This window comes from Sciurus vulgaris (assembly GCF_902686455.1).
Source record: "Sciurus vulgaris genome assembly, chromosome: 17".
In the NCBI taxonomy this organism is placed as follows: Eukaryota; Metazoa; Chordata; class Mammalia; order Rodentia; family Sciuridae; genus Sciurus; species Sciurus vulgaris.
In genome coordinates, this window is record NC_136478.1 from 28,425,051 (window position 1) to 28,497,139 (window position 72,089).

Genomic DNA, 72,089 nt, shown 5'->3' on the forward strand with positions numbered 1-72,089 from the left:
TTGATCTAAGAGACTGCTGTGTTTTGAATATTGAAAACTCTTCCTCACATCACAGTAGTGAGACCTCCACATGCTCATAGATATCCTCAGGCCTGAAAGTTAATGCCCTAGGGCCAATATACTGTTGTTTCAAGATGGGGATTTGCTATAACACACTATCACACATGAAAAGTATTTTCGTTTTTAAAGTGTTTTGCAGTTTCTGAGACTGTGTGATGGGAACTACAGTTTTCTCTAAGTGTCCCTGGAGGTTTGGGCCCAGGACCCCCTCAAACACCCAAACACCTATTTTGTTCATATCTCTTGAACAAAATAGCATAGATTTGCATATAACCTATGCACTTCCTCACATATACTTAACTTTTATTTTTGGATATATTTTTATTTTTAATTGATCATAATTGTACATACTTATGGGGTACATCATGATGCTTTGACAAATGTGTGCAATGTGTACGAGATTCATCTACAATCTCAGACATTTGTCATTTTTGCATGTGTGTATCGGTATCATTCAGAATCCTCTCTACTAGCTATTTTGAAATGTTTAATTAAATGTTGTCAGTCATAGTTGTCATACAGTGCTGTAGAACATTAGAAGTTATTCCTCCTATTCACGTGTACCGTTGTACCCATTAACAATCCTCTTTCCATCCCTCTCTCCCTCAGATTTTTGGGCTCTCGTAAGTAACCCCACTATTCTGTTCTCCACTTATTTGAGATCATTTTTTAATTGTTTTAGTTTCCATGTGTAAGTGAGAACATGTGATATTTGTTTTTCTGCTCCTGACTTATTTTACTTAACATAATGTCCTCTGGTTTTACCTATTTTGCTGCAAATGATAGAATTTCATTCTCTTTGTGACTGCATAATATTCCATTGCATACACACACGACGTTTTCTTTATCCATTTGTTATTGGACACCTAGGTTGATTCTAAGGTTGTCTTGGCTATTGTGAACAGTGCTACAATAAACATGTTAATACAGATGTTTCTTCAACATGTCAATTTCAGTTCCTTTGGATATATCCCTAGTAGTGGAATTGCAGGATCACATTGTAGTTCTATTTCTAGTTTTTCGAGGCACCTCCATACTGTTCTCCATAGTGGTTATATCAATTTACCTTCCCACCAACGGTGAATGAGAATTTTCCTTTTTTTTTCCTTTTCCCACATTTTCATCAGCATTTTTGTCTTTTTGACAATTGTCATTCCAACTGCCTCTTGCATCCTTTTTTTTTTTTTCCCCCTTTGGTACTGGGGATTGAACCCAGGGGTGTTTTACCACTGAGCCACATCCTCAGTCCTTTTAATATTTTATTTAGAGACAGGGTCTCACTAAATTGCTTAGGCCCTCACTTAGTTGCTGAGGTTGGCTTTTGAACTCGAGATCCTCCTGCCTCAGCCTCCAGAGCCACTGGGATTACAGGTGTGCACCTTACGCCCAGTGCCTCCTGTATACTTTTAACCAGTTGTAGATTGCTTATAATACCTAATGCAACATAAATGCTATGTAAATAGCTGTTACACTATATTATTTAGGAAATAATGACAAGAAAAAAAGTCTATACATGTTCAGAACAGGCTCAATTTTTTAAAAAATATTTTTGATGCTTGGTTAGTTGGATCCATGGATGAGAAACCCACAGACACAGAGGGCAACTGTATTTTCCTGTTGAAAAGCTGAGCACCACTGAAGTCAAGCGGTCTGCCTAAGGTCACCCAGCCAATGTTCTGTAGCACCGATGGCACCAAATAGCCACTATATTCTGAATGCAACCCTGCCAAGGTCCAGGGAAGCCACAGTGAACAGAACTTGAGCATCTTCTATGTCCCTGGCATTGAACATCTCAGCAGTTCTGGGAAGCAAGTTGAACACTTTGTCCCTGCCTCCAGGCAGTGTGACTAGAGAAGAATCCTGAGGTTCTAGGACACCAACCCTGCCTCTTGGCAGGCAGGTATCTAACAATGCATGTGGACAATTTTCTCCTGTTCCTTACTGTTCTTTAGGTCAAAATTTTTATTTTATTCTATTATGTAAAAAATTTAAAAAAATATGTCGATATGCCTAGTTTCTATCCTTCTTATTTTTGGTTAAACCAGCATCCTTTTCTTGGACCCCTGTAGCTATAAAATATCTGATTTACATCTGTTTGAGATTGAAATTTGAGGTGAAAATTTTTGGGCAATTTTTACCCACTTTCGTGAGAATATCTCTAGTGAGAAAAGGAAGAAGGTGGTAATGGAAGCTTCACTTCCACTTTATTTAAAGTCGTGTAAGAATATAATCCACTTAAATACCCTGTAAGCTTCATTATATTGCACTATAAAGCATATTAAAGTAATATGCTCATTTTAAAACAGCTGTATTGAGACATGATTCATGTACCATATCATTCACCCATTTGAAATATATGATTCAATGTGTTTTAATATATTCACAGAGTGGTGCGTCCACTATCAGAATCTAATTTTGGAACATTTTTTTCTCCTTTAAAAGAAACTCCATACTCAGTAGCAGTCACTTTTTTATACCTTCACCCCAACACTAAACACATGTCTATTTTTTCTGTCTCTATTTGCCTATTCTGGATGTTTTATATAAAAGGAATTGTAAGTATGTGTGGTCTTTTGGAACTGCTTTTTTTTTTTAAAATTTCCTGTGTTTTCTAGATTCATCCATGTTGTAGTGGGTATCAGTGCTTCATTATTTTTGTGGTTGAATAATGTATGGATATCCTTTTGTTATTCATTCATCCATTGATGGACAGTTGGTTTATTCCCACTTTTTGGCCATTATAATAGACTACTATGAACATTAGTGTGCAAGTTTTTGCATGGGCTTGAATTTTCAATTTTCTTAAGGTTATGTCCTCCAATCTTGCATTTTGGAATGGAATTGCTGGGTCATATGGTAAAACTATGTTTACCTTTTTAAGAAATTGGCAGACTATTTTCAATATATTTATTTCAAAGGAAGTCATGGTAGGGAGGGAGGGAAAAGAGAGAGCATGTGTAGTGAGAGGAAGGAAGAGAAGGTGGTGGTGCCATTGGAACGCAGCGCGTGCTCACCAGAGCGCTGGGTCCCAGGCCGACTGCTGTCACGGGAGCAGTTCCAAGTTAATCTACAGAAGGGCAGCAGATCACCAAGGGTGTTGGGTAGGCTTTAAAGAATGGCCTAGAATCAGAGTTTTTGATTGGGATAAAGATAGAACAGGAGGTTCATTTTTGACCTTGGAGCAAGATGGCGAGACCATCACATTTTGTTTGTCAGCCGAGGCAATTGCTGTACACAACAGACTTCCTGCCAAGGCTCTCCTCATACCAGCCCGCCCCACTCAATGGCAAGCCTGGCTGGGATAATGTTTTCTGGCCACCTTTGTCCTTTCATCTGCTTAAGCTAGTTACACTGTCACTTTGAGCTCTGGATTTGCTCTCTCTGGCTCTGATTTCTCTGGAAAGGCTGCTGTCCAGATGTTTAGGTATTTAGCAAATGCACTTTTCCGATGCTTTGGCAGGGTTACTTTCAGATGGGGAATGAATATTTGATGCTGTTGGCTGTTGGGAATATGTACACTCAAATGACCAGCAAAGTCCCTGCCTCGAACTCTCTAATTCCTTTTATAGTGACAGCTGATACATCATTTAAAGGAAAACTCATGAAGCAGCAGAGGGAAAGCTGTTCCTGTATTTGACCTTTGCCCTCTCCTGTGGATTGTATAAAGGCTTCCCATATTATAGGTAAGGATGCCTTGTTTAGATCTCTACAGTTTATAGAGCAGCACAGAATGACTATTTCCATCTTTCTCTAGGTGTTTCCTTCCCTCTTTTTTAAATTATTTTTTTTATTTTTACAGACTGCATTGTGATTCATTGTACATATATGGGGTACATTTTTTTGTTTCTGTGGTTGTGCATGGTATAGATTCATACCATTCATGTAATCATACATGTACGTAGGGTAATGATGTCTGTCTCACTCCACCATTTTTATACCCCCACTTTCATTTCCCTCTATGTAATCTAAAGTTCCTCCATTCTTCTCTTACTTCCAACCCACCACACATGCACAAACTAATCTACTGAGCTCCAGGGTCTGACCTGCTGCTTCATGTTTTTGATCCTTTCTGAACTAAGACTATCTTAGAGAATATTTAGATCATCTTCACATTTAGAGATTGGTGAACTGATCCTAGAGAGCACAAAGAATTTCTCAAGGCCACCAGATCAGTGGACAACCTACTTCACCTCCCATGTCTTCCCCACTGCATCTGTGGCCTCAAACTGAACTCTGTAGTACTGAGACTCTGGTATTGCCCACCATTATATCTCCATGTGTCTAACTCAGTGTGAGGCACATGTTCCTGAAACCAGTCTGTCTAGGTTTGAATGCTGACACCAACGAATACTTGTGTGTTTGTGTAGAAGTGACTTAGCCATCTTTGTCTCACTTTCTTTAAAACATGTAACTAATAATGCCTCCTATCTTAAAGGATTTGCATAAAAATTAAATGAATTAATATATTTCAAGTGAATAGAATAGTGCAGAATAGGGGCTCAATAAATGTTGGCTATTACCATTATGATCGATATGCATAGGTTCTGTGATCATTCCCTCAGGGGTCAGCTCAGTGTCCTCCAATCTTGTTATTTCCTTTCTAAACAACCACATCTTCACTCTGGGCTGGGAGGCAAGGCTAAGAAGGGCAGGCCTGTGGGGTTGATGCTTCAGGTTGGAAGCCTTTTGGGTGTAATAATTTCCTCCTGGATCTTAGTCCTACCCCAGCTACTTTCATGAGGATTTTATGGGGACTTGGAGGCACAAGCACAGTCTTTGTGTCTGAATACAGTCTTTTGCTTTCATTTATCGCTAGTCTGTTATAGTAGATCTTGTCTCAACCATTTCGTTCATGAAAAATCCTTTGGACATTGAATATAATATTGTGAAGGTCTCAAACTCCTTTGGGCTTTGCTTAGGAAGACTGCAGATGAAGTTTTCAGCTTCTCAAAGGGTGGCTTAGTCTGATAAAAATGTAAATTGTAGAGAACCAATGCTTCGCTGAACATTTCACTCCTGGGTAGACTGAGTAACAGACCTAACATGAATGCTGTCATTGGGGTTTGCCTCTTCCCTTGATGGTCTGTGGACAGGCTGTATTGTGCTCGGGGACCTACAGGTTCATTTGAGAGGGTATGTGGATCCTATATCATGGCTACCATATGACACCAGGGCCAAAGGAGTGGAGAAGCCTGTGTTCCTGTCACTTTCCTGCTTCTTTCTGCATTACCTACCCAACCCTTCTCCAATTCCGTGAGTCTCTGGGATGAAAGGAATTCTCTGAGGTTATTGGCCTACTGGACAAGATACTCCAAGGAAGCATACCATGGGGAATTGAATGATTCCTAAATATTGACATTTCAGTTGTGACCCTTGTGTCAGAAAGATGCTTACATGGGTGAACTTTCCCGAGACCTTTTCACTTTTAATGTCTAACAGCTACCTATGAGTTTTAAATACTAGCTTGAGGCCTGAAACAATATATTTACTTGGGAAGCTTTTAAAAACAAATTCTCTGGGCCATAGAATTTATGAGTTAGTGCGACTACAGTACAACCCAGGAATCTGCATCTTTATAAAAGTTCCCCCAGATAATTCTATTGTACAATCAGTCTTGCCTACATCTCAGTCAGGGGCTCTTCTTCTGGGCTGCACCTTAGCATCACTATCCAGGGAGTTTTTAGCAAAGTGCCCATGCCTGGGCAGTACCCCTAGAGACTGATTTCATGTATTTGAGTGGGATGTTCTTTGGGGTTTAGTAATTTTTTTAAAGGTTGCCATGTTGATCAAGGGGTAGCCAAAGTTAAGAGCCACTAAAAAAAAAAAAAAAAAAATTGAAAACTGACTATTGACTACTACTTTTTTTTTTTTTTAGTAAAGGTAGTGATGTACTTACTGCTGCAGGTGCCACAGTAGAGAGCTTAGAGACCTTTCAGTCCAGTGGTTCCCAAGCCCTTCAGTATTACAGTCCAGTACACTTCAAAAGATACTTTGAGCTGGGTGTGGTGGCACACGCCTGTAATCCCAGTGGCTCAGGAGGCCGAGGCAGGATTGCACATTCAAAGACAGTCTCGGCAACTTAGCGAGGCCCTAAGCAACTTGGTGAGACCCTGTCTCAAAATAAAATATAAAAAAGGGCTAGGGGTGTGATTCAGTGGCTAAGCACCCCTGGGTTCAGTCTCCAGTACCTCCCACCCCTCAAAAAAGGATACTTTGAGGGCTGGCAGAGTTGCTGTGGTTTTTTGGACAGCTTTTAATTTTGCCAAGTTGAGACATTAAAAACAGAACTAAATTCAGCTGTCATGTATTCATGCCATTATTTAATATTTAAAGATGAAGTTGCAACATTATGTATTAGACAGACCTGAGGTCAAGCTAAGGGACAAGCCTGAAGACTGAATGTGTCTGAGGTTCTGAGGGACTTGCACTGCCGGCGTCTTTCCTCGTCTCACTGAGAACTGTGTTATGGATCAGGATCCCTTCAGGCGCAGTTGACATCCAAACCAAAGTCATAATTTTACACAGCAGGAAATTGAGACCCAGAGAAGGGAAAGACATTGGCTCTTGTCCCAGTGGAGGCCGCAGCAGGGGTGGAACGAGAACTTGCTCTCCTGATGTCTGGTCACATACTCCATTCTAGGCTCTGAGCATAAGTCTGGCATCCCAAGCTCTTCCCATTTGACAGGCATGGGGAAGAGCCTCTGGGTGCCGCTGCTCAGTCCTCCCAGCCACCCTCAGGCACACTTAGAACTGACATCATGGTAGCGATCAAGGACAAGAGCTCTGTGATGAGACACCATCCTCAAACCTTCAGCAATGATGGAGTCTGATTTCGTGGGTCTTTGGAGTGACAGAGGGGAAACTTTGGTTGCAAAACAGAGGTGCATATTATGGTTCTGTCACACTAGGACACTGTGCTTTGAACATTAAAAATCTGTGAAGAATTAATTTTCTGATTATCTCCTGCAGAGTTGAAGCCATCTCTTCCCCTGTGTTGCTGTTATTTTTAATAAGTCAACAAATTGTCTAATTCTCTTGGAAATTCTTTGATTTGAGGAAGTGGACATTTTTACACAATACCCTGGGAGAAGAAAGAAAACAGATTTCAGAATGCATTATCAATAAACAGGACATTCAGATCCTGAGATTGGAAATGGAGAAGACATGGTGAGTTCTTGGGTTCAGATGTTCAGTTCAGTAGGTGAAGGAAGTGAGGGAGAATGGGCGTTGGCAGAAAGCTCGCTTCCGCCGGACGGCTGGAGGGCTGCTGAAGGGCAGGACCTCAAGTCCACCTGCAGTAGTCAGGTTCACTGCCTTGCTCTGTCAGGGAATGGAGGCAGGTGGGGACGTGCCCACGTGTCACCTGTCCAACTGTCCTGGAGGGCAGGGCCATGACCTACCCATCTATCGTCTCCTAACACAGGTCTGACCCATCAGAGATGGTAACACCTCTTTTGTTGAAATGAAGTGGCTTTTGGGGACCCAAAGGCATTTCCCTGCATAGAAGTCAGGTGTTATCTAGAGATCCAGACTTAACCAGGGCAGTTCTGTGGGGGCGGGAGAGTGAGCCTGGGCGCAGTCAGGAGGGAGTTGTGTCTGTCACGAAGCCATTGGATGGCTGCCCCGAAAATGGGTCATGAAGGTGCCCTCAATGAGAGGGAGGAACATAGAACAGAAATGTCACCGACCTCGTAATTTTGCTGAAATCTGGCTCTGCCTTCCTAGCCCATCCTTCTAAAACCTATTTCCTGGAGCCAAACACTGCAGGTTTAATATCCCAGCTCCAAATCCCTCTGGAAACTCAGGTTCCTCTGGGATCCCACCTCCTAGAGGTAAAACAACAAATTCGGTTCCCTTTAAAACCATCGTCTGACTTAATTTTTGACCTCTTTCCTAATTTCTAATTTAGTCAGATGAAACCACATACCTTAAAACGATGCCCTGCACCTCATTGGTCTCCAGACCCATTTAAGTACCCCTGGAAGGGAGGAAGGGAGCTCTGCTGCTCAGCTGGCTTCCTGCACTGGAACACCTCTGTCCCTCATGGAAATGGAGACGGGACACCTCCCCTGTCTGCCATGAGGAAGATGAAGGAAGCAGGGGAGCCCAGAGCCATGTAGTGGACGTGTACGTAGAATGTCGAAACAAATACCCTTATTTCACACTAAAGGCAACTAGGCGGAGCCATGGGAGATAAATGACAGGGCTCAGGTCACAGCAGACAGTGGTGGAGTTGGGGCTAGAACAGGCTCCTTGTCCCCTGGGCAGTAGCAGTTTGGTCACTAGATCACACTGACCTTCTGATCACCTGATGAAATGGACTCATCTCTTCCCAAGCTTAGGCTCTGAGTGTGTGTGCATGTGTGTTTATAGATACACACATAATTATTTCTGTTCAAGGTGGATGTTAAAGGTCTTAAGCTATAGTAGTTTCTAGGGACTAATTTGCAAAATCTCTGCTTGGTTCTGTGTGTGTATGTGTTTGTGTGCAAGTGTGTATGTAGGTAGTGATGCCTATGTCTTTGTGTGTTTCTGTATTGTGTGTTTATTTTAGCTGGGGTGGAGGTTGGGTCAACTGGGTTGGGGAGAAGAAAGATCAGGAGGAGTAATTCCAGGTGTCAGAGTGCCCAAGCCCTGTTCTGAACTCTGCTGGGAACACCACCCCAGGAGCACCTGCCCCTCTAGACTGGGTGTGGATTGAGATGAGGGAGCCACTGCCCTCTGCTGTACTGAGAGGTGAGTGCTTCTGACTTGCCAGCTTCACCTTGTCTTAGGTGGGGGCAGGGATGAAATAGAAGCTTGGGGGTACCTTGGGGGTACAGGATCAGCCGATCCACAGGTGTTGGGGTCCTTCCACCTTACCTTTGAAGATTTTATCTGCAGGTGGTAGAAGAAAAGTACCTGATACTTGATTGTGGGTGGGGTCAGTCATTGCCCCAGAGCCTCCCCAGGCAAGATCTGAAGATGCTGGAAGCTTCCTGGTCTCATTGGGGGTCAACACTCAGATTCTTCCAGTGCCTCTCAAATTGAATGCTCTTAGAGGGAAAACCTCTGTTAGCCTTGGGTCAGTCTTCTCATCTGCAATCACAGCACCCTGGGGGTAGAAGCCAAATACTGCTTCCAAGTAAGAGCAATCTACATTTGCACGGGGTACTATAATTTGTTAGCTCTGTATCATCTCAGATGATCTTTATGAACCCATGAGTTAAACAACACAGCGATTATTCTTCTCACTTCACAGATGGGGAAACTGAGGCCCAGAAGGCTTGCTGACCTTTGATTGACTTGGATATGATTAGTTAAGACATAAAATGTACCTCCAGCTGGAATGGAATTCATCAGGCTTTAGATTAAAATAAATTATGCTTCAAGACAGTGCCAAGCAAAACATTCAGTAATTAACAGGGACAGAATTCATAGCAGCGCTGTCCAGCTGCTTTCTAACAACTCTGGAGCCTGAGCTTATGGCTTAGCTCGAGTTCTAGAGTGTATCCATTTTTATCAGGATCACAAGAGCATCTCATGATTGCTAACTATTTCACTGACATTTTTCTTTTCAATAACAATGTTCATAGCTTTAGGGTGTTAAATTTAAAATGATCTATCTTGTTATATCCTCCTAATCTGCTTATAATACAAGGGCAATAGTTATTATGGCTCCTGTTTTGCTGTTGCAGAAACTAAGGTCAGAAGAACTTCCATCCCTTAGCAATTGATATTTGCTCTGGTGTTTACTCTGTGCCAGGTACCCTGCTAGTCCAGAGACTAGAGCAGTGGACAAGTCAATTGTGGTCCTTGTGCTCATGGAACTCACAGTCAAGTAGGGGAGAAAGACATACAGACAAGTGCCTATTTGAGAAGATAATGAATGTATATTGAGTGCCATGAACTTGAACCAGGTGCTATCAGCATGAATAGCAGGGGTCTTACCTGGTTCAGGCTCCAGAGAAGCTTCCCTGGAATCCATGAATTAAGTAGAATTGGCCCAGAATATAGGCTTGAAACTCAGGGCACAGAGTCCATTCTTCTACTTTCTACTCAAAACTAAGGGCTGTACTTTTCCAGGACCTTGGCTCCTCCCATCTCTGTCTCACTGCTTCTGCCATGTTCCCCACGGTAAGTGTACTCCTGTGTCTCACAAGTCAAAACCACTAATACTCTTTAAGGTAGGGATCATAAACACAAATTTGTCAGCAGGTGAGGTACATGGAAAACACAGCCTGCTATATTATCAAGTGTTGGGGACTTGGCAAACGGGAGCGGGCCTGCCTACCTCATGGTCAAACCCATGCTGGATGGTAGAACTTCCTGTGATGGTGGAATGTTCTTGGCACTGTCTGTTATTGTAGCCTTTAGTCATGTGACCAGCATGACTGGGAAATGGAATTTTTTAGTTAACTTTATTTCAAACTTACATAGCCATATGTGGCTAGTGGGCTACCATATTGAACAATGAAGCTCTAGTTATTCTGGAGCATGGGATCAATATTGCCAGATATATTCAATATTTCAAGAGAAGCCAAATCAGTAGATTCTCATTTGGAATATTCTGATTTTAAAATGTTGGCAACAAATTCAAATTTTAAAGATATACTGTGGTAATCCTGCCTCTGGGAAGATGAGTAGATTTTCTTATTTTTCCTGTTATGTACAACAAAAACTGGAATGTGATATATATATCTCACAATGAGAAGATTCTGAAAAGTGGAGAGATGAGAGCAGACTCAGGATCTTGGGACCTATTATGGTTTGGATCTCGAATGTTCCAGAAAGGTTCATATGCTAAAGACTTTGTTACCAGTCTGTGGCACACTTTTGGGAAGTGGTGGAAACTTCAGAAGGTGGGGTCGAGTGGAAGGAAGGTTGTTCATTGAAGGCATGCCCTTGAAGGGATATTGGGACCCTGGCCCCTTCCTCTTGCTCTTGGCTCCCTGGCTGCCTTGAGGTGACAGTTTTGCTCCACGACATGCTTCTTGTCACCATATTCTGCCTCCCCACAGGCCCTAAAACAATGGAGCCAAGTGATTTGGGACCAAAACCTCTGAAATCATGAGCTAAAATATAAACTCTTCCTCCTTTTAAGTTGATTATCTTAGGTTTTTCATCACAGCTATGGATAGCAGACCAACAGTTACCCAAGGTGAGACACAGTGATCAGTTCTCTGTGTTTCTTTTTATGTCTTATATCTCAGACTTAGAACTGAAGAAGTTGGCAAATCAGAAACACTGATGGGCACAGAAAAACTAAGCCCTAACAAAAGCTTGAACTTTCTGGTCAAGGTAAAAAGGGGGAAGCACAACAACATAGAAAACTTTCAGACCAAACTACTCTACTCTGGTCAATAACTATAGAAAAACCTATAGTCCCACTCCCACCCATGCCATCAAGGCCAACTGGAGAGCTGTGACTTCCACCCTCATGAGGCTGCAATTAGGTGCCCAACATCCCTGTGAAGTGGTATCAAATAAAGGCAAGTGGAAGTTTCATTTCCATGAGCTCATGGCCAGCTCTCCTTCCCACCCCATGAAACCATGTTGTCAGTGGAGACAGTGGGGAAGATGAGAGCTTGAAAATCCTCCAGGCAGTAATGAGGTTCTCCTTCCCTGCCTTGTGGGTGGCACCAGAGAAGGTCTTGCAGAAAGTCAGGACTTCCGAATGACAACACCGTTAGACTGTGGCAGATGTGCACATACAATGTAATACCAAAGAAATCACTAATTAAGCAAAAATCTATAAAAATGTACTTAAAAGCAATATTAGGTAGATAAAAATGAATTTCTAAAAAAATATTCGAGAAGGCAGAAAGACAAGAAGGAGGTTAGGCAAAAGAAAATAGGAAAAAGAAAGAGGAGAACAAAATAAATGAACGAATGAATAGCAGAACAGAAAAGGAAAAAGCAAAATGGCAGACTTCAGACTTAAGTCCTACTGAGTTTTTCTCCTTAAGACTGAGAAACAAGAATGCCCGCTGTCAGCACATTTAATAGAGTGCTGGAACTTCACAAAAATGCAGTAAGTCGGGAAAAGGAAATAAAAGTTAGTCACCTTGGAAAGGAAGAAATAAATGTCCTTATTGGCAGATGACATGATTGTCTATTTGAAAAATCATAAGGAGTTCACAAGACAAAACAAAGGAAACTCCTAGAACGAATAAGTGAATTCAATAAGACTGATAGATGTAAGGTGAACATTAAAAGCATTCAGCAACAAACACATGGACACTGAAATTAAAAATACAATATCAGTAATTAAAAAATAAAACACTTGGATGTACATCTAACAAAACCTGCACAAAACTTGCATTCTGAATGCAGATGAAGACACAGATCTAAGTAAATGGAGAAAATTATGTATTCATGGATTGAAGAACTCAACATAGTAACTTTAAGACCTGGAAGCTCAGGATTTGGAAAACTCAATATAGTAAACATCACTTCTCCCTAAATGGATGTGCAGGTTTGACAAAATTCCTGTCAATATCTTGGCAAGATTTTTTTGTAGATATAGATAAGAGTATTCTAAAATGTATATGGAAAGGTAAACGAACTATAATAGCTAAGATAACGTTGAAAAAGAAGAATAAAGTAGGAAGAACCAGTCTATCCAATTTCAAAACTTAGCCACAGTAATTAAGGTTGCATCTTAATTATGTTGGTAGGGGAATGTGCACATAGATCAATGGAACAGAACAGAAACCCAGAAATAGACATACACAAACATGCACAACTGATATTTTGCAAAGGTGCTAAAGCAACTCAGTGGAGAAAAGAAATAGCCTTTTCAACAAATGGGGGCTGGAGTAACTGGGTATCAGGAAGTTGAAAAAATAAGAGCATTGCCTTTCTCACATTTTTTTTTTTTTTTTTTTTTTACAAAACTTAGCCTAAATGAGCTTATGTATAAAATGTAAAACCATAAAACTTTAGAACAAAATATAGGGGAAGCTATTCAGTATCTAGAGTTAGGTAGAGTTCTTAGACAAAAACATAATCCATAAAAAAGAAACTGATGAATTGGACTTCATTAAAAATAAAAACATCTGTGAGAGGCTGTTAAGAAGATGAATAGACAAGCTATATACTGGAAGAAAATAATTGCAACCCCATATCCAACACAGAGCTAGTACCTAGAACACACAATATAAAGAACTTTCAAAACTCAACATCAAAAAGACAATCCAATTAGATGATGCACGAAGGACAGGAACAGATGTCTCACTGAAGAGGATCTGCAGGTGACAGATAAGCATGTGCAAAGATTTCAACCTAGTCAGCCATTGAGGAAATGCAAATTTAAACCCCAAGGAGATATCACTGCACAACCATCAGAGTAGCTAAAAATAAAGGAAGTGACAGTACTAAACACTGCTGAGGATATAGAGGAATCAGATGACTCATACATTGCAGGTGTGATTGTAAAGTGGTATAATGCTTGGAAAACAGTTTGGCAACTTGTTAAAATCCTAAACATGCAATCACCATATAGCCCAGTATTTGCATTCTTGGCCATTTATCACAGAGAAACGAAGACTGTGTTCACATAAAACCCACATGTACATGTTTATACAGCCGATTCATAACAGACAAAATTTGGAACCAGCCTAGAGGTCCTTCCATGGGTTAATAGTTTTTTTTAAAAAAAAAACTAGTATAGTAGAACAAGTGGATCAGGTGGAGGGAGAGGGGAAGGTAGAGGATAATAAGATTGATCAGATCTTGACATGTATAAATATGGCATAATAAATTCAACAATTACATACAATTATAATGCACCAAGTAAAAAAACTGGCACATCCATACCACGGAATACTACTCAGCAATAAAAAGAAGCAAACTAATGACACATGCAACAACATGGATGAATTTCCAAAGAATTAGGTGGAGAAAAACCCCATCATTTCATACTGTATGATTTCATTTATATGAAGTCTTGAATGCCAAAATTACACGAATGGAGAACAGATTAGTGACCAGAGGTTAAAGGGGAATAAAGGCGGGAAGTTAATATGGCACATCTCACAGAAGTGATATATGTGATCTTGAATTGTGGCGGTGGAAATGTTTGATATTTTGATTGCAATATTTGCTAACATCCTGGTTGTGATATTGTTCTTCAGTTTTAGGTTTATTGTTATTCACTTTATGTTCATTATTCAGTTTATTGAGGAAAACCCCATTTCTCCTACTATATTCTCACAACACAGATCACTTCTGTAATCCCAGAAAGTGTGAGGGTTTCTCTCTTATCAGCAAGCAGGCAATTAGTTCTGCAGAGGTCACCGGCTGAGTGTTGTATAATACAACTGAACTCTTTCGCTATCTCCCTGGAGAGTCCACCGGATCCTACAGGTTGAGAACTCAGTTCTATGACTGCTCCCTCTTCAGAACTGGTCACAAGTTCAGGTCTCCAGAACTTCTAACCAACTGGCCCACGTAGCTCAAGGAAGCACTGTGCTTACATTTAAAGTTTTATTTAAAAAGACATTTTAAAGAACACAAATAGGTAGTCAGATGAAGAGATACAGAGGGTCAGGTTTGAAAGGGTCCTGAGCTTTCATCCCTGTGGAGCTGGGATGAGCTTCCCTCTCAGCATGTAAATGAGTTCTTACTCATCTTCCTGTAAGTCTTCATGAGTTCAGCTGTCCCACAGCACAGAGAATCCTTTCCTTTTGGGTTTTTATGGAAACTTCATTGCAGTAATGTGATTGACTAATTAGGGAAATCAAGCAAGGCTGGTATAGATTCTTCTTGACCTCTCCAGGCAGCATTCCTTACTCCAGGGTACTAAGTAGGACCTTCTGAAGTGGAGGTCTTACGATCAGACAGGGTAGATCAGAGAATTTCTTTTTGGGTAGCTCTAAGATAGAAAGGCAGGGAATATTATAATATATGTTTAGTTTCTATGACCCACTTTGGGGAAAAGAAATTCAGGTTTCTATAGCCTGGCTTGGGGAGGAAAAGGAGCACGTGAAAGGAAGACAGAAGAAAAAGAAGAAGGAGGAGGAGGAGGAGGAGAAGAAGAAACAGAGAGAGAGAGAGAGAGAGAGAGAGAGAGAGAGAGAGAGAGAGAGAGAGAGAGAGAGAGAGAGGTGGATCTCTGGGAGGATCTAAAGTACTCCAATATTATAACAAAAGACTGTCTTCTACCTTTATCACTCTGAAGCTATTCCAAACCCAATTCAGGGACCAAGGACAAAAGGTCAATTACTTTAGCTCTACTGTTCTAGTCATCTAGGAAATAGCAAGAATCATGGGAGTTACGAGCCAGGAACCATGGATGAAAGCTGGCATATATAAATCTTACGTCTCATCCTACGGCTTATTGTATCTTCTTTTTCTCACTTATGGTAGATTGTTTCTTCCTGAATTGTACAGTTTTGCAATGTTAACTTCTGTGTATCTTTAGGAAACCCAGGAAGACTGTGTTGAGGGTGGTTCCTCGTTTACATTAATTAAGCCAGGCACCCCGGGAGAAGCACCAGCTGGGGACCATTTGCAATGTTAATCTCTTGGCTTGGGGATTCCTATACTATACAGGTCACCGGATTGTGACCCCCAAGCTAGTGTAGTTTTGCGTTGTAATGGGAACCTTTTATTTTCTCTTCCATCCAAGGTTGATTTCTATTTAGGTTGATTTTTATTTCTTATTTTTTCTTTTCGACTAGTTGTCCTTTTTTTAAAAAAAATTATCATTTTTAGATTCTTTAGTATTTTGAGTGTTCGTTTTATATTGTTTCCTTTGTGGTTATTCTAAATATTATACACATTTCATTTATCACTACTGGTATCAATATTTTCCCACTTTTAGTGAATTGTGGAAACCTTTCTGTTTACTGCCCTTTATCATCCTCAATTTTATATATTACTGTTTGGGGTATCAGAGGGGTTGTACTTTTTGTTTGTTATAAAATATTATTTATGAAATTTACAAAGAGATGTATAGTCTATCCTATGTACCCATATTTTTATCCTTTCATTCTTCTGGAAACTTCACGTTTCTTTCTTTTATCTTGTCTTCTCTATAGAACTTCCTTTGACCATTCATTCTTAAGGGACGTTCTTCTTGGGACACACCCCTTCACTTTCCCTTCATTTGATAATGTCTTGCTTTCTGCTTTATTTCTGGAGGATAGTTTTGCTGGATAAAGCATTTATGGTTCATAGTCCTTTTCTTTCAGTGTTTAAAAAATGTCATGCCACTTCCTCTGGAGATGGTTTCTGATGAGAAATCTGCTGTCATTCAAATTGTCTTTCACATGTGGTTAAACTGACACTTTCCTCTGGCTACCTTCAAGATTTTTTTCCTTGTCTTTCTTTAATTTTCAGATATTTAATTATGTTGTGTGTTGGCCTGTATCTTTGGATTTAGTCAACTGAGGGTTAATTAATCTTTTCAATCTGTAGACTTATGTTTTTCACCAAGTTTGGAGGGGTTACATCATTTATTTCTTTAAATATTCCTTCAACTTTACTGTCTTTTCCCTTGTCTTCTGAGTATCCAATGACATGGAAGCTGGTTTTTTTTTTTTTTTTTTTTTTTTTTTTTTTGCTATGCTGGGGATTGAACCCAGGGCCTTGTGCTTGCGAGGTGAGCACTCTACCAATTGAGCTATATCCCCAGGCCCAGGTATTTTTTTTAATTGTCCCACAAAGTCCCTGAGGCTCTGTTTTTATCTTTTCAGTTTCTTTTATTTTTGTTTGCTTTTTAATTTATTTTCAAAGTTTCTGTTTTATTTGTTGTTCAGATTGGGTGAGTTTTATTGATCTATCCTCAAGTTCCTTGATTTTATTTTCTGTCTTCTCTACTCTGATATTTAACCCACCCAACATTTCTGTTACTGTATTTCTTGGTGCTTTTTCTCTATAATACATATTACTTTGTTGAGATATTTATTTCCATTTATTTCAAGAGTATTAGTGATTTCGTATTAATACATTTTATAATACTCTAAAATACTTGATAGATAATCCCAATTCCAGCATCTGGTGTACTTGCTATTTGGCATAGGTTGATCGTTTTTTTTCTCAGTGATTTTTACAGTCCTTGGTATGACCAATGAGTGTTTGTTTCGAGTGTGTGCTGTACATTTTGGCTATTGTATTAGGAGTCTGGGTCCTATTTCAATCTTTTATTTTAACAGTAACTTTAAGTTTAGAGTGCAGTTCTGGTCTATTGTTAGGAGCTATAGTTCTTAAGAAAGTTGAATTTTCAGAGCTTTGCAGTATTCTTATCGTCTGTTTGGTTATTGAATATCGTAACCTTCCTGTTGATCCCTGCTGGCATTGCTAGAGATGGTAGAAGAGGGTTTCCAAACCGGGCCACCAAATGACTACCAGTATGGTAGGGGTCTCTTAGGTCCATGGGAATGAAGATGCATCCTGGGCTCAGCCACTTGTCTTGGCAGAATTTTTCTTGCTGATGGAGGACGCCTGGTGTCTCTCAGTGGGGGAGGCGAGTCTCAAGCTCAGTGGGGAAGGAAGCTACCTCTTCAGGTCACTGATTTTCATTGAAGCTCTTGGTGATCCCTCCTTGCTGGTGTCATCAGCAGGGCAGGTGTTTCCAGAGGATTCCCATTCAATTCAGGGAAGGAATGAGGTACTTGAATTGCTTTCTGTTGCCAGATAGGGGATTGGGAACACCAGACCTGGGTTGCTTTCTTCTGTTGGGTGAGAGGTCAGAAAATGCCTTACCCACGATGTTCTTCAGTTCTGGGATCCCTAACCAGTCCTCCTTCCTTTTTCCAACTCTCAGAATTCTTCAAATGCCTCTTGAATCATATCTGGAATTATAGTTATAACTTAGAGTAGGGAAAGAGAAACAAATTGATAATCTTATCCAGATGGGAAATGTCTCTATTTGTTCATTTTCAAATTTTGGAATTTAAAACTCCCATGATTCTATTATGTAATCAAATCAATGTTTTTTATCCATGTTACTTTTTAGAACTTTCCCATCTGTAGATTATGGATAGATTCTAAAAATACATTTTTTATTTTTAATTGAAACATAATAATTATACATCTTTATGGAGTATGGTGTGACATTTCCACACATGTATACGATGTGCAGTGATCAGATCCGGGTAATTGGCATATCTATTTCCTCAGACATATGTCATTTCTTTGTTTTGGGAACATTCAAGATCCTCTCTACTAGCTCTTTTGAGAGATTCAATTAATTGTTGTCAATCATAGTTATCCTACTCTGTTACAGAACATTAGATGTTTTTCCTCCTATTCACCTGCACCCATATCCCCGTCATCCATCCTATCTCCAGCCTTCCAGCCCCTTTCCAGGTTTTGGTAACTACCATTCTGTTTTCTAGTTCTTTCTTTCTTTCTTTTTTTTTTTTTTTTTTTTGCTTTCATTCTCTAGTTCTTTGAGATCAACTTTTTAGCCTCCACATATTAGTGAGAACATGTGATATTTGTCTTTCTGTGACTGATTTAATTCATTTAACATAATGTCCTCCAGTTCCATCCATGTTATTGCAAATGATGAGATTTTTATTCTTTTTTATGACCCAATAATATTACATTCTGTATATATATGCCACATTTTCTTTATCCATTCATCTATTAATGGACACCAATGTTGATTCCACTAGTTTTGTATGTGATACATTTTGGTTTACTTTTATCATACATACATTTTTATGTTGTCTCAGATTTTTTCTTTTTTTTTTTTCATTTAATAGCAAAATACTTATAAAATAATTAGAGAAATTGGCGAAGCTAGGTTTTGGGAAACTGAGGACCCTTTTTAATACTTTGAAATTATTCCAGAAAGATTGCTTCTCTGCATGTATCTCTATAGAGTTCCCTCATTTGTGAAATAAGACAGTCTAGCTAAACCATAGGAATCAGGTAAGCTTTGAAATATACCATGGCTGGCAACTTGGGATGAGCACGGCCAGCCTGAAAGAGTAGATGGATATTGTGGAGGTGTAAATAATAAGAGGCAAGTTTCTACTAATATTTCTATGTCCCATCCCAGAGTGGGACAAGGGCTGACAGGGTTGACTGCAGAGTGGAAATGATTAGGTGCCATGTTCTCACTCCACCAGTGAATTGAGGAAATCACAAGTACCAGCAATGCTCTGAGAGGGTATCCACAGCAAAAACTCTCAGGAATGTTTTAGTAGCTAAGATTAGTTTCCTTAGAAATGATACAAAAATAAAAGGAGTTCATGAGAATAAATTCTTCTTGGCAAGAAACAAGGAAAATGGTCGAAAACTGAATGTATGGCTTTGTGAAGAAAGTAGGGTTAGGGCATATTAAATAAATGGCTTGGGAGGAGGGAGTATTTAATGACCATCTTCAAGGATACCTTGAGGTATCTGATATTTTAGCACGTAATCATACATAATACTTTCCCCTAGTATGCGTGTGGTTTTCTTCTACATCCCTTAAGCAATAATTTCTCTGGTGAAATACCTGAGGGCTAAGAGAAGCCCAGGATGATAAAGTGCTTTGCCTTGGTGCCGCTGACAGTGTTGGAGTGAAGACTAGAATTCGTCTTCTCACCTTTACCCCATTGCTCTTTCCGCTACCAGTTTTAGCTCCTTGGAGTACAGAATCAATACAAACGAGCTTAACCTGCAGCAAGGGGAGCTTAAATTACATGAGATTTTTTTTCTCTAAGTGACACTTGTGATAGAATGAACCTAACTGGACAACTTCTCTGAATCTTTGAGAAAGGGATTCTGGGCTTTCAGGACTGGGTGTGATATTTCATGTGGGGGCAGGGAGAGGAGATGGTCTCTAAGAGAAAGAATCTCTAAATTTGGATCTGACTGTGATATAGTTTGGATCTGGAATGTCACCCAAGGGTTCATGTATTGAAACCTTGGTGCCTAGCTGGGCACACTAGGAACTTGAGGAGGTGAGGTCTAGTTGGAAGAGGTGGGTCACTGGGGACATGCCCTCGAAAGTACATTTTGTCTCCAGGCTCTGACTCGTTTTAGTTCTCTCTCTTTGCTTCCTGGCTCCCATGAGGTGAGCAGCCTTTTCCATCACATGCTACTACTGCCATGATGTTCTCCCTTACCTCAGGCCCAAAGCAGTGGAGGCAGCTGACCGTGGACTGAAACCTCTGAAATGGTGAGCCAAAACAACTCTTTCCTCCTACAGGTTGATTTTCTCAGGTATTTTGTCATAGTGAACAAAAAACTAACTGATTGCAAGTGACCTTAGAGGTCACATAGTATTATTTTGTTTAATCTAAGATGATAAAGAGGAACAGGATTTGCCAGGGCATTGCCCATCATTCTCTGACTCAGGAGAGTAATCTGTCTGGACCAAATCTAACAGTTTCTTTGTGCTCTGGCCAATGGGGAGCCCCAGTGGTAAATGTTGAGGGGAGCAGATAAACAAAGTCAGGGTGTTTATTCTTTTATCTTTGTTCCTATGATTCCTCCATACATTGGCTTCTTCTTCAATAATGGTTTTCTGCTTCTGGGATCTATGAGTGACTCTCTCCCAGCCCTGGGATGGTAACAGCCCAGCTATTGTTGCTGATCCTGGTGTGCTGGCTGGTGTGTGGTTTCCTTTGACTTTGGTCACAACTTTGCAAAGAGTCCCTTGGTAAACCATCTCCAACCAATCATAATATCTGAGTGTACAACCTATTTTACTTCCAGTACTCTGATTAGAAACAGCCCTGTAAAGAAACAGAAATGCCAGGGATCATGTTGGAAGAGAGGTAGAACATTTATCCAGGGCATCACCAACTGAAAAGTATGTATGCTGCTTTTCTGTTTATGAGAACTTCTGGAGAAGATTCATCAGGAAAACCAAATGTAATGTTCTAAAACAAAAATTGACCAGTGCTTTTGGGCAGAAAATTTCTCTGAGAGCAAATGTGTGTGTGTGTGTGTGCGTGCGCACACACACACACACACACACACACACACACACACACCTCTCAAAACAAATCTTAGTCATTTGATTCAGTAATTGAGGTTAGAGGAATCAGACAATAAATCAATAATCAATAGATGTCTTTTTCATTTCCTAAGAGCTTAACATTAGGCATTAATAAGGTGAAAGTTAAGAATTTCCTCCATATCTGGGAAATTTGGAAGGACAAAAGTAGGACTGCTGTAGAATCAGAATCCCTGAGCTCTGGGTTAACATGTGGGGGTCCTAGGAAATTAGGCCCCTCAGAACCAGGCCCCAATTTCTCAGAACCTTCATTCCATATTAATAAAATGTAGTGATTGGGGAGAATGTTTCTTAAACTTCTTTTAGCTCTAGTGAACCAAGTGATTATGAAGAGATGGAAGGGAGGATTAGTGTGGTGTGTATGAGGAGCATATTATGTGGAAAGGCAGGACGGGGAGTGTGGTGTGAGGATGGGGAAGGAGAAGAGGTAGGAGTGTGTATGTAAGGAACTTGTCTTTGGGATAGTACTAAGCCTGGTAATTGAGGAAAAGAAAGGTGCTGGAAAGTCAGTGTTGAACAGATAGTGTTAGGGGAGCAACTTGGGGATATTGCTTGATGGTGCAGAGTCAGGAAGCAATGACATCTCAGGGGTAACAATGGCATCACTTCTAATTTTAACTAACTGGGGCCAGAACCAAGCAATACATATTTAATGAACTATGTGAAGGATGTAAGAGAAGAATGCAGATTCAAGTTTGGGGGACACTGGCTTATGCAAGTTGGCTGTGCTAATTTGGCGAATCCCTTTCCCCTTTATCATTTTGGGCTGAACTAGATAATGCTATGTGACCTCTACAGCCACTTTGGAATGTAAAGTCCTAGAAATCTGTGGTTCACAGTCTATGTTCTCAAGTAGTTTAGGACTTCTTGGGAGAGAGAAGAGCTCAAATCCCCCAAATCCAGAGTTGGCCAAAGGGCTTGGGACCAAGGAAGGAATATGAGAAGGTGGGCTAATAGCCATGATCACCCCCTCCCTAAGCCTTCTTTTATGGTCAAATGCTATCCTTCTCCTGTTCTATATCCACTTGGGAGAATAGAGTAGTGTGCTGAAAAAGTTCCTGGTAGGTAATCCTCATAATTGTCACTATTCATAAATATTCCAGGACTTCTTCCTATCCAGAACAGATTCAGGTTTTGTTGGGTCTAAAGAATATATATGTAAAATATAAAATATACAAACACCCTACTTTAAACATTTTACAAAGCACATGACCATGTACAATAGTGTGAATCCAGAATATCCCTCAAAGGCTCATGTTTTGAAGCCTTGGTGCCCAGTGCAGTAATGTTCAGAGGTGGGGCTTTTGGGAAGTGATTGAATTTTAGGGCTTTGATCTCATCAATGGATTAGTTTATTGATGGATTCATAACTGAATGGACTATTGGGAGGTGGGGGAAACTGTAGGAGGTGGGGCCTAGTTGAAGAGAGTAGGTCCTTGGAGGCATGTCCTTGGGTACTATATCTTGTCCCTGGTTCCTTCTCTCCTCTCTCTCTCTGCTTCCTCTTTCTACTACCTAATTCCCATGAGGTGAGTGACTTTGCTCCACCATGCTCTTCTGCCATGAAGTAATGCCTCACCACAGGCCCAGAAATAACAGAGCCAGCCAACCATGACCAAATCCTCTGGAACTGTGAGCCAAAATAAACCTTTCCTCCTCTTAAGTTGTTATTCTCAAGTATTTTTTACACAGTAACAGAAGCCTCACTAACACATCATGTAAAAAAAATTGCTTAGACCTCTCCTGAGAGATTTGTAGGGGGCTGATGCAAATCAGTGGACTGAAGCTTCACCTTCATTAATTGCATTGAGGACTTTTGTTTCAGGCTTGTGTGAATCAGCTTTCCATTACTGTGACAAAATACTTGAGAAAAACAATTTAAAAGGAGGAAAGATTTATTTTGGCTCATGCTTTCAAAAGTTTCAGCCCATGGTCAGATAGTTCCATTACTGTGGGTCTGTGGTGAGGCAGAACATCATGACAGAAGGGTGTGGTGGAACAAAGCTGCTCTCCTCATGGCAGTCTGGAATGACTGGGGTGGCTGGGAAAGGGAGAGAGAGAGGGAGAACAAGGGGCCCGGGACAAAATATACCTTCAAAGTCATATCCTCAGTGACCTGCTTATTTTATTTTGTTTTTTAATTTTATTATTGTTTTATTTGTTATTTTTAGTAATACATGACAGTAGAGTGTATTTTGACATATCATATATGCAGGGAGTATAGCTTCCCGTTCTTGTGGTTGTAAATGATGTGGAGTTCACTGGTTGTGTGTTCACATATGAACATAGGGAAGTTATGTACAATTCATTCTACTGTCTTTCTCATTTCTATTTCCCCTCCCTTCTCTCCATTCCCCCTTGTCCAGTCTGGTGAACCTTCACTCTTCCCTCCCTGCTCCCCACTTATTGTGAGTCAGCATCCACATATCAGAGAGAACATTTGGCCTTTGGTTTTTTGGGATTGGCTTATATCACTTAGCATGATAGTCTCCAGTTCCATCCATTTACTAGAAATGCCATTCATTCTTCTTTATGACTGAGTAATATTCCATTGTATACATGTACCACATTTTCTTTATCCATTCATCTATTGAAGGGCACCTAGGGTGGTTCCATAGCTTAGCTATTGTGAATTGAACTGCTATGAACATTGATGTAGCTGTGTCTCAGTGACTCACTTCTTCCAACTAGGAAACTCCTAAAGTTTCCACCACTTTCCAAAGTGCCACTAGCTGGGGACCAATACATGAGCCTTTGGAGACATTACAGATCCAAACTATTACAAGGCTCTTGGTAGAATTGCTCTTCTTCATCTCTTTTGAAGTTAGGTGTGGCTATCCGACTTGAGTCAGTGAATGAAATCTAAGCAGAAGTGATAGCTGCACCTTCAGGGTGGAAGATTTAAGAACCTGTTCACGATTCACCACATCCCTTTCCCCCTTGCACAGTGACTGTGGAAGCAGCTCTCAGAATACAGCTCCCATCACTTGGGTCCCTGGGACTCTCAGGAGTGGAAATTCACTGCCATGAAGACCATACTGTGACGTACTATGAATGAACTGGACTTGTGTAGTGTTAAACTTTACACTGAGACTTGTATAGTGTTAGTCTCCTGTTGGGATTGTTTGTTATTATAGTGTTCCCTAACTAAACCTGACTGAAATGAAAGACGAAGTGCTTTCACAGGTATAGCATCATTTCTTCTGGGAGAGATATGGGCACAAAGCATCTCCATTTTTCAGATGAAAATATGAGGCTCAGAGAAGTTGGTGAGTAGGCCATTGAGTAAGTAGGTGGTTGGCCTCAAATGGACTCAGATTTGTCCCTTGGGCTTTGTTCTGTCCATGTTGGGATGGTCTACACAGTGGTTGATGCACTTCATTCATGTGGCATCTGCATTTCCCATTTCTTCCATTTCTCCTCTTTGATCCTTAATAAAGTCCAGGCTTCTACTGGGGTAAATGCTTCAGGTCCATTTGGACAATCCAGATGGGTCTCTGAAGTCTCCATTCTCATCAGTCAAATGAAAACTCATAGAAAGGGACCATGAGAAGAGAACCTTTTCTAGAGTCTAGATGGTTTGGAAAAGTGTGCATTTTGAGGATGGAAAAATGTAATCACAAAGACTTGTCTGTTCACAGGGTGTAAGTTGCACTTGTATACGGTACCTTCTCAACACTTTCCTTAAACACACTGAGAGCAGGGGTCGGGGGAGATAATTGGGTTTAGGTTAACTCCAATGATTTAATTGGGCTGGAAGGAACAGTCCTTGTTTTGAGTTCTTAGTGATCACTAAACCGTTTGTTGAGTGAATGAATGGGATTGTTTTGACTTAGGGAAGAATAGGCGACTCAAGGCAAGAGTCACTTCCTTGAAAGTGTAATGCAAACTTCTAATGACAAGGTAAGGGAGTAGCCCGGGGAATGAGGAGGAAAAGGATCCCTATTTGACTGAAGGGTGGTTAATACAGGGCACTGATCGAAACATCTCAGTAAACAGCGCACATCGCTGCCCAGATCATCTGGCAGGAGATCAATAGGGCTCAAGCTGAAGTGAGAACCATCGAGAAAGCTAAGAAATATTGCCTGGAGAATTGCATTAGGCAGCATTACACTCAATAAAATCTGGTCCTGTCAGCCACTCACCCTGTCTTTGATTCAGGAAGACTCTTTCTTAGATTGGAATTGGCGTGGCTGGGGAAGGCTATTAGATAGATGCAGACTTTTGCTTTGTGAGAATTGGATGGAGCCCTGTAAACTCTCTGGGGGGCTTAGAAATCCTTTCACCTAAAGGTAGGAACTTGATGGCACAAGATTTACTGGAAGATGCATTATTATTGGCTCAGTTTCTCCACGTGTCTCCCCCCCCCCACCTTTCTGTTCTTTTATTTTATTCCTGAAGGCTATATTTGGTGAGACTTTCCATACCCCATCTCATTAAAACATCATTCCTGGTAACATGAAGAATATAAAACGGCAAGCTAGACCAGAAGTTAAAACTCAGGGAAAATGAGTTTCTCTTCCCACTTAAATGAAATTTTTCTCCTCTTCAAAAGAGTCAATGTCAAATCCAAATAAATCTTTGGCAATAGAATAAAATCTCCACTATCCAAAATAATTAGGAAAATACTCTGTTTAGAGAAGGCTGTCTCATATACTGCACAGATTGCTAAAGTCCCAATAATGGTACTACAGTAAAATCTGCTGTATAAAAATCCAGGGATATGCTTCTGGTGATTCAGAAGGCCCATGGTGGTCTGGTGGGGCCCCGTTACATCATTATGAGTAATTCTCATTATTTAGGACACCAACTGGGTGAATATAGGAGGCTGAGCTGAACCTTTGCTGACACGTGGACTCCCAGGGGAAAATTTATATATAATCTGTCTGATGTGAGCTTCATTTCTTTGACATTTATCTCTTTCATAAGAGTAAAGGGCTGAGAAAAAAATGTGTGTTTATTTTAGCTTTACTTTTGTTTGGGTTCTGAGAAGCAGGAGTTTTATAATCCTCTGGGTTTATCATCTTCCCAATGATTTTTCTCGTCCATGATTTCATCTGTCATTCTAGCATCCCAGGTAACTAGAAAGAGGCAATTAGCATCAGCATCAACCCCACAGTATGGCTTGGAAAGCAGAGTCCCTGGTCATACATGAAATGCTTCTCAATTCTCCCATCTCATCATCCAAGCTGGGCCTCCCCTGTCTTTTCATCCATTGCCTTTCACCAAGAGCACCGTGGCACAGAGACGATTTCTCTTCCTCATAGTATGTGTACCAACTCTCTCCTACCTGGACAAATAATGGTTTACAACCCTGGGAGCACTTATCTAAAGAGGAAACATGGTGTAAGAGAAAGAAGAACTAAGCCAAGTTCCCACCAAGTCGTAAAATTAAATCTCAAATCCTACCTTTACCTCAGACTCTGCCTTTTGCCAAGAATGATTTGTTTAGACCCCTCGAGTCTTGGTTTCAATGCCTGTAAAATGGCCTTAGTCACCCTGCCCTGTCATCCTCGTGCAGTTCTGAGGAGGAATGAATGAGCTAGTTGGCGAGGAAGTCTGCGCAGGCTTGTATGGATGAGAGGGATTGTTCTTTTGCTATGCTCCAGTTCCCTTGGGGAAGTTGCAGTGAGTGTTAGATGTTTGGAGTTTGGTCTGAGCTTTAGAATTTTGTAGGCGCTCAGCTGCCAGAGTGATGAAGTGTCTGTGAAGAACTCCCTCCTAGATGAGGTTCAAGTTCACCTCTATGTGGGAGGCTGGTGAGGTGTGGAGGTCAGTCAGGCCCTGAGAGATTGAGCGGGCTCTCCTACCACTCAAGTCCTCTGGCTCACTCTGGCTCTGCGGGGGTTCAGGTCTCACCTAGAGATACAGTATCTGGAAGCCCAAGAGGTGTGATTTGAGAGACTTCAAAAGGTACCTCTGTGCACATTCCTCTTTCTGTCCTTTCTGAATTCTGTCATCATCGTCAGTGCTGTTCTGAAGACCTCTCTGCAATGCTAGAAATGCTCTGTAACTGTGCTGCCCAACACAACAACCACGAACCACAGGTAGCCAGCCACTGAACGCTCGAAATGCGTCTGGTCTGACTGAGGAACTGGATTTTTAATTTAATTTCATCTGAATTAATTTAAATAACCACATGTGGGCTTGCAAGATCAAAGTGTTTCTCCTTTTCATTAACAGAAGACCCCTGTTAAAATGCTTCTGTATTATTATCATTTTAAAGTGAGGCCATATGGCCAATGACGAGTTTCTGGCATGTGTGTGGGGACAGGGAAAGGGAGAGGAGAGGAAACTGGCCAGAAAGGCCAGCTTGTTGGCTCCCAAGAGGCCTCAGGGGAACATCTGGCTCTTAGTCTTGCAGGCTGAGAAATAGGATTTTTTTCAGGGCATAGAGAGTCCAATTGATCTTCCAAAGTGGGAGCCCTTTAATCAAGCGGATGCAATCAAGCAGAAAGCTAACATGTCGAAGTACAAGGTTTAGCAACCCTCCTTTTGCCAGGTATCAGGTGAGGAAGGGTAGTTGTTTCATGCATGGAAACCGGTGGGGAAGAGAGGGAAGGATGGTGAGCGTGCACCCAGAGCCAACGGTCTGAAGTAACCCGAATGGTGGATGGCACCCCACGCTCACTGCCTGGTGGGCCTCACGGATGGCGCCCCACGCTCACTGCCTGGTGGGCCTCACAGATGGCGCCCCACGCTCACTGCGTGGTGGGCCTCACGGATGGCGCCCCACGCTCACTGCCTGGTGGGCCTCACGGATGGCGCCCCACGCTCACTGCCTGGCGGGCCTCATGGTCCGGCGGCTTCTGGCTACAGCCCTCTGCTGGAGTGGTGCTCAGGCGGCTGTCATCAGCTTTGGCTTCTGCTGTCACTTCTTTATTTCCTACGCTTTCGGGTGACCAGCCCCGTTCCCTCTGTGGGAGTCCATTAGGTCTGCTCTCACAGAATGCCAAGGCCGGGAGGCTTAGGAACAACTGAAACATGTTTCTCAGTCCTGGAGGTTGAGACATTCCTATTGAGGTCCAAGAGTCTGTCTCCATTTGGTGGAAAGGGCGAGGGAGCTCTCAGGGGACGTTTTATAAGGGCACTAGTCCTGCTGTGAGGCCACCTCCCTCATGACCCAATCACCTCATGGGCCCAGCCTCCTGATGTTGGAGATCAGTTTCAACCTATGAATTTGGCAGGGAGGGCAGCAGACATCTTCGGTCTGTTGGACTCATTGATACATTACTTCTTTAGTTACATCACACCTGTAGCTGGTCTCTGAGACTATGAGCCAAAATAAACCTTTACTCTTTTTTAGTTGATTAGCTCAGGTATTTTGCCACAGTGATGGAAAGCTCTGACTAACACATCTGATTTTTCTGTCTTTGTCCTGTACATGGGGGAAACACTTATGGCTTTAAGAATATTTAGGCCAGACAACACTGAGTCAACAAAACAGTTCGTGTATCAGAGTGCCGCCTCATTTGTCTCGTTTCCAAAGTCTCGGAGCCCCTAAGTAGTGACAACATGTTCTTTCTGTGAGGAGTAGCATATTGGCTAGGGATTGATATCCATGTGTGTTCTCTTTGGTAAGTAGTTTGGCATAGTCAAGGATTGATAATTGAAGTGCTTATTGGGGATGGACATTAACTAAGTGATTGGTGACTGGTCCCTTGGAAATAGACAGCTGTGGCTCAGTTCTGGCTATCTGTCGCCACGGTGGAATTTGGGCCCAGAGTTGCCAGATCTTCTGCTTTTTAAAGAAGAGTTGAACATCTGGATATTAATGTGAAATCTTCTGCTATGGCTTGGATCTAAAATGTCCCCCAATGAGAAGTGTTAACAGATTGGTTGCCAGCCTGAAGTGCAGCCTAGTGGAAGGAAGTTAGGTCACTGAAGGGCGTTTTGGGACCCCAGCTTCTCCTTCCTCTCTTTCTTTCTTTGCTTTCTGGCCACCATGAGATGAGCAGCTCCACCATGTTCTTTCCTCCATGGTGTTCTGCCTTCTCACAGGTTCTCAAATGAGGAAACCAAGTGACCATGCACTGAAACCTCTGAGACTATGAGCCAAAATAAACCTTTACTCTTTTTAAGTTGATTAGCTCAGGTATTTTGTCACAGTGATGGAAAGCTCTGACTAACACATCTGATTTTTCAAAGGTAGAAATTAATTTAGTTAAAAATATTAGGCTGGATACAGCCTAACAAAATACCTCTGCAGTTTGAGTTTCATTCATGACCCATGGGTTATAGTTTCTGGGTATCACAGGAGGCACTGGCCTGGCAGTCTGCCCTTTTGTGTTCTTGTCAAAACTCTCCCCTAAATCACTATGAGGTCTTGGGGAAGGCACCTCCTTTCTTAATGCTCAGATTCCTCTTCTATGAATGAAATGTCAAATGAAATGATCTCTAAGGGTTCCTCTTACTCAGTACTAGTCAGACAGTGTTGATATAACAAAATACCACAGAATGGGTGGCTTAAGCAGTAGGAATTAGTTTTCTCACATATCTGGAGCCTGGAAGTCCAAGATGGAGGTATCAGCAGACTGTCCTGAGACCTCTGAAATGTGCCCACCCTACCCCTGTGTCTTCCCATGGCCTTTTTGCTGTGCACATACATCCCAGATGTTCCTTCCTCTTCTTGTAATGACACCAATCTTATTGGACGAAGGCCCCACCCTTATGCTCTCATTCAACCATAGTTGGCTCCCTGAAATAGTCACACTGGGGATTAAGGTTCCAACATTTGCATTTGGGCAGGAGTGGGGACACGGTTCAGTCTATGTCACAGCCTGAGAGTCTGTACTTTGTCACTGAGGCTAGAACATGACTCCCACTTGACTGTCTCCTCTTGCCCACTCTCCGGGTCCACTCTCCACCTGCCCTGCCCTGGAGAGATTGATCTCTAGGTATAACATCAGTGGACTTTTTTGCCTCTGCCTTTGATTAGGTTTAGCCAGTGGGGAGTCTACAAAGTTATTAGAGGGAAAGAAGATGATAAGGTGGGGAGAACTTCACTCCAAGTTGCCATGGGCTGGCCATGGCCTTCACTGAAGGTCACCACTTCTGTCCAACAGCTTCTCTGTCTCCATATTCTACATCAGGCCTAGGGTGGTGATATCCCTACTGTGGCTTATCCAGGGAAGCAGCACCAAACCCTAGGGCTCCCCTAATCCTGCCACACTCTTGAGAAGTGTCCCTTTATTATGTGTTCCTCCAATCACCCGGTTTGTGGCTGCCAGGACCCTGGCTGATAACTAGAGTGTGCAGGAACCCATCAGCAGGCCTCCCTGTCCACCCCCTCTTTTGCATCTGTCCTCTCCTTGCTCCAGTTTCCAGACAGCTCTGCCTCAGCTTGAGGTTTGGCTGGCTTCCTTCAGGCCACACACTTCTTTCCTGAGGCAAACCACATCATGCCTCTTGTTCTCGGAGTGCATTTACTATTATCCCATCACAGTCCCTTTGGACAAAGGTGAAAAAAAAAAAAAAAAAAGGAGCTAGTTTGAAAATGCAGCCCCCTGCAGCTTGGCTCTGAGCTCTGCCTGGCTCCAGGATGCTAGCTCCCTAACTACCTGCCCATGCAGGTAGGCGTTTCTCCAAGGACATCAGAGTGACGCTTAGCCAGTTCCTGCTCTGGGTCACAGACCTCTGAGGGTGAGTAGATTCCCTCCTTCATCCACAATGTCTACTGACAGCCCCTTCCCACATTTGAAGTTTCAGGTACTGCGCAGCCTATGGACGTAGACAAATATAAATGAATAGGGCAGAGACAGTAATGTGTTCAATATCCAGAGTAGGGGAGGGGAAGACAAATACCTGGATGATGATTGTAAAATAAGATGGAGATGGAATAAAGTTAGCACTGTGAGTCAGTCAGGTGATATGGGTGGGGTGCAGTGGCATGGAAGGTGGTTTAAAGGTAAGAGCCCTGGATTCAGACTGCCTGGATTTGAGTTCTGCTTCACTTCTTCATTGTTTTAACATATTGGTCAAGAAATCTAACTTTTAAAATTCCCCCCCCCATCATCTGTAAAATCGAGGCAGTAATAGGTTGTTTTTGTTGGGAATAAATGACATGTAGTGCCTGTGATGTGTTGGACCAGTGCCTGGCATATTTTAAGTGCTTAATAAATGTTCATACAACTCATTCCTTTCATTGTTACTTAGCAAAGATTGTATAAAGGAATGAGGTTTGTGGTGGCTTTGACGAATGGGACTATTTTGTGTGAAGGGCTAGATCATTTCAGAAGGACAAAGGGGCAGGGGCAAAGGCACAAAGACAAGCATGTTTAAGAATTATTAATCAGTCCAGCTGCTACATGGGGAACATTATTAGGAAAAACATCAGAAAAACGTCAAGAAGGGCACTGGATATCAGGTGAGGGGTCTGTACATACTTTTTTATTCAGTGAAGAGCCATTAAAAACAAGGATTTTAAGCAGGGCTATGTGTATTTAGATAAACTTGAGGAGACATTAATGTGACTGCTTTTTGTAAACTGGGTTGAAGGTGGAGAAAATAGGTGGAAAAGGGTATTTCATGAACCTACTACTATTGTCCACGGAGGTAGTAACAGGACTGCCAGAGGGAAGGTTGATAAATAATAATCAGACTCCCGGTATTCGACAGGACTAGTTTGGCAGGAGGCAAAGCAGCTGATAACTCAAGTGCTAAGAGTCACTCAAATCAGATGACCACACCTAACTTCCACTGAAATGAAAAGGAGCACTTAATCCTAATGTCAATCAAAGGTGAAGTATCAATCACTTTACAAAATCCTGCTTCTAACAGATAATTTTCAGGATCAAAATCACAGAGCCCACCTGTGTTGCCATGTGTGGTGCTGACATGGAGGAGTCAAGCACTGTGTCTTGGAGATGGGGTGGGGCACCATACGTGCACAGACCTTTTTGTGGACAGCCCCATGGAGCAGCCTGAGGCAGAGCTCGAGCAGCTGACGACTGTCATCAAAGAGCACAAGTGCGCATTTGTTCAGCCCCCCTCACAGCTCCTGCCCCGTTCTGACGAAGAAGCCTGCTAACATTTAGTCAGCGTTTTATTTAGAAAGATAGTGCTTTGGCTGGTATTTTCACTTGTGGGAGCTGCTGTCCTAAATGTAGTAGGAAAGTGCCCTGAAACCCACATACCAGACCTGCGGGGAAGGTAGGGAGAAGGCCAGATTATCCCACCTGGAAAATGAAGGCTAGACTATAGTAAGTAAGGATGGGGTCAGAGTTACAAAGTACCCTAGGCTCCCTGACCTCATACCCAGGAAAGATTCATAAAGAATGGTTGGGTAGTGACTTAGTCACGGAACCCAAAGGGAAAGAAACCCAAGTACGTACTCCAGTAAGATCTCTGAGAACTTCGATCTGTTGATGAGCCTTGTGTTGATAGGCTGCAGATTCACATGAAATGAAGAGGATGATTTCCCTGACACAGAAAATGCTGGTGGAGGTCTTTTTCAGAACCAGAGAGTCCGCCACAGAGCCGCAGCCTGGTGAAGCTGTCAGAGTGCAGGAAGACCATCTCCAATGGGGCTGGCCATGAGGAGCTGTCCACGGTGCTGGGGTTGGTCTCCTTGAACCCACCCAGAGGTGTTCTATTAGCTGCCATATGACAGGTGCTGAACCAGGTACTTTGTGCACCTGTGTCTTTTAGCCTTTGTGGCAACCTTGCAAGTGAGTAATGCTATCAATGGCCTTCCTTCTACATACAAGGAAACAACCACTCAGAGCTCGTATTCCACCTTATCCAATGTGAATATCTGAGCAACTTCTTTTAGACATTGAATTTAAGGTTTCCCAGCCTAGGAAGAGAGTATATCTGTCAAACGCCCTTTCTCTGATTTGCTAAAGGTATGTTGTTCCTTTTGGAGGGTGGAGATGGCAGATATTTATACTGAAGGCAACAGAGTTCAAGTCATAATGGAGTATTTAATGAGAAAGATTAAGCATGCATACCCATATTCCACACCACTGATTACAAAGTCGTGTAGAAATTTTAAGTGTGTTGGTTAAAAGAGAAAGAAAAATTAACCCCTCTTAATCAAAAGAAGGCAAATCATAGGCTTTTGTGAAAATCAGCAAGACCTTGTTGCTCTTTAGTAATTTTCTCTTTTCTTTTTCTTGGCTAAAAGATAAAAGACTAAATAGGTTCCAAAACAGAGAAAGTAGAAAGCAAATAAAGACCCATATCCGATTAAATAGGGAGAGATCTTTGCTAGGTCAATTAAAGGAAATAAAGGGAAATTTTTGATGCCAAACATTGCTACGTTTCAGAGTCTAAAACAACATTTGCGCCAGGGAAGAAATTTTGCTTAAAGTCTCATGCTGCAAAAATCCAGAGGGAGAGAAGTATAGTATTTAAGCTAGGACAAGGACTGAGAACCAAGTCAGAGATTCTCACCCTGGGTGTATGGACCCTGGGCCAGGGGAAAAGGGAAGTCCATGGAGGGGTTCTGGGGGTGATATGCATATCTTCGAAAGGTAGGTAAAATGTTGTTTATGGATGTATTTTTACAGGGAGGGACTGATAGCTTTTGAGATATTCTCAAACTGTCTAGGAACATCCATAAGGTAAGAGCTGCTAGTATAAAGTCATTCCAGCAAGTTAAGATTTGGTGAGCAAATAATATAATTATACCTACATATTTACATTTCTGGGTTTGAAATAAGCATCCTATTGAAGTATGGCATTTATGATAATTAAAATTAATGCTTATGTTTGTATATTTTAGCAAAGAGTTCAGGTTTATAGCAAGCACATCTAATTAAGTAGAAATCGTGTGTTGTTCTTTTCAATTGAACGTATTCCTCGAGGGAGTCTATAAAGTGAAGAAAGGCATCAATAAATCAGGAAGAATCTGATGGAACCCATGATGTGGGAAGGTTATCACTCACCTTCCTAAAATTCAATAGTCTTCCCTGTTCAAGACATTCACATTCTAGTGCAAATGCTGGAGGTCACTCTGTGTCCCCATCTATCACTCTGCACCCCCCAGTGTGACCCATTAACAATTGCTGAGACAGGTGATCAGGGAAAACTCTTAAGTGGGGCCCACTCTCCTTTTTGTCCACTCAGCAAAGTTGTTTACAGATCTCTGATGGCCAGATATTTGATTCAGCTTGTCGAAGGTAAGAATCAGGATTCAGATGGATAGGTGAAACCCACAGATTCACCTGGGAAGAAGGATGGATGAGTGCCTATAAAATTTTCTTCCTGCGCTCCAATCCTCTGGGGTTTCTGACTCTTACTATGCTCTTTAAGTCAAAGACCAAGTGTGTGTGTGTGTGTGTGTGTGTGTGTGTGTGTGTGTGTGTGTGTGGTGTGACCACACCAACTTACAAAGGACATTTGATTCTTCTCAAGTGTCTTTGACAGCTCAGTGAGCTGATAAAACCCTGGAAACATGTGCTGTTATTTTGGTAAGGACAGAAAAGTAAGTATAGTTTTGTAATCTCAGAGTTTCTCCTGAGAAGGCCTAAGCTTACTGAAGGCAAAAAGGATAGGGTTCCAGAACCTTCTGAGTGCCTAGGAATGTGGGGATTCCAGACATGAGGAGAATGCGCAGGGCACACACCTCCCTTAGCACCCCTTGAGACAGAGGCAGAGGTAGCAATGACCTGGGAAGTCTGACCCTGTGAACCGAAGCAGGCGCTGGGGCTACAGATTCAGTTGCAAAGAAGTCTGGGAGGACTGCCAACCAGGACTTCCAAAGGGCAGCCATGAAAGTCAGTGCTGGTTCCCAAGAGTGAGGTGTGGGCAGGGGTATTGGGCCCCAGTGTGTCAAAGTGTTGAAATGGGGAGGGACCATGGAGGACACCCAGGACCCCCTCCACAGGGCTCAAGTGTACAATGCAAGCCAGACTGGGACTAGAACCAAGGGTCCCTTTGCCACTGCCTTGCTTGAATCAGGTGTGACTCCCTACTCCCTTATTTTCACTCCCCTACCCTGACTCACAGGAAAGGAGGCCAAGAGCTGCTCATGACTTGTGTCATTTCCCCAGTGCAGAGAACCTTTAAAGTTGTTATTCTGGGCTGACCACAGTCTATTAGGAGGTCAGTGGATGAGGGACTAGCTCAGTTTCATGGCTATTGTGGTGGATGTGTGGCAATAAGTAGGAAAGAGGACATGTGCTGAGATGTGTGACATCATTCAGTCATCCCAGCATCCCCACGTGGTAAGCACTGTCAGTTTTCCTATGTTATGTTTGAGGGGACCCATGAACAGAGATGTTAAATAATCTGACATCACACTGATAATGGTAGAACTGAGATTAAAACCCAGACTTTGAAGTTCCAGGGTCTATGTTATACGCACCTGGACTTTTGGAACAAGAATTAGGCTTTTCTTCTTCTCTCTTTTTTTTTTTTTTAATCAAATTCAGCTTTGCTCTTGCTTACACAAACTGTCACCAGTTTAAAGGACAAAGGAGGAAAATGTTTTTGGGACATGTGTTAGGAGGAACATCAAAAGGGGTGGTTCAAAGTAAAATTGCTTAAGATTCCATTTCACCATGACTTCCTCCAAGTCAGGAGTGAAGAGTGATGTGCGTCCTAGCAGACTTCCTCATTTCTTCTTTGAATTCTATCTGGAAACCCAGAAATAGAGAGAGAGAGAGAAAGAGAGAGAGAGAGAGAGAGAGAGAGAGAGAGAGAGAGAGAGAGAGAGAGAGAAAAAGAGAGAGAGAGAGAGAGAGAGAGAGAGAGAGAGAGAGAGAGGGGTGGTTTTCATGGTGCTGTCTCAATTGATGTGGGCAAGGAATGGCAACCCCAAGGGGTAGAGGGGCATCATTCCAGAAGCAGCATGGGGACACACGGCCTGGTGCTATCAATGGTGTCTTTCTTCCTGGACCTCAACCCCCAAGATGGTAAGCCCTTGTTGGTGTATAGGAAAGTGTATCTCAGTACTCAAACCTAGGGATATGAGGACCAGATTCTTACAAAGTTTCATGTAGTCTTAAATAAAATGGCTGTTTTCTTCTCAAATTAAAAAGCTGAGAGTACTCAACTTGTAAGTCAGTGAGTTAGTAATTCATTTTATCATGAGCTTCATGGTTTCTTGCTTAGAGTAAAATATAAGCTCTTAATGAGCTATTTAAATATTAATGAGAAGCTGAACAGTGTTTTTCCAACCCATTGAAGTAAATTTATGATGAAGTGAAATGAAGTTACATTACATTCCACAGAAGGGAGAGGAGAAAATCTGATGAAGAGGTTTCCCTTTCGGAGTGAATTCTGACAGTGTTTTATGCAAGAGGCTGTATCTATATGTATTGCATTTAAGCTGGGAATAATCAAGTTTGACCTCAGGAATGGGAGATATAAGGAGAAAATAGAGGTCATGGTTTCCAGGTGCCCTGAGGAAAAGTCAAATATCTAGTGACCTGAGGTTTGATCTTACTCTTTTGTCTTGCCCAGCACCAGCAAAACATTAAGATCATTAGAACTTGTCAACTTCATGGATGTGTTTGAAGTTGATGACAGACATGTGAAAATCAGGTCCCACTTCACTCCTTTTAGCCACTTCACTGAACATGCCCCTCTCTCATAGAATCATGACGTGTCAGAGCTTAAAACATCCCCAGAACACCTCTGCATTCTGCATGTGGAGAAACCGAGGTTCATTGAGAAAGAGTGACTTACCCAAGTTCGCACTATGGGTTACCAGCACAGGTAGGAACTCAGCTCAGCTGACACACTCAGGGCAATACCTGTAACTCTTGCCCAGCTCCTGCTTCAGCTTTTCCCTGAGATTGAGATAGGACTGATTCTTTCCCCCATTAACTCTGAGCTATGGTCGTGTTCTCCCACCTAACGCCTTCATGAGCCCATTAATATCAATGGGTGGTGAGAGTGCAGACTTCACCACTGTTCCTAAATGCATTGGTGGCTGCACTCTGTGCACAGAAAGACGTGCACTCTGAATTCCTTGGAGATTCAATTAGGCTTTGTTCTTTCATTCCTTGGTCTCCAGTATCTTTGCAGAGTAGTGAACTTGCAGCTTGGAACAATTGGTGACCAGTCTGTAGCAAACAGTGTGGATCACAATGACCCTGGACTTTGGAGGTATATTGACAGTGCAGCTCAGAGGCTGCTACCCAAAGAGAGCTGGCAAATGGCCAGGTCCTAGCCTACCTAGCCAGATCTACTGCTCACAATTCTCTTTGGAGAGCTTTACTTTCTAATCGAATTGAAGAACTTTCTTGTGCTTCTCCTGCCTATATAGGCTGTCTTGCCTTAATGACTGTGACTATACCATTCTCATTTTCTTGAATGCCTTCGCACCCAAATACACATGTATTCAAATCCTACCCACCTGACCCACCCAAACTCAAGTAGTTGTGCTATTTTTTTGTAACATATCAATGACTTTGATGAGATATGGTGTATGCGTGGGCTGGTTCTGATCCAGTTTGCTCTGCCCCAGGGCATCTGGCACCCTGCCTTCCCGGGAGGTGTGAATAAATGAACAAATGATTAAATAAATAATTGAAAAGAAAAAGCATCCTTCCTGGAATCTTTCACCAAATCAAGGACCACAGAAACTGAAATTTTATTGTCATCTCACTTTTTAAAAAAAGTATTTTAGAATGTTCCTTTTTTTCTACTTTGCAAACCATCCCAAAATTTGGTGTCTTCAAACACCAGGTTATGTGGACTGATGGAGAACACCTGGGTGTTTTCCACTTGAACTCTCTTGCAGTTTTAGTGATATGGAGGCTGTGGCTGGATTCATCTGAAGCCTTGACCGGGCTGGATGGATGAGATACACTGGAGGTTGCTGCCAGCTGTTGGACTATCAACACTTGTCAACTGAAGGGACCACCAACACGGGGCCTTACCAATTGGCTTGGGCTTCTCACAGCATGGCAGCCGTGTTCCCAAAAGAAGCATCCTATGAATGAGGATTCCAAGAGAGACAAGAGCAAGCCGAAGGCTTCTTGTTACCTAGTCTTGAAAGCCCTCGAATGCCATTTTCACCGTATCTTATTGGCCAAGATACAAGGGGAGGAAGTAGCATACACATACGGCGAAGGAAGGCATTGGCAGTGGCCATCTTTGGAGACTATCCAGTTACAAGCAAATAAATTATTCTGGGGGACCACCCACCTCTGCAGCACCTTCCTTCAACAGGTAAGTTGATGCACTGCTGTGACTGGGGACAGTTCCAGCTCTTGGTATATTTTGGGGAGTAGGTGGTAGGAGGAAGAAGAGAGAAAGACTGAGTAATTTGAGATAATGGTTAAAGAATTAGGCCTGGGAGAGATAATGCAGGATATAAAATGAAGAGATTAGGGAAATGGAGTGGGAGGATGAGTGCTGGAGAGAAACTTTGCCTGGTTCTTTTATCAGCTGGCTGGATGTTGGAGTGGGTTGGAGAGGAAGGCAAGCACAGTTGAAAATGTTTTAGTTATTTAAGTCACATAAAATTATAATGAAGATAATTTTAAAAGAGGAAACAACAACAACAAAGCCCCCCACCCACAAACAAAAACAACCAACATCCTGCCAACTGGACACAACTGTGTTCATTTTTCTTTTCAATCTTAATTCCTTCTATGTAAGTTTTTACGTCTCCAGCATCATCCTGGGTTCTACACTTTTCACTGCAATTGTTTCATAAATACTACCCCAATGTGAGCTGCTACCTTGGTTCACATTGTGTTAGCACCTTCATCCCATCCCAGCTGGGGGAGATGGGTGATGGGCCAAGGAGCTCAGCACAATTAGAGCAGGAGACTTAGGTTTCCTGGGGTGCCTCCTCCACTGGTGATTGACAGAGCCTCTGGGGAAGCTGAATTTGGCCCCTCCCACACTCTGGGGAACTGTCCCTGCCCTGGCTGCCCTACCAGGGATGAAACCCTCGGGTGCTTCCTGAATGTTTACAGCTGTCAGCAGGAAACACTATTCCTTTAAGCAGGGAGAAAAGGTGAATTCTACCCCGCTTCTCTCTTCAACCTTTCAAGGATCTTGTTAGTTTCTTAAAACTATTAAGCGAGGACACAGAGGTTTAGATTTCTTGTCCCTGCAAAGACTTATGTTTCTTCCGGGAAGGGGGATTTAATTTTACTGCGGTGGCAATTTTTCATCACAAGAATCTGCTTACTTCTTTTTTCTGATATTGAGATGCCAGGTTTGGCACATTCTGGGCAGATGGAGGGCATCCCCTGCTTTCTGCAATGTCATCTGCTCCCCTTTTATTTCAATACCATTTATTCTTCAAAGCCTCTTCACTTTATTCTGTGTCTTCCTTGACTACTTCCCTGGCCTTTTGTAGCCATGCTTGAATTTTGGATGTTTGAAAACCTTAACTGTTTGCTCCTAGTCATGTTCTCCTAAAAGGCAGCATGGTGTCATAAACAGATGCTGGAAACCTGGATACTCCAGATCTTGTTCCATTGCTAACCACCTGCACGACCTTGGTTAAGTCTCTACTCCCTGGGCTTCAACTTCTTCAGTTTTAATATGAAGAGCTGATCTCTTTTGTTCCTTCCTCAGTTTATGATCTGAGTCCTTTGACCTTTGGGGTCACCCTTGCCCATCATTCCAGAGACTCTGAAAATTTGTCTTGTCAATTCAGGCTCATTCCCCATAATGTCCTTGAGTCGTCTTGCTCATAAGACATAATCTTGCTGAAGACATTGTGGAAATGTGCATTGTTATTGAAAACATGAATTGGGTCTCCTCCTGCCCTACCCATGCTTATCTGTCTCTTTCATCCAATAAGTAGACTTCAGACTCTGTTCTTTCTTGTGGTTGATGCTCTGAGTCTCTGATTATGATAAAGTGCAGCAAATGGAAGCATACTTTCTGAAGGCTGTACTTCAAACACTCTATTAAGGCAACATGCCACATACCAATCCCAGTAGAATGCCCACAAGCCAATTTGGTTCTCCTTTGATGAGGCAGAGATGCAAGGCAATAGCTGCTCCTCTTGGAGGGAAAAGTGATTGGCTGGAGGGCTGCTGAGCTCCTGCTATCTCCATCACCAGAGCATGAAGGACCATTGCAAGGACAAGCTGCCTGTCCTGGGAAGTCCATGTGTGCTCAGTCCAAAATTGCTCAAGATTTTGTTGTGCTAAAAAAGATGCTAGGAGAAGTATTGAGGAAGATGGACAGGATTTGGTTTTGAATCAGAAATGCCAGAGATTTCCAAGGATGTTTTTAATGTCTTAAAATGTGATCTATTTGGGGGGAGTTTACCATTATGGTTAACCAGTGGACCGCAAACACGAGACCCTCCTCAATACCCAGTCACACCCCACCTGCCCTCAAGACTAACTGCTACCACAGTCCCTCTTTCTTCCACCCTGGGCACCGCCCCCCCACTTCCCTGACTCTTGGATTTCCCTTATGCTCTTTCCTGGGCTTGGAACTTTTTAGCCCAAATGACCTTCATCAACATTTTATATTCACTCTTTTTTGAGCAAAAAGCCAACCAACCAACCAACCAACCAAAACCAAAACCAAAACTTCAATGATGCCTTTACTATGGACTTTAGCATCTGATGATTTAGGATTTAATCCCAACTAAGGAAGGTTACTTGACTTCTCCAAGTAGCCTTAATTTCCTCATTTATAAAATGGAGCAAATGATGCCTGCTTGCCTGGAGGTACTGAGAACTCCATGAGATGGTACTGAACTGAACACCTAACAGAGACCCAGGGAGTGGCCTTCGTGGTCCCTCCCCTTATGTGTGTTTTTGATGAGCAGTAATTGAGCTGCTTTGCTTTGGATGTGGTTTGTCCTCAAGGGATCGTGTTGAAAGCCTCGTCTCTGCAGTGTGGCAATACAAGGAGGTGGTGGAACCTGAAGGAGGTGTGGCCTAGTGGAGGGTGGTTAGGTCTTTGGGGACACTACCCTCAGAGGAATTCATTCTGGTCTTGCAGAGTGAACTATTTTCCCCAAGAAGGAGTTATTATAAAAGAGCAAGACCAGCCCCTCCCTGGTGTCTGGCTTCCTGTTTCACCATGTGCCTGCTCCTCCTTTTACACACACTCCTGCCATGATGACATCTGCCATGTTGTGATGGAGCCAAGGGCGGGGGTAGGGGGCTCACCAGAGGCTGAACCGATGGGGCCGCTCGATCTTAAACTTTCAATTTTCAAAACTGTGAACTAAATAAACCCCTTTTCTTTGTAAAATTTCCAGCCTCAGGTATTGTGTTATATTTTATCTCACTGCCAGATAGAATACATCTTGAAGATAGGAATTATTTGCTACTCCTGTTTATCCCATTCAATGCCAAGCACAGAGCTTGGTATAGAACAGATTCTTAATATTTTTGGTTCAGTCATTTTGGTAAATGACTATGTCATTTAACTTGCCTTTTCCTCCAGATTATACTTAATAAAGACAGGAGAAAGTCAATGTTCCAAAAAAACAGGGCAAGAGCTGCCTACATTTGTAGGCCACATTTTATCAAGAGTGCAGCTTAGGGGTCTTGCCTCTTAAACTGTAAATTCCAGGGAGGAGGAAGGGGATTGAAACCATGACCTTTTATGTGTGCTTTCAGTATTTAGCGCTCTGCAGGGCACTTGCTGAATATTTAAGTGTGTTGCTATTCATGATAAAAGCTTGTAGAGTGACAGATCTAGGAGCAGAAAGGCAACTCAGTAATGGATTTCATCTTAGACAAATGCGGGAGAAAGCCTGCCTAAGGGTTGTTATTGCCCTAACTTTTCAGCCCCATCCTGCAATCTTGTTCTGCCCACACAAGTGCTGCTCCAGAGTATCTGAGCATCTTTTTGAGGATAAGTCTGGGGTCTTACTCCTGACAGTGGTGGGAGACACCTGATGTTGGGCAGTCCCTCTCCTGGCATGCCAGGGTAAGGTCCACTGGGCAGGAATTCTCTACATTGCCCTGAGTAGTAGCCCAGCCTAAGAGGGAGTTGTCTCCTGAGCTGACTTTGTGACCCTGGCAAGATAAATGAAGCTGAGGTCACCAGGGGCAGCACAGCATGAACTCATGGTCAAGAACACAGACTGGAGTCAGACTTTCCCCACCTGTAAGATGGGGGCGACAGTTGGAGTGCCAACTTTATAGGTTTATTAGGAGGATCAAAGAACTAACAGGTAAATTACCCAGAGCTCTGCCTGGACCCTAGTGAGATGATAACAGTGTTGGATGTTGTTATATTAGAGCTGTAAGGAGGTTCTCAAAAACTAAGAAAACCCACGTATCTTGAGTTGCTTTTGTGTCTCAACTTGGCTGATTCTCCTCTGCGTGCTGTGAGGGGACTCTCCGGGTGGAAAGGGGGAACTTTTGCAGTAGTTCAGGTAGGAAGTGAAGGTTGAGGTGACAATGGGGAAAGAGGAGATATGTTTGGAGAAACTCACAGCAGTTCCATGTGGAACTGAAGAAGAACCAGGCTGGCTTCCAGGTGACCAAGACGCAGGATCTCTGGGTGGTGATGCCTTAAATGAGACAGGGAACACCATAGAATAAGAGGTTCATGTGGGGAGATGAACTTGAGAAGCTTGCAGAATATTGGGATAGCAGCGGGGGTGTCCAAAAAGTATTCATATTGAGATTTGGGTGTTTTGGATAGAGGTTCAAACAGAGCTATAGATTTTAGGAGTTACCAGCATTTGTGATGAATGCCATGAGAGGCAGGAAGATTCTCCAGATAACTTCCTATGAAATACCCCATTTCTAGTTCATGGTCAGATCATAAACACTTCATGCTTTGTGGGGTATGAGGTCCCTGTTGCAAGTACTCATGCTGTTTTAGTTTGAAAGCAGCCATAGACTATGTATCAATGAATGAAAGAACTGTGTTCCAATAAAACTTTATTTACAAAATCAATAAAATATTTGCTTACCCCTGTGCCAGACCAGTGTCTTACACATATAATAAATGTGTAATATATAATAAATATGTAATAAATATTTGTTAGATTGATCTACTTGTTTCAGAAATTGAAGTTCGTGCAGATTTTTTTCAACAAATTAAATTATTAGAGCCTCAAATTTTTGCTAATGACATACAAATACACCACAAAAACAGGTTAGAGGAAGGACGTTAGGAATGCTGCGGCCATACATAAAACGAGCTACCATGAATTAGAGATATACTCTTGTGTTGCAAACTATCCAGCTGGAAACCTTTTCTGAACCAAAAACTAGGCCCTCAGCCAAGTTTGATAAATCAGACTTGTAGATTCAGGCCCAGGTGATGAGAGAACCACTGGATTTTAACCCCCTGAGGACTGGGGCTGGTGGAAGAGAGACTTCAGAGTCCAGGAGAGCGCTGTTAGAACCCTCCGGGACCCTGGACAGCATTCTTTGCAGGTCTGGGAAATCGACTGCAAAGGTATTAAATAATTAAGAAACTGTCCAGGAGTATTTGTGGCTTTCATTGCCCAGAAGCGGCTGGTGGTAGGAAATGGAACATTTCCGGTGGGAGAAAATCAAAAGAGTAGATGAGGAATTGAAGCCATGTGAGGGAGTGGTCATTCTGCACTCAGGAAGCTGGTCATAGAAAATGAGAGTGTGAAAGAGAGGAAGAGGGAGGGAGGAAGGGAAGAGAGAGAGAGAGAGAGAGAGAGAGAGAGAGAGAGAGAGAGAGAGAGAATCTTTCCTCCAAACAATAGAGTGGTAGAACAGATTGTAAGTAGTAGTAATTAAAATAATCAATACAAGATACAAGGATGGAAGGTTTCAGCCACTAAATTATTACTAACACCCTCTCCTCCAGGATGTTCCCCGCTCCTTCCTGTCTTATACTTTTCATTGGTCAATCAATCCATCAAAATCTATCTTTCACTTTTTAATTTTTTTATTTTTCATTATCAGGGTTTGAATCCAAGGGTGCTTCACCACTGAGTCACATCCCCAGACCTTTAATTTTTTTAATTTTGAGACAGGGTCTTATTAGGTTGCTTATAGCCTTGCTAAGTTGCTGAGGCTGACTATGAACCTGAGATCTTCCTGCCTCAGCCTCCTGAGCCGCTGGAATTATAGGTATGCACCACTCAGCTCAGCTTATCTTTTGTTTTTGAAGTCTGACGCTACATGGTTCGAACTTGTCCACCTTCCTGGGGACAATTCCAGGGTCCTAGTTGTCAGGTAATGGAAGAAAAATCTAGAGAGAAGATTTGCATTTGACCAAAGAGAACGTTCAAGAGGCAGAAGAAACCCAGGGTTTCTGGGTGATCCAGATAATTGAGATACATAGTATCTATATTGCAGTGATGGCAGAAGTTGCCTCTGTGTGTGTGTGTTTATGTGTGTGCATACACCTATATACACACAAACATCTATGCATGTATGTACACATGTGAACATGTACGTGAATATACATGTTTGTGTCCACACATACATAGCTATAATTGTGTGTGTAAGTATGTATAATGTGTATAATATGTAAATATGTATATAATGATGAACATTATTTAAATGCTTGAATTGGTGGCTGGCAGGTCCCATACCATCTGAATTGTCCAAACTCATTCAGGGCAGTAAGAGTTCACATACAGAATGAGGACAATTCTGCATCCATTTCCTGAGTTAGACAGTATTTGTAATAGCAAGGACTAAAAGCAAGACCATATTTAAAATATCAAGATATTTAAAAAAGTAAAGATTTAAAACATCTTTATGTTTGGGCCCACTCTCCAAAAGGGCAACCCATGCTGCCCCTGAGCAGGGGCGGTTGATCCCACTTCAATCTCAGCCCACTCTATCCAGTTACTGTGGGTTCACCTGGGCTGCTTCTTCCACTGTGGGAAGACATTTGCTTCCTGTGACTTTCGTGCTCAAGCCTATCTCTTCCACTTTGGCATCTGTGCTTTCTAGAACTCAAGTTCAATCAGACCACATCTTTCTATGGGCTCCCCAGTTCCTAAAAGCAAAGCTTAAGCCTCCTTGTTTTCCATCATCTGCATGGCCTCCTCTTTCCTATCACTTCCTTCCACATTCTCTATAGTCCGACCTAATTCTTCTAGACAGTGCCTTTTTTTCTCACCAAGCCATTACAAATGCATTTCCTACCAATACAAACACCTGGAGGCTGTCTGTCCATGCTTCAAGACCCAGCTACCTCCACTGTGAAAACCTGACTGCCCTACATTCCTTTCCCATGATTCCACAGGACTGTGCCTGTACTTCCATAGTATGACACTTATTTTCTGCATTATAATTGTTTGGACACTGGGTTCGGAGTTATTTCTAAGTTGAAGCCTAGATCTTCTGCTTCCTAGATGTGTGGCTTTTGACAAGTTACATTGGGCCTCCAGAGTAAGTCCCTTGGGCCTCAGTCTTATAATCTGGAAAGGGTAGATTTTTCAGAATTCCTATTCATAGGGTTGTTGGGAGGTCTTGATGCAATTATGTGTATCTATGGGTTTACTTAGCACAGTGTCTAGGACATAGTAAGTATTTAATAAATTCAAGCTTTTCTTTTTCTCCTCCACTTGACCTTGAGCTTGTAGAATCCTGGAACATGACTTAAATATGTTGATAACCCAAATGCCTAGTTGTATGACTAATGCATGACTGGTGTCAGTTTTAAGTTGCTAGTAATGAAAACACAATTTGATATGAAGTAGAAAATAAGTACATGTTTGGTTGAATGATGTGGTGGGTTGAATTTTGGTTTCAATTTTCCACTGTCTGTAATATATATCCTTACCTTATAGTAGGCAGAGTGAACTTCATTTTTGACTTTGGGATTGGCCACTTAACTTGCTCTTGGTAGCAGACTCTTTGGGAATACGATTCAGAGTCTTAAGATGTCTTAGGTGACTGGGTTTACCTTTTGTGTGTCTGTCATTGCTATAAGAAAGATATGCCTTGGATGCTAGTTCCAGAAGAATAAAAATTATGTCAAGTGGATCTGAACCCAACCCCTGACCTGCAGTCCAACCTAGATGAGTTCAGTCAAACTTGAACTAAACTCTAACCCATTAAGTTATGTGGTGGTTTATTCCACAGGAAAAGTTGTTACACATGCTTCTCTTATTTTGTACTCTGGCTTTAAGGACTAGGCACTTGCACTTGGAACAATCCAATGCACCCAACTTTCTGATTCAATACATGATAGGGAAAATGTAAAGGATGTCAGTGCTGAAAGATGGGCATGAGGTAGATCATGAAAAAAAAAATACTGAAATTCAAGTCTGATGAGAAGTGATGACTGAGCTTCCCTTTCTGAGTTTTATTTGCAGATCTGAATGATGAGAAGTCCTTCAGTAGTCAGAGTGAGGATGGAACTTTTTATGACTGCCCTTGCCAAACCCATGCTCCTAGAATTTCTCTACTGGGAGGGACTCTCAGAGGTTGTCACTAGGCTCAGCCTTTTGACCCTTGCACAGATGTGTTCTCCAGCATTCCTGACAGAGCTGTCCAATTTAGTTACTTACCTGCTATGTGACCATGGGTAGGTACAAAGATTGGCATTTCGGAGTCAGATATTCTTGTTTTGGGATCCCAGCATTGTGACCTTCAGAGTTTACTCATTTCTGGATCTCGCTCTTCTGCTAGAAAACAGAGACGATTTGAGTGCCTACCTCATAGAGTGGCTAGGAGTGCTCCCTGGACTACAAAATGGTATTTCTGGTATAGCATCTGGCACCAACCATAATGGCTCCCTTCCCTTTGGAGCAGCACAGAATACATTACCTCTCTGCTGTGAGAAAACTCATCTCTACAAAGAGGGAGGGAAGAACCTAGCTGAGCTCCAACTGGGCCCTTCGGTGTCCAGTCCAGAAGCTGAGCCTACCAGCTCCCAGCTCATTTGATGGAGCATTTCAATTTTAAATTGTAAGTTGTCAGCACATTTAAATGTCCCAGGTCCAGGAAAACATCAGAGGAATTATTGACTGCATTATTGATCTAATCAGATAGTTTTGTGTATATCATGGGTCCATAAAATTCTGGGGTCCCTGTCATCTTTAATAACACAGACTCTCAGTGTAAGCTTAAGTAGAAATTACCACCCTCTATCAAGGTAGGATATAGAAGAGCAGAGATGGATTAGCGTGAACTAAGTGGATGCAGGACAGGTAGGGGGAGAGATTTGCTTGCAGTTTCTAAGTGAGCTGGATTATGAACGTATAAGGAAAAAAAAAAAAGGCATGAAAGGTTGGGTAGGTAAGGAGTGCCTTAAATAACATTTAAGTTTAGAATCTGAAGGCAATGGGGAGCCATTAAAAGTTTTGAGAAAGAAAATAGTATGTTCAGAGCTTTGCTTCGGGAAGATTACTCTAACAAGAAGGTGAGAATGGATTGCTTTGGTAGGGGGCAGAACAAGCAGAGACAGGAGAGTACTTAGGAGTTTATTGCAATTGTCTGGACAAGAGGTGATAAAGGTTGTGCTTGGGCACTAGAAAAGAGAACAAATAGGAGACAGATTGCAGTCCAAAGTGTACAGGACTTATCGACTGACCAGGGAAAGAGAGAGCAGAGGATGATTCAGGTTTTCAGCACAGGGGAAGCATCTGAGTTGTCTAACTTAATGTGCAGGAAATAGAATGTATGTATCATTACCAGGTTTTACTCTTTATTCTTTTTTTCCTTTTCAAAAAAATTTGTTCTTTTTAGCTAGATATGAAAGTAGAGTGTATTTTGACGTATTACACATACATGGAGTATGATTTATTCTAATTAGTGTCCCATTCTTGTGGTTGAACAAGATGTGAAGTTATACTGGTCGTGTATCCATATATGAGCCTAGGAAAGTTATGTCCAATTCATTCCACTGTCTTTCCTATTCCCATCCCCTCTTGCTTCCCTTCCTTCTCGTTTGTCTAATCCAATGAACTTCCATTCTTCCTTCACCGCCCCTTATTGTGTGTCAGCATCCCCGTATCAGAGCGAACATTTGGCCTTTGGGTTTTTGGGATTGTTTGATTTCACTTAGCATGATAATCTCCAGTTCCATCCATTTACTAGCAAATGCCATAATTTTATTCTTATTTATGGCTGTTACTCCTTATTCTTAATGCATCTGTAGGTATATTTATATAGTTCCTTCTACAGATGGAGCAGTGGACAATAAGTCAATAACTTAATATCACACACACACACACACACACACACACACACACACACACACACAGTTGCATTTCAATCTCTACTGACCTGACATGTATGTGAAGAGGGTATGGTGAAATGAGGGTATAAAGCTTTCTAACTTCATCAGAAAAATCAGTTTTCACACTTGGAGAGTAGGGATTATAAGTCAGGACTCTGAGTATATTCTATTTTATATTATTAGTATAAAAAATATACTAATATTATACTACTGATAATGGTCACTGCAATTCACTGAGTGTCTATGTCCTGATGCCTCTTATACATCACATCAATTGTCCTCACAACAAGCTGTGAGACGGACACTGCGAGGGGCCCTCCCTCCAAGCCATTCTCAACTCCCTCCTCCCTTGCTTCCCACCATAAAGACTGGCCTCCCTCGCAATAAGTGTGGCCGCAGAACCCAGTCTGGACAATGAGAACATTAATGGCATCTCCTTAGAGAGTCTAAGGTAAGACAGTGACTTCCTAGCAGAAAGAGCAGTGTAGGAGGAAACAACTGGCATGCCTTTGTCTCCTCCATCCTGGTTTGCCGTGGTGGGTGTGGTGCTCAGAGCTTTGACTTCAGTTTTCAACCACAGATGACCAACAGGAAGATGAAAAGTCAGTGGCCCTAGATACGAGCCAAGAACAGAAAGACTGTGACCTCAGTGACCATGTCGGGCCACTGAGCCAACCTCAGAATTCTTATATCCAGGTTTTCTGTTAAGTACTTGAGCTACTCTTGGTGGTGGTGCTTTTTTTTTTTTTTTTTTTTTTTTTTCTCTTTTTTTCTTTTTCAGTTACTTGCAAACAAACACAACCTGATGTTCAGTGGCTTGGCCAGGGCCAGACAAGGAAGTGGCGGAACTGGGATTCACACCCAGGTCTTCCTGGCTCCAGAGTGGTGCTGTTAACTGCGTATGGTCTAACAAGAAAGATATTTGATCTTTGTCCCTGGTTCCTGATACAGAGTTCTCCAAGCCCTTGGAATTTCCTGGGTGATAAGGGTGAAAGGGTGATTTACCTCTTGGTGGGTCCCTAGTTTCAGGATTGGGACTTGTTGTCAGAAAGATGAAACCTTGATTAGCAGCTGAGAACTTTCAACCTCACCCCTAGCCTCCCAGGAGAGGAAAAGGGATGGAGATTGAATTAATCATCAGTTGCCAACAATTTGGTCAATTGTACCCATGTAACTTCCATAAAATCTCCTGAATGACAAGGTTTGGTGAGCTTCTGAGTTGGCACACACATCCACATGCTGGGAGGGTGATGTACTCCAATCCCATGGGGACAGGAACTCCTACGCTTGGGACCCTTCCAGACCTGGCCTTATGCCCCTTTTCATTTGGCTGTTCATTTATGTCCTCTGTACCATACTGGTATGTGAGTAGAGTGCCTTCCTGAGTTCTGTGAGATGTTCTAGCAAATTATTGAACCTGGAGAGGGTTATGGGAACCTCTGATTGATAGCCGGTTATCAGAAGAACACGTGGCTGGGACCTGTGATTAGCATTGGAAGTAGAAGCATCCTTGTGGGACTGAGCTCTTTAATGTATAGGATTTAATGCTAACTTCAGGTAGATAATCACAGAATTGAATTGAAATGTTTGACACCTCACTGATGTCAGAGTTGGAGAATTGGCCTGGGAAAATCTCACATCCATCTGGTGTTCAGAAATGTCAGGCGATTAAAAAAACTCAGCAACTTTACTACTACATATTCTGTCTTTGATAGCCACCCTAAACAGTAGAAAGGTCCTGTATGTGATGGACACATATTGTGTCCATTCCATGAACTCCATCTCTCATTGCTTACTTCATGGTTTTGGATACCTCCTTAGTGTCAGGCACAGCAGCAAATCTTAGGAGACAGTAAGATAATTATGATTCGGTCCTTCTCTCAGGATGTTCATGACCTAGAAGAGGGTGGGTACACTATATTGGCCTGATGTCATTTTTGCATGATCTGAATGTCATATGTTCTTAGTTGCACAACTAAGAATGGTTTTAAAATTTTCAAATAGTTAAAAGAAAATCAAAAGAAGGATTTTGTGACCAGTAAAAATTACATGAACTTAAAATTTCAGTGTCCATATTATGGTTTGGATATCAGGTGTCCCCAAAAGCTCCTGTTAATGCAGGAATGGATATTGAGAGGCAAAATGGTCAGATTATGAGAGCAGTAACCCATCAGCCCATCCTAGTTTGGACTGTCTAGTGGTAACTGTCTGCAGGTGGGGCGTGGCTAGAGAAGGTGGGTCACTGGGGACGTGCCCTGGAAGCGTGCACCTGCTCTGCCACCCTTTCTCCCTCCCCTCTCTGCTTCCTGACCCTGCCATGAGCTGAGCAGCTTTCATCTGCCCTGCCCACTGCCATGATGAGCTCTCACCTCAGACCCAGAACAAGGGACTTGGCTATTGAGGGATTGGGACCATGAGCCCCAAGTAAATTTTCCATTCTCTAAGTTGCTCTCCTCAGGTCTCCTGGTCACAGTAATAAAAACCTGACTGAAACAGTCCATGAATACGATTATATTGGAGGCAGCCATGCCCATTTCTTTTCCTTTTTCTTTTTTTGGCAATGTTTGTGCTTCTGTGTGGTGAGAAGTTGCAGCAGAGATGATACAGTCTACAAGGTCTAAAATATGCATTAACTACCTGGCTCTCTGCAGGAAAGGGGTGCTGACTCTAGTTCTCGCGGGGAGTTCTGCGGGTGGGGAGGATTAGGCACATGAACAACTCATTCTAGGCAAGGGAAAGAGAAGGGATGTATAACTGAGAGATTTTGAAAATTTCCCCCGAACACGAGGAGAATCCAAAGTTCTGAGTCTTATTTCTAGACTTTCCCCTTTTAAAGGTAGATTCTATAAAAAAGATGGGATTGTGGAAAATGTGGAGGTGATTGGGGGTATTCGTTAGTCTTAATTGCCTTTGCCTAATGAATGTGTGTTTCTACTTGTTTCTTAGACGTAGAACTATGTGTTGCAGGATGTTTGAACTCCACTCAAACAGAGAACAGATCATGGATTTGTGTGTGTGTGTTGTTGTTGTTGGGAATTGAATTCAGGGCCTTGCAAATACTAAGCACATGCTCTACCACTGAACTACACCCCTAGCCCCAGATCATGGATTCTCTTAACGCACACGTGCAATTCTGAGTTAAATGATTTTATATTAGAAAAATTGATTGACCCTTTAATTAAGGCCCTCAGAGCCTCCCACACACTGCTGTCACCTGAAACTTTTGTGTGCTTGTGAATTTCTGTGCACACATAAGACATCCTGCTCAGATCCTGATTCCCATCAAGCAAGTCCTCTAATCAGCAGAGAACCCACATTCTTGGTATACATACCTGGAATGGTGGAAACTCCTTTTATACGAATCCAACTCTTAAAAAAAAAAACCTTCAGAACTGTTTAATTTTCTTTCTTTTCCTTTCCAAAAGAAAGCAAGCACTAAGAATTTGATAATACCGGTGTTTGTCATTTGCATACCACCACCTAACTTAGCACTTTTCTGTCCATTTTGATTCTGATCCTCAAAATGATCATGACCTAAATAATTTGATCATAAAATAGAAACTGATTGAGCTATATGAAAATCCAATTCTGATATACCAAAAAAAAAAAAAAAAAAAAGAAAGAAACTTTTGAGATCAATGAACTCATTCCTTTGAAGTCTGTTCCACAGGGGGAGAAATCGAGGCTTAGCTGCAAAGGCAGCCAATTCATGGCAGAATGGAGATGTGTGCTTTCCATTTGTGATGGCCAAGGTTATCTTATTGCTGGGCTAACTAGATATAATTCAATATCACATTTCACACATGTGGTCTATAGATGGAGGGATTCTGTAGTTTGTTATTGAGACCCAAATACTTTGGCTTAACAGGCATAAACAAAACCATTCACTGAGACTTGTGGTCACCCTCACCTTCTCTGTAGGCTGAGCAGGTGCACAGGCTATGTAGAGCTTTTCAGGTGTGTCTCTAACATTTGCTTCTATTTCCTTACATGTGTCCCTAGTCCTGTGGATCCAGCACCTTATAACTTTTGCACATGAGGGACAAGCCTGTGGTACCACTTCTTAACAGAGATGCAGTTCTGGTTTCTCCCACTTATTGTTGGATTTATGCCACATGCAGAGCTGGGATAGTAGAAAATCAGGGCCTGGGAGGGAAATTTGGGTGTGGTAGGTCGCCTGCATTGACACAACCATTCATTTTCTCCTGGGCTGTTAGGAGTCCTGTCTTTCTTTGGTCCAGGAAGGACATTTTCAAGGCAGAGTGGTAGCCACTTCTAGACAAACAACTGGTGATATCCAGAAAGAGGAGGGCAGAGATGTTTTTCTTGATACTGTGTGTATGTTTTATTATGTTTTGATTTTAGAAAAGAGTAACAATCTATGTTTATTGATTATCCATGGTGGTTTTATCTCTGAGTTATATAGGGGAACTAAGACAACAGGGGAAGAAAAAAATATTCCATTATTTCTTCTAGAAAGGAACTAACTAAGGAACTATTTAACAATATTAAAATAATGATACCTATAAAAAACAATTATTAGAATAGAAATATAAACCTTCCTAAATATCAGAATAACTAAAATCAAAAAACTAGAGACCATGGTCCTAGTTCAGGCATTTATAAAATGGAAGTTATAAGAAATAAGCAGGTACACTTTAGTGAAGGGGAACTTAACTCACTTCACTCAGGATATAACTGACCAAGAGGACAAAAGCAGGTATGAATATAGAATAACCTAAACAACTAATGAGATAGACCTGATTAGATCATGCAACTGAATAATAAATGCTAAGCTTTTGTTTCTTCAAAGGCTGTGAAAACATTCAGAGATGTTGATCATATTAACTCACAGACATCTTCAATAAATTCCAAAAAATAAATGTAGTGTGGATATTATATAACTGCAATACATTAAAACTAGACACTGATAACAAAACAGAAAGCAAAAACTCCTTTCATATGTAAATTTAAGTGTCTCCTAAACAACTCTCAGAAGAAATAAAAGCTCACATGTAAGATTGTTGTAGGAAACAACAAAAATGAAAGTATTCTTAATCAGAATTTGTAGGATATAAGCCAGGCATGGAGGGGCATATCTGTAATCCCAGTGACTCGGGAATCTGAGGCAGGAGGATTGCACGTTTGAGACTAGCCTTAGCAATTTAGTGAGACCCTGTCTCAAAATAGGAAACAAACAAACAAACAAGAATTTGTAGAATACAATTTGTTATGGAATGAAATGTGTCCTCACCCTCAAATTCATATGTTGATGTCCTAAATCTCAGTACCTCAGACTGTGGTCTTATAAAAATAGAGTCTTGACAGAGGTATTCACTTATTTATCCCTGGTGTGAATCCTGGTATATATGTGTGATGGGTGGCTTTTCTCATTAAATTTTCTAACTGGCTGTTATTTGTATATGTAAGAATATTGACTTGTATTGATTTCTGTATTTATTAGTTTTGAATCTGTCACCATACTAAATTATCTTACTGTTTGCCACAGTTTTTCAGTTCCCTTGAGTTTTCCATACATAGTTATACCACCAGCAAATACTAAAAAAGTTTTACTTTCTGCCGTTCAAATTTTTTTGCTGTCAATTTCTGTCTTTTATCTATTTGCATTGGATAGTTCCTCCAGTATAATTTTCAGTAAGAGCGGACATTGTCATCTTGCTCTACTCTCTAATTAGAATGTCACAATTTCCCCAGTAAAGATGATTTTTGGCTTCTAGGCTGAGAGATACATACTTGACTACATTAAGAAATACCATTTTGCACCAACTCGGATGACGATAATCTAGAAGACAGAAAATAACAAGTGTTGGTGAGATATGGAGAAAATGCAATCTTCATACAATGCTGATGGAATTGTAAACTGTTTCAGTCACTTTGGAAAATGTGGTTTATGGTAGTTCTTCAATAAGTTAAATACAGAGTTACTATATGACCCAGCAATTCTGCTCCCAGGTTTATAACCAAGAAAACTGAAACCATACATCCACACATCAAAAAATAAATGTACGGAAACGTTCATGGCCACATTACTCATAATAATCAAGATGTCAAAACAATTCAATGTCCATAAATGGATGAATGGGCAAATAAAATGTAGTATATCCTATCCATGCAATGCAGCATTATTCTACTTTATCTGTAAAGTTACAGATACATGCTAGGACATGAATGAACTTTGAAAACATGATAAGTGAAAGAAGTCTGACTGTCTATGGGATGGCCTGCTTATAAAGTGTCCCACAATAGTAAAAACATTGAGGCAGATACAGATAAAGCCCAGGGCTGGGAGGGGGAAAGGCAAGAGGAGGTGAGTACCTAAAGGGGAGGAGAGAAATTGGGGGAATGGTGGGGAGCAGAGGGTGATGGATGGTTAAAGGTTCCTTTTGGGGGTGATGAAAATGTTCTGAAATTATTGTGATCATGATTGCACAACTCCAAATATACTAAAAATATATTGAATTGCATCTTTAAAGTGGGTGAATTTTATGGTTGTGAATTATATCTAAATAAATCTGCTATATAAAAACAAATCTCTGGTGTTACAAAAAAAAAAAAAAAAAAGTCTTATCCATGCTACCACCTAAAATCATGTGGTGCTACTAAAACCATCCTGTATATTACCAGCATTTGGAAAAAAAACCCTGATAATTCAAGTAAAGCATGGTATATGTCTACAAAACCGTTTGAACTGAATCGAATAATCCTGAGGAAACTATTAGGGAAGCCCAGGATATGGCATAATCCATGGGACAGTACACTCGGATTCTTCAGTCATGTCATTTATGACCATGCCCACCCTACCGCAAGAGCAAAGCTACCATCCTAGATTTTAAAAGATGAAAATAAAATGAATGCGTCAACTAAATTCAATGACTTTTGAGTGGATCTTAGATTTAAAAAAAAAATAAAGCGGCAGCTCAAAAAAGCATAGTTGGGAAAATGGAGAAAATTTGAATATGAACTAAATGTTATCAATATTAAACTTTTTACATAAGATAATGGTAGTATACCATGTAGGAAAATTCCCTCATTTATAGTAGAAATCCACTGAAACATTATGGAATAAAGTGTCATGTTGTCGGCTTCTTATTTTAAAGCAACACACACACACACACACACACACACACAAAGCAAAAGTGGTAAAATATTAACAGTTAGTGAATCTCTAATAGGTAGAAGGTACCTTCATAAGCTATTGTTTCATTTCTATAGTTTTGACATATTTCAAAGAAGAATGTTGGAAAAATCAATTAAAATACATTAAGAAAAATAGATAATTGAAGCAATGATAACTTTTGACTTGAATCATTTAGACGGTTGTCCAATTCCTGTCTCATTTTTTGATACGTCCATTTCATTTCTGTATGACACAATTTTATTGCTTTTATTGTTTTCCGGAAAAAAAAACCCCTGTAATTTGGTCGGTAATTCTCCCATTTTACCTGAAAATCATTTTTTATTACATAGAGCTGTATCCTGAGATCTAAGTCAGATCTGTTTTCCCTATGTCGTACCCCCAACTTGTTGGGAGACTCTGGTCAGGTTTTTCCATCTTTTAAAAAGGGAAACAATTATGAGAGTGAAAAGGCAAATTACACAGAGGAAGAAGATGTTTGTAACACAACATCTAGAATACATAAGGTCTAAAAATTAAAAAAAATTGACAAGCATTAATAAAAATATATTTGTGCAAGAGACTTGAACAGGCACATCACAAAAGATGATACCCAAATGGCCAGGAACAAGGTGCCCAGCTTCATGAATCAGGAAAGGGCAATGAAAACGATTAGTCATATTTCTACACTCATCGACATGGCTGAGATTAAACAAGGACAAAATCAAGTGCTGGTGAGGATGCAGAGAGAGTAGAACTCTCACTTTCATTTGAGTAGAATCCTTTGGGAGAATGGTTTTCTGATCCCTGATAAAACTACTCTGTGACCAGGCATTCCTTTCTTGATTGTATGTGCAACAAAAATCTATAAACATTTCCTTAAAGACATTTACAAAGATGTTCTGAGGAGCATTATTTGTATCAGGTCCCTAACTGAAAACTTCCCACATGTCTATCAACAATAGAATGGATGCAAAAACTGAGGAATTTTTCATATAAAGAGATATTATACAACAATAAAAATGAATGAGCTGAACAGGAAGGATGAATTTCACTGATAGGGTACTGAAAGAAGCCAAACACAAAAGAGGATATACAGTATGATTACACTTATGAAAGTTCAAGCACAGTGAAATTTCGTCTGACATTAAAAGTCAAGGTCATGGTTGCTTTTGGGGAAGTGGGGGTGGTTTGAGTAGGAGAGAGAACTAGGAGATTTCTGAGGGGTTGATAATCTAATTACTGATGTGGGTTGCTGGTTGTATGAGTGAGTTTGCTTTTGTGAAAAATTCCTTAAGTACTTCTCTGTGTGACATATACTCAGTGTGCTCTATACTTTTGTGAAAATTTATGAAAATGAAAGAATAAACTTTTAAATATTGCTTTGTCTCCTATCAGATCTTACAGGATTATTATAGAGACCTGTAACATCAGAAAGGAAAAAGTTCAATATATCATGTTTTAGATTATACACTTACTACATGTATCTAAATTACTTGCACAATTGTTCTAGCTGGCTATGATGTGTAATATGTATACTTGATAACATTTGTGGAATTGTTACAATTTTTTATTCATTTTCTTATTTAACTCTCACATAAAAATGGTGTAGCAAGCTGGTTGGATATTATCCCAGTTTTATAGATGAATAAACGAAAGCCTGAAGGGGTTGGGAGGTACGTGCAAAACTTCTCAGCCAGGATTAGTACTTAATTTGGAAAAACAAAAAGTATAGGTAACTGGCTGTAGGCGCATAATTCATTGTATTCATTTTTATTTTGCTTTACAATTCAGAAATCCCAAAGACTCAGATCTTGGTGTAGAGCTCTTCTCTCTTTCTAACTCAGCCAGATTGCACATCTTCCTGTGTCGCAGTTGATAGCCACTGATAGACTCTGGCTGGAACACGACATTTATCTCCTTCTCATTTGTACCACATAAATGAAGTTAAAATAATGGCACTTTGTTGGCACTGAGGAAGACCAGTTCCAAAGTGTCCCACTTTTTCTTGCTATTCAGCATTCAGAGTTGATGCAAAATAACAAATACTCTGACCCAGTTTGAGAACACAGCCTGGTCATGTAGCAAAGAGGAATGTTCTCATCATGGGGTCCCCCACACTTCCTTCCGGGACCTGCCAAGTCTTAGTGCCTGAAGTGCCCATCAAGGGTGAAACAAGAAAAGACTGAGTTGGAGATTGTGTGGAAATCCCTGCCTGGCCCAGGAGGAGGTCATGGGAAGGAGGCTGACCCAGAAGTGTGACGACCCTGGTGTAAGAGGTCAACATCCTCTAAAGAGGAGAACCTGGGAAAGCTACAAAACCACCTTCTTGTGTGGCAAGAGACTTGAACTCTGAGCCAGACAAACATGGGTTTGAATTCTGACTTGGCACCTTCCCAGCTATGTGACTTTGGTCCAGTGCATCCCCTTTTTTGGATCTAATTTTTTCCTGTCTGTAAAACAAAGGGGTTCTTTGGATGCCCTCGAAGGGGCCACAGCCTGCTGGTTCATATCACAATCTCCAAGGACCTGTGCTCCATCTGTTCAGTGGGGAGAGTGATTCTTGCTGGTTTATCTCCCAGGGTTGCTGGGAGAGGTGTAGACACCAGCAGCAGGAGATGCCTGGCAGATTTTCTTAGCTGAAATGTGTTGGGCTTGGGAGCTGCTTCCTAGATTTTCAGCAGTGTAACCATTAACCATTAACCCCACTTTCTTTTATGGTCCTTTTCATAAGCTGCATTTTGTTGGAACCATTATCTTACATTAGCTGGCTTTTTAAGGTCTGTTCGTCCCTCAGTGAAGAGGCAATTCAGATTAATCACATGGAACCGGCAGAGCAGCATTCCACTGGCTACTGGAGGAAGGGAGAGGTCCCCTTGTGTTCCGATTCTACCCACTCTCTCCCTTTCCATTGTCCCCACTTCAGGCCTAAGAATTCCTGGGAGTAGTACCCCTCCCACACAGTGTCTGGTGAACCCCTTTGGAGGTTTACTAGATTGTCAGTGGAGCAGATAGGAATGAAACTGCAGCCCCAAGTGGAGGTGGGGAGGTGGCCAAGGCCAAGACACCCTTCCAGACGGGTTAGAGCATCCAGTGTGGTGGGGAGCAGGGATGCTGGTCTTAGTGGCTCCTCTCTTGGGTGACTATGACTTTAGGCATCTTCACTATGGCAGGTAGGAGTCTTATTGGTGCGCTGCTCTGTGGAGCTGAGAAGGAGAAAGGCATGACCCCCTCTGAATCTAGTTTGCCTACCTGTGACTCTGAGGCGTGTGTGTGTGTGTGTGTGTGTGTGTGTGTGTGCACGTGTGTGTGTGTGTGAGAGAGAGAGAGAGAGAAGAAGAAGAAGAAGAAGAAGGAGGAGGAGGAGGAGGAGGAGGAAGAGGAGGAGGAGGAGGAGGAGGAAGAGGAGGAGAAGAAGAGAGATTGAATCCAGGAGTACTCAACCCCTGAGTCACATCCCCAGCCCTTTTTATATTTTATTTTCAGACAGAGGTTTGCTAAATTTCTTAGAGCCTTGCTAAACTGCTGAGGTTGACTTTCAATTTGCAATCCTCCTGCCTCAGCCTTCCGAGCTGCTGGGATTATAGAAGTGTGCCACCATGTGTGGCTGAGAGAGAGATTTTTAAAGGTGTGCAGTGCCCCCCACCCCAGACAGCATATTAACTGCGGAAAGAGTGGAAGAGTCCCACCACAAGGCAGATCTCTCAGATGGAGAGCCTAGGTTATGAGACCCAGTCATGATCAAACACAGAGAGCATTCCATTAGAATCCTTGGAGGCTGTGCTGGATTTAGCAAGTTTCTCCAAACTTTCATGTCCACCCAGATCCTCAAAATACAACCTTATTGTAGACTCATGCATTGCTGGAAATGCAAATTGGTGCAACCACTTTGGAAAGCAGTGTGGAGATTCCTCAGAAAACTTGGAATGGAATCACCTTTTGACCAGTTATTCCAAACTCCTTGGTTTATACCCAAAGGATTTAAAATCAACATACTACAGTGACACAGCTACATCAATGTTTATAGCAGCTCAATTCACAATAGCTAGACTGTGGAACCAACCTACATGCCCTTCAATAGATAAATAGAAAAAGAAAATGTGATATATATATATATATATATATATATGTATATATATATATAATGGAATATTACTTAGTTTTAAAGAAGAATGAAATTCTGTCATTTTCTGGTAAATGGATGGAGTTAGAGAATACTATGCTAAGTGAAATAAACCAAACCCAAAAAACCAAAGGCTGAATGTTTTCTCTAATATGTGGAAGCTAATTCACAATAAGAAGGGGTGGATAGGGAAGAGTAGAGTTACTTTTTATTAAGTAGAGGGGAGTGAAGGGAGGGAAAGTGGTATGGGGGAAGGGATGATAGTAGAGTGAAACAGACATTATTACCTCATGTACATGTATGACGGCATGACTGATGTGATCCTGCAGGATGTATAATTAGTAAAATGAGAGATTACACTCCATTTATGTATGATCTATCAAAATGTATAAATGCATTCTACTGTCATGTACAACTAATTAAAACAAATAAAATAAAAAAAAAATTTTAAAATGACCTTATATGTAAACAGGGTCTCTGCAGAGATATTAGTTTACTTATGATGAGGTCATAGTGGATCAAAGTGGACCCTAATCCCATGACTGGTATCCCTATAAGAAGAGGGAAATTAGGGCAGAGAAACAGCTACCCAGAGAAGGCCATACGAAGACAGACTCAGGGACTGGAGTAATAAAGAGTAGAGTTTGGGGCCATGAAGCTGAAAAACCCGGGATGCCAAGAATTGTTGACAGCCCCCACAGACCAGGAAGATGCAAGCGAGGGTTCTTCTCTGGATCTTTCAGAGGGAGCACGACCCTACTGTCATCCTGATTTTAGATTTCTAGCTTCCAGAACTATGTGAAGATAATTGCTGTTGTTTTAGGTCATACAGTTTACAGTACTATGATGGCAAGGCTAGGAAATCAGTAGATGTCAAACAGTGATGCATCTGTGATGCTGCCTACAGTATACCCCATGTGTCTCCCATCCTGTGTTCTGTTTCACCGATGGCTCAGTCTCAGTTGTAAGTCTGCCTGCCAAAGTTTCTGTTCCAGAGGAGAGAGACACCCAGGTGAGGATGAACCAGCCAGCACCATATTCCTTTCCATTTCTCTGGACCTAAATGAGAAAGAAAAATTGCCTTACCCCGCTCTGCTCCCCACTTTATGCTCATCCTTCCTGGTCTAGGTAGACTCTCAGCGTTAATAGAGACTTAAAAAATTCCCAGTCCCTACTGAATGCCTGACTTCTCCTGGTAATGTCCATAACAAGAGGTCATCTTGCCCTCACAATTGGACCCCTCTGGGATCTCAGGAATGTCTTCTTGCTCCTTCCTTCTCCCTCTTGCCCTTCCACGGATATTCATTGACTACCTGCTCTGTGCCAAGCTCCATGCAGGGAGCAAAAGACTCAGCCCCTGCCTACATATTCCAGTGGAGATTCGATGCTGTAAAGCTCTTTCCTTGTTAGCCCCTGATCTGCTGCCAAGGCAAGTCAAGCCTGTTCCTGGTCCAGGCAGGTAGGGGGTACTGTGGTGGTGAACCTGTCACTACTTCCCTTCAAGGCCAGGCATGTCCTGCTCTCACATCTAGACCAAGGTAGGCATCAGGAAAGGAAAATCTGTTGAGACAGCATCTTACTCCTCTTTAATCAGTCTGGGTTGCTCTAAATGGTCTCCAAACCCATTTTACAAGGCAATTGATATTTAAAACACTCCAACCATGAGAGAATTGGCCACCTCTATGCTGTATTCATCTCCAAATCAAATTAAGTATCAGATGTTTGTACTGGAGGGATTGCTTTTATTAAATGGGATGCACATTGTCATATGATATTGAAGAGTGTTACCACACATGTATTTGCCAAAATGCAATATATGTAATTATATATTTCATTGTATAAGAAATAAAATCTTTGGCACGTTTACTCAATTCACTGAATAATCTGATGACATTTCATGGACATTTTGGAGTTGGCAGAAACTTTGTAATGATCTAGTTTTCTCATTTTTTATGACAAAAGTAGAAAGAGCTAACTTAACTCGTCCCATAGATAGCTAGAGACTGACTGGAGAATCACACATCTCTGGCATCTTCTCAGTAGCCAGAGACGTATTCCATTGGTAGATGAAGATCCTGAAGCTTCTGAGAAGTGAAAGCTTTGCAGGACAGCCAAGGTCACGTGGCTGGTGTTTCTATACAATATGGGAAGGACACTTTATTTGTAGTGCTAGATATACACCTTGACAGCTAGATATGGATAAGATCATTTAACATGTGTTTCCTTTTGAGTTCAAAATTCTATGGTGGGGTTCAGTTTTTATTGTTAAGTAATTGCATAATAGACTATAATGGAGAGGGAACCAAGACTGACTCTGGGGGTGGAGATATTTTCCCTACTATCAGCAGTGATCAAGATGGGCCATTCATTTGCTCTCAGTGGGATGGGTCTGGGACAAAGTGAGGCTATGTACTTCCTATGCTTAGAAGAACCCTCAGGATTAATGTGGTCTCTTAGTAAGAGGCCTTTAAGGGACTAAAGCCAAGTAGGAATTGGCTCAAGAAAATCTATATCACCAGTCCCCAAATCTCTGCTTTGAGACTAAAGGTGCTGCCTCACATTGACCCTTTATTTGGCTTCCTTGAGCTTCCAACCCAGTGGCCAGGAGAGCCACTAGGAAGGCTGACATGGGTTGAGGTGTCATTGATGGTGTACCGGGATCTCAGCTCTTCCTGAAGGCTGTATGGAGCCCATAGACAGTCCTCAGAAAGTCTGGCATCTACCCTGGATAAGGTGGCAAGATAGGGTGTGACTGAAGGGAGAAAGAGTTGGAGCTCATTCATTCATTTTTTCAATTCATTCAACAAATATTTACTGAATATTTGCCATATACCCTTCATGCTTCAGGGAGCTGCTAGATAATGCAGTAAACTAAGTCCCTGTCCTCATGGATTTCCCATTCCAGAGGGGAGACAGAAAATAAGCAAGTAAACATTTTCATGCAGAACATATTGTCACAAAGCAAGAGATATGTGAAGACAAGCAAAGTACAGTGGAAGTATGGAGAAAAATGGGATGTGAAACTTGAGGTGTATTTAGACCCATCTGAAGAGGGTACAGTTGGGCAGAGAAACGAATAAAGTGAGAAAGCAAACCACAGGTCTACTTGGAGAAATGGCAGAAGGAAATGAAGATGCAAAGACCCTGAGAGGGCAGGATGCTTGCTATGCCCGCAGGGAAGAAGGGAGGGGAGGTGGGTGTGTCTGCAGAAGACAGGAGAGAGGCCGTGAGAGATGAGGACAGGAGAGGAAGCATGGGACCAAACCAGAGGGACCTGTAGATGGTAGCAAAGGTTTGAAAGTTTATTTTGAGAATCCTGAAGAGCCATTGGAGGATTCTGAGCGAACCCTCTTGGGTTGCATGGAGAAGAGACTTTTGGGGGATCAGGTGGGAAATGGAGAATTGGCCTAGGAGGCTCCTTCAGGCATCTTGCGTCTCTAGTGGCTGCATGAGCAGAGGATCTCATTTTGTGTGAAGGTATAGAAGCCCTGCCCCCTCCACATCCTGCCAGCCTTCTTCCCATAGTTTTTAACACCCTCTTCTCCCCTGCAGCCTCCTGGACTGAGCAGCAGAAAATCAATGGCTTCCTGCTCCCATGGACTCCCATTGTTCTTCCTCCTAGGGCAGGAGAAGAAGTCCTGAGGAAGGAATTAGGAAATCTTAACTCCAGTCCTAGGTTTTCAATAACTACCTGGTGAACTTGGGCATATCACTGACCATTTCTGAGCCATCATTTCAGCATCCTTAAAATGGGGTCCATCTCCTCCTTGTTTTCTTGCCCCACAGGCTGCTTGTTTAGTGTCCAATGAGATAATGTGAACAAATGATTCTGTAGATGGTTAAGAATTAAGCACACAGAAAAGGACCTCACTCACTTGTTTATCATTATCCTACCTATTTAAAAATAACCTATCACATGCTAAAAAGGGGTGGGGTGAGAATACTAAGAAAAATACCATCTCAGTGAACTGGAAGAAAATTAACCAGAGCTAACCAGTTGCACAGAATCTTTCAAGAACATGGCAGTGAGATAAAATGTGTTCATGTGAGCTTCTTGTTTTGCTCTCTTAAGTTTTAGAGGATTTGGGTTCCAATTTCCCCAACCTCCCAATCTCCTGGGAGAGATGGGACAAATGTACAGAACAATGGTCTGTACCAACCTCTGTATTCTGTTATCAGACTAAAATTGCTTTGCAATCTCTGAGCTCTATTAAGGGAGGCAGGAAAGGGATCTTGACTTTATTACAGAGTTTCAGCAAAGCTTATGGAATATAAGAATGTTAGGTCACCTCCTGTGTTGGAGTCCAGCATCTGTCTGTAATTCTTCCTTCCCTCTTTGCTCTCTGTGGCTTCTCCATGGCTCTGGTATACTTCCCTGCCTCTTTGACTTTGGGCTCAGTCATATGGCTTGTTTTGATCAATCAGATGTGTGCAGGAGTGACATAGTACAAATTCCAAGCTGAGAATTTAAGAGGCATGATGAATTTCTGCCAGCCTTCCTAGAGCTTCTGGTCTGTACTATAAGAATAACATGGCCCAGCACAGAGGGGAGGGAACAGATCAGATACATCCCAAAGCAAGAGTCCAGTTTAGTTTATGGAGTCCAGTTAAAGTCTTGCAGAGAAACAGTCAAACTACAGTTAACCTCTGAGTATGAAATGTATGCTTTCTGCTGTAGGCCACTAAGATGTTGGGATTGTGTGTTACAGGGTATTATTACAGTAAAACCTGATTCATACACCTTGTGAGATGACAGAAGACTGCTAACTACCTCAGCCTGTCCCTCAGTTATTTTTGATTCCTTAGGGTTACTGTATGTTACCCAGGGAAGTGCCAAGTTTTGTAATTGCACCCTTCAATGGCTAAACCTTCCTTATTCATGTCAATTGATCTTTACTAAGTAGTTTTAAAGAGCAGACTCCATGTCTACATCCAGAATAGTGCCTCACCCAGGATTAGGCCAGTGTTGATACCCAAGTGAAAGTATTGCTGTTAAGATGACTAATAGAAACTTCTGAAATGGAAGGCTGTAATTTCAGGTATATCAGGCTATAAGGCTTCAAACAGGAAATAGGTCAAGGTGTTCTAATAGAGATAAGTCCACAGAAAATCATCTGCAATTGCAATGTCATCTTCATGTTTGAAGTGTGACTCCTATCAAAGCTCTGAGACTTGGTGAATCAGGAAATAACTTTTCTCTTGTCAGCAATTGCCCTCACTTGGGTTTATCAAATAAGATTTTAATCTCCAATCCCTGTGTCTCTCACTGTGCCTACTAGGTGGAGAGATGAATGACCTTCAGGGGATTTTCCAGCTTTTTGGAACCAGGAAAGCTTCCTATAGGACTGGAGGAGCAGAAGAATGTAATGTGAGAGTGCAAAGGCATCAGAGATCCCTGGACCAGAGTCCCCACTGGCACCCTCTGACCCACAGTGTGTCTAAGTCATAAACTCTGGACTCATCTCAGGGCTGGGCAGGGTTTTAAGATCCTCTGCTGCTTCCTGTCCTAATGACTGGAACTTTGAAGTGCATCTCTGAGAAGCAGGTGAGAGAAAATGCTCCTTCTTAAGGCTACGTAGATTTTCTGTTGATAACTCTGTGCTGTGGTCAGAATATGTAGCCCCCAAATTCATATATTAACGTGCTTATCTCAGTGTGGTGGAGTCTGGAGATGGGGCCTTTGGGAGGCAATTAGCTTTAGCTCAAGCCAACCTCTTGAGGCAGAGCACTTATGATGGGATTAGTGCTCTTATAAGAAGGGACACGAGCTCTTGCTCTTGCTCTGCTCTCTGCCATATGAAGATATACCAAGAAGACATCCATCTGCAAGCCAGGCTGTGAGCCCTCACAAGGTGCTGGATCTACTGTAGCCTTGAGCTTGAACTTTAGAACTGTGAGAATATACATTCTACTGTTTAACTCACCCAGTCTGAGGTAATTTGTTATGGTAACCTGAGCTGAAGTCACTCTGATTGTTAAGCAGTTTTCTCACTCTCTTCTAGCTTTTCACATGCTTTAAAGGTTTAGGAAGGTGTTGGCAAAGTTTTACTATAAAAGGTCTAATAATAAAGATTTTACACTGAGCCATCCAATCTCTTGTGAAAGCCGTCATCAAGTCGATGTAAAGGGGGCTGGGTTTGTGGCTCAGTGGTAGAGAGCTTGCCTGGCACGTGTGAGGCACTCACTGTGTGTGAGCACTGCATAAAAATAAGTGAATAAAATAAGGGAATCAACATCTAAAATAATTGAAAAAAAAAAAAAAAAAGAAGATGTAAAGGAATGGGTGTAACTGTGCTCCAATAAAGCTTTATTTATGGACACTGAAATCTGAATCTTAAATGATTTTCACCTGTCATGAAATATTATTATTATTTTGTTTTTTCCAACTATTTAAAAATGGAAAAATCATTCTTAGCTTGTGGGTATACCAGAACAGGTAGGGCTGATAGGCTTATAGACTAGTTTGCTGGCCATGGGGAAAGCTTCTCCTTATCCTTCCAGACAGTCTATCCATGATGAGTCACTTCTCTGTCACAATGAACAGTCACCAAACAAATACTGAGCACCATTATGGACCAGGGAGAGACTTTGTATCAGGGGCTGGAGATAGGAATCTGAAAATGACTAAGGACCCTGGGGCTAATTTCACAGAGGTGGAGCTATTTCAAGGGTCCCTCTCTTTCACAAATCCCCAGTGGCCTTCAGAGTTAGAGAGTTGTCTACTTCCAAACAAACATTTCTCAAGTCCATTTATTTTGCTTGTGCTTCATGCTCAGTGCACAGTGAAATAGAAGACCAAGTTTAGCACATTTTGATTACTTGCTGACCTTTGGCTCTTATGGGTCTATTTTAAGTCCTGTGACCTTTTGTTCTTCTGAAGGAGACATGAAGTAGATGCAAAATTCTTTTACCATGCTAGGTGGACTGCTCATTCAAAAGCCACAAGTTTCTGTTCATTTACAACATGGAGTTCTCCCAAATCACTCCAAAAGTCATGGCATACCCACCCATCGACGCTCCTGGCAGTGTGTGGCATCCATTGGTTGCTTTCCCTGTTTGTATGCTATGGAGACCATCTAAAGTGTCCTAAGGGAACTTACGCTGCCCACTTTGGGAAAGTAAATGAACCAAAACTCAACACCACTCCTAGAGTAGAGAGACTGCTATGGTGGAGTCTTAAGAGGCAGTTCAATGGAAATTCAAGGTTACGTGTGACAATAAAGAACTGACAAAGTCAGATGGTAACTTTCACTCTACCTTTTAAGCTCAAACCAGGTGTTCTGGAGTCCAGAGACTCCTGATTCTGGACTCAGTCTGGAAAGAGTCAATCCAAGACTTCCTCCTGATTTCTTTTCCCATGAGTCCCCATCCAGTTTCTATACCCTGTTTTCAAGGGGTCTGGAGACAGTTCCTGGGTCTGTACATGGAGTGGGAGAATTTTGCTGACAGAAAGCTTTTCCCTGCAGGCTCTCTTCCTTTCTCAAACAGCCCCCATCCTAGACAAGTCTGACTGTCCTGAGTAGAGTAGGTCCCTGATCTTTGTTAGTGAGACTTCTGTATACTGTCACCACAGGACCCACATGGCTCAATCCCAGGAAAAGTCATAAAATTCAGAGGATTATTAAGTTCAACAAAAATTTCTGGAATGAATCATTTGCTCATCCATCCTTCCATCCAGTGAACATCATTGAGAATCGATGGTTTCCCAGGATTCAAAGGGGACATGCAGGTAAAAAGGCCTGGGCCTGGCCTCTGGAGCCTGGGCTGGACAGTGAGATGATAATTGCACTGGAATATTCTGAGTACCCTTTCAGAGGCAAGGACCAGTTTCCATGGGGTGACAGAGGCGATGCTTCCCTGATCTGTGAGGGACACCATTGTCAGGAATTTGGGCCTGTTAGGGATGCTGAGCATCCAGCTGGCTCTCTCTAGCTCATGGACACACTTTACAATTGTCTCCCAAACAAGCACATGCCTGGTTCCTAAGGTGGAGAGTTAAGAGCAAGGCCCTTCATCACTGGGGACAGGACTCTTTATATTTACAGTGCTGACTGCCAAGAAGGCCAGGCATCAGCAGAACCAATAATAATAATAGCAACAATAATAAGAGCTAATGCTCTTATCATGTGCTATTGCTTGTCATGTGCCCAGCACTGTGCTAAGCACTTTCAACGTGCTTTCCAATTGAACCTTCACAGCAACCATTTATAGCACATGAGGTTATTGTACAGAAGGGAAAGAAAAAAAAAAAAAAAAAAAAAAAAAAAAAAAAAGCCCAGAAAGTTTAAATATTTCACCACAGGTCTACAAAATGATGTAGATTGAATTGGAAACCAGGCAGTGTGAGTTCAATGCACCCTGCTTGGATCATCTCTGTGGCAACTGAGATCGTCAACTGTGTGTGATACATCTCTTCTGGGCTGGGGCCTTTCCTTCCAAAGTCTCACTTGACCCAAGTGGCATGCTGGGAGGTGAGCATCAACATCTCATTTTACAGATGTGATTCCTGCAAGGAAATGATTTGTCAAGGACCTAGTGGAGTCTTGAGCTTACTTTACATCTTGTCTGCCTGTAGCCCCAAACCAGAGATACAGGAGAAGAGGGCTCAGGACTTCCCTCAGGACACTTACAGTCTGGGCAGAAGGCAGGCTTAACCAACCTGTCATTCATTTACAACCCTTAGGATCCCTCACTAAGGTACTCATGACCCAGGATGCTCATTTCCATGACCTCGCTCTGTTCAAAGACTGGAAAATGGGAGTCATTTCCTGATGGGTGGACACAGGGATTCAAAAGGAAGGAGGTAAAATAAAAGGAAACTCTCCTCTTGCTAATTAAATTGTGGCCTCCTGATCAATAATAGCACTGGTGTCACTTAAGTGCTTGAGCTCCTACAGGATGAAGGGTACTTTCAGGACATGGTGCTCTTCCTTGGGTGACACTGACCATCCAGAGTGGAACTTTTTCCTTACCCATATGGATCTCTGCCCACACAACTGACAGACTGATAGAGACCTGGGTTCTATTCAGTTCTTTCTCTCATTTGCTGAATGACTTAGGGGAAGTTCTAATCCCTCTCTGGGCTGTTTTCCATCTGTAAAATACCCAGATCAGTCATTTTCAATCCTGACTGACCATGGTTATGATTTAGGGAGCTTTTAAAAAATTATGATGCCTTGGACTGACAGCCAGAAATTCTGATTTAATTGATATGAAATGAAGTACCAGATATTGGTACTTTAAAAATTTCCCACATCATTACAGATGATCCCCAATTTATGATGGTTCAACTGATGGTATTTTTTGACCTTATTTTGACACAAAAGCAATATGCATCAGAACTTTGAATTTTGATCTTTTTCCAGGCTAATGATACACTGTGCAATGCTCTTTCAAGATGCTGGAACCTGCAGTCAACTCTCAGTCAGCCCCATGATCACAGGGGAAGCAATCAACATTCTATAGTGCACGGTGTTGCTTAGCTAGGATGTTTGGCAAGTTCATTTCCTGAAAAGACATTTTTTAAAATTTCCCTTGCCTTTTTGATTTACAATATTTTCAAACTGCAATGGATTCATCCGGACATAACCCCATCATAAGTAGAGGAACACCTGGATCTGGCCCAGCCAGTGTTGAGAACCTGGGGCCAGAGCACTGGTTCTCAGGCTACCGGAGGCAACAGCATGACCTTGATCTGGATGCTCCAGAAGGATTCAGATGCCCGGGCCCACTCAGACCTTCTGAGTGAGAATTTCCAGTGTGTGGTGGAGCTGGGCATGAGTGCGTTTAACAAGCTCTGGGAATGCTGCTGACACATCAAAGCTTGGGAACTCCTGGAATCTATGGCGTCTGAGGTCTCTTTCAGCTCTGACTCCGAGGTCCTTCCAGGCAATGATTTTATTCTTTTTCCCCATGCCAGAGCCGCCCGTTGGTGGTGAGCAGAGACGTCACCAGCTTGCAAGCTAAGCTTCAGTGTCCCCTGAGAATGCAGCCAGCTGGCAGCAGTGCAGAAAAGTGGTAAACACATTGAGCTTTCTTTATCAGCTGTGCCACGTACTTGATGTGAAAGGGGACTGGATCTCAGGGTCAAGGCCAGCAGAGCACTGAGGCTTTGTCTTAGGTCCAAGGGCAAGACTGACTGCTGCTATGTTTTCTCTGCTCCATGCTTTGACTCAAAGGCGGGTACTAGCCATAGGCTGTTACTTACTGGACCCCAGCCCAAACCCACTGGAATAGGAAAGAGATCAGCTTTAGAGACAATCTCCTCTAGGGTAGTCGGTGTGGTAGGCTGGATGGATACCTTGATTCCAGAAGAATCCAGGGCTGGAAAAAGGAACTGGGAGGCAGTTTTACAGAAGGCCTTGGGGCAGAGCTCTGACCCTACTCTGACTCAGAGAGCCCATCCTGATGTCGTCTTTCCTCCATGCAACACGTGTCGATTTAATATACTGAAATTTATTGTGGATAATGGAGTTTCAAGCTCCTTATTGCTAATGGATGATTTCAAATGTGGAGAAAGATTTATTAAATAAGTCAAGCATACGCCTCTGCGAGAAGATTACTGAGAGTGAAAACAATTACATAGTTAAACAAGGAGGAAAGAAAATTTGAGTGCGTCTTCAAAGTTTCCTATCAGTTTAAATGTCGGAATTTAAAAAAAAAAGTTTGGGGGATTCGTTTCAAAAAATTAGTCATCAAGGTTTGAAAAAAAATTTTTTTTTTTGATTCAAGAAACCAACAGCTCTGTTTGGTTGACATTTAAAGACATTACTGATTGGTGTTTGGAGGAGAAAAAAAAAAAAAAAAAAAGCAAGCAGAGGAAATGAGTTCAGCAGCCTCTAGCATTTCCCGGGTTCTGATTTCATAGGCGCTCAAAGGGCCTCTCCCTGCAGTGGAAGGAAGTCTAAGTAGCAGCAGGAAATAGTGTTCAGAAAGGAGGATCAGGGATGTGCTCCTGCTGGCAGACAGTGGTCCAGAGCCTTCCAGGGATGGTGGAGGACATCTAGCCAAGATGAGGCCCAGAAAAGGAAAAGGGATTTCTCCAAGGTCAAATGGGTGGTAGATTGCAGGGCTGCAAACCAGGCTTCTCCACTGCTCTCTCTGTGAAACGGGAGTACTAATACTGGCCTCCACAACGTCCAGGAGGAAACTATGCCTTTTTAGTGTCTCGAAGTGAGTGGTGTGGGAAGGATTGGTGGTGAACTTCCATGGTGGGTTCGCTTTGTGAGGGGCCCACTCCCTTGGCCACCTTGCCAATTGTGCCACCAGAATCAGGGCTGGCTGAGGTTCCCTTGTCCACCCACTGAGTCGGCACAGGCAAGAGAGCCCCTGACATTTTCCTTGAGATGGTGACAGCTGGTGAAACTTTTGACTAAAGAAATAAAGAGCAAGTGGCAAAAAAAAAAAAAAAAAGAAAGAAAGAAAGTTACTGTGTTAAAAATGGTTTAAAAATGTGCTATGCCATCTGTTTGGCCACCAAGGTTTTTTGGGGCATGCATGGGAGGAGAGACCTTGTCTCCCACTCCTGGGTCTCACCTCAGGCAGGGCCAACAATGAGGAACGTTACAAAGTCTGTAAGTTTGTTTTCCACTTCTCCCAACCTTTCCTTCCTTCCTGATGCATGTCCTTACTTTGTTTCCTGAAAAGATGTTTATTTTTTAAAAAATTTTTCCCAATTGAAACTAGTAATGAAATTTGGTAATGAAATACTAAATCTGCCCTTAGCTCAAAAGGCACAGTTCTGATTTTGGCATTTGATTGCTTAAGTCTGATCCTATTGTAAGAGAAATGGGACTTTACTATTTATGTTTTATTAGAGCATTATAATTATGCACAGTAGTTGGGTTCATTTTGACAAAATCAGACATGCATGGAATTCGATCGACTCCATTCCAGTCCCCATTCCCCCTTCCCTCCCCTCTTTCCTTCTTCTGTTCTCCATCTGATCTTCCTTCTGTTCATTATATATTTATTTTTTTCAGTTTCAATTTTAATTTAATTTAATTTAATTTTTTATTTTTTAAAATATTTTATTTTTATAGACTGCACTTTGATTCATTGTACACAATGGGGTACAACTTTTCATTTCTATGGTTGTACATGATGTAGATTTACACCATTCTTGTAATCATACATGTACGTAGGGCAATGATGTCTGTCTCATTCCACCATCTTTCATACCCCCACCCCTCCCCCCTCTCATTTCCCTCTACGTAATCCAAAGTTTCTCCATTCTTCTCTTACCTCCCACCCCCCAATCCCCATTACCCATTATGTATCATCATCCACTTATCAGAGAAAACATTTGGCCTTTGGTTTTTTGGGACTGGATTATTTCAGGTAGCAAGATATTCTCCAATTCCATCCATTTATCTACAAATGCCATAATATTATTCTTCTTTGTGGCTGAATAATATTCCATTGTGTATATATACCACAGTTTCTTTAGCCATTCAAACTCCCCTAAGGTTTCATCTAACTCCAATTAGAATGGCTATTATAAAGAACACAAGCAATAATAGGTGTTGGCGTGGATGTGGGGAAAAAGGCACACTTGTACGTTGCTGGTGGAATTGCAAATTGATGCAGTCACTCTGGAAAGCAGTGTGGAGACTCCTCAGAAAACTTGGAATGGACCCACCTTTTCACCCAGCTAGCCCACTCGGTTTATACTGAAAGGACTTAAAATCAGCATACTACAGTAACACAGCCACATCAATATTTATAAGCAGCTCAATTCACAATAGCTAGATGCCCTTCGATAGATGAATGGATAAAGAAACTGTGATATA

General features: G+C 41.8%; 1 long non-coding RNA gene across 1 annotated transcript; it reads left to right on the top strand.

Annotated features, from left to right (window-relative positions):
• Positions 1–7,042: 7,042 nt before the first annotated feature.
• Positions 7,043–38,183, top strand: LOC306647746. The gene is made up of 3 exons (XR_013760151.1): positions 7,043–7,227; positions 15,467–15,597; positions 37,704–38,183. It is a non-coding gene; the product is annotated as an uncharacterized lncRNA (long non-coding RNA).
• Positions 38,184–72,089: the final 33,906 nt, after the last annotated feature.